The sequence below is a fragment of the Pinus tabuliformis genome, chromosome 7 (genome assembly GCF_031772625.1).
Source record: "Pinus tabuliformis cultivar Carrire ecotype Pingquan chromosome 7, CPIR1, whole genome shotgun sequence".
In the NCBI taxonomy this organism is placed as follows: Eukaryota; Viridiplantae; Streptophyta; class Pinopsida; order Pinales; family Pinaceae; genus Pinus; species Pinus tabuliformis.
The window spans coordinates 1,457,838,003-1,457,910,091 of NC_142293.1; the positions used below are offsets into that span (position 1 = coordinate 1,457,838,003).

At 37.9% G+C, this 72,089-nt stretch overlaps 1 pseudogene; it reads right to left on the reverse strand.

Annotated features, from left to right (window-relative positions):
* Positions 1 to 16,659: 16,659 nt before the first annotated feature.
* Positions 16,660 to 43,077, reverse strand: LOC149253258 (fructokinase-like 1, chloroplastic; annotated as a pseudogene).
* Positions 43,078 to 72,089: the final 29,012 nt, after the last annotated feature.

Here is a 72,089-nt window from a genome sequence, read left to right on the forward strand (position 1 = left end):
AATCAATTCAGACTTATTACATCCAAAAAACCCAAGGTCCAAAACTTAGGACATTGAACCAATTCAGACTTATTACATCAAAAAACTTTATTTTCCTATCTTAATGCTATTCTAAAGCAAATGAGGGTGAATTTGAGCATGCAAAACCTTTCAATATTTCATTCTAAGAGACAAATAATATTTATTTCAAACACTAAACTAATCTAATCAACTAAATTAATCCAAATTATATAGTTGGATTAACTTTATTCACCTATTCTAACTATCTAATCTTAACCAAGATTAAATTGTTTGGTTAAGTTATTCACTCTAACCTAATTAACATAAATTGAAACCAACTTGAACATGATTAAAATGTATGTCTCAAGCAGAAAGGGATTGTGGCATTTTAAACAAGTTGCACACAATTTCACAAATTTATTCTTTTACAAAGCTAGAAGGCTAGTAGCGACACTTAAGCTAGCATCACTTTCATGTTTATTAATTTTTTGTGGGGTTCATTTATCATTTCTTTTCTTTTCCTCTTTTTTTATTTTTGTATTTATACCCTCTTTTCATTTTTCTATCTTTTTTTGAAAATCATTTGTAGAAAGATATATTATTTACAATCTAAAATACTTAAAGCAAGTACTCAATGATCAATTGATACTATAAATTATAGGACCCTAACAAATGATGAACAATTTTCCATCCTTGATGAATCAATACTGATTGGCTCTCCTCATGAATATTGCATCTCACATGTATATGTATGGACTCCCAAACACGACTCCACATATATTAAGGAGAACCACATCTAGATCTACTTCATCAATAAAATAAGCTCTGATAGCAAATCTAATTTTACATTGTTTTGTTACCTTTAGCTCTGCATCCTTATTTACACATCCCAGTGGATATGATTTTGGATGATCACAAAATTCCAACCACAACTTTTTTATCACCTCTACTGCAATGAGATTCCCCTGCGATCCTGAGTCAAACAGAGTATCAATCTTTGTCTTCTTCACCTCATTTTGCACTAATGTACTGACGATCTTCTCATCCGCGTCCGAGTTTCTTTCAACTTGGTTACTAGAATCAGTGGCCATGAGATTATTCTTCTTGTTATCTTTCTTCTTGCTCTTCGAGTTTAGCTCTAGATGCAATTTCCAGCATTTCTCCTCTATCTGGCCATCAATGTTGCAGTGGTTGTTAGGATATTTGCACTGATGTACTGTGGTTGTTGTATTTTTATCTTTTCCCCCTTTTTTCTTCCTCTTTCCCTCCTTAGAAGCATCATGTTTCTCCTTATGCTTCGATCCACTTGATTGTGCTCTCTTCAGACCTATGTTCTCCAGGTACTGTGCATGTACACAAGCTTCGTCCACTAATTTGGGCTTGAACAACATCACTTGTTCATGTAGATGGCGGTGTAAAACCCCCAGATACTTGTGGAGTACATATGGGTTCTTTGGAGAAATACCCAACATTATAACCTTCTTTCTGAATTGCATGGTGTACTCTTACACACTTTGGCCCAACTTTTTCCTGAAGTAATGCCACCACATACATTGGTCCTCCATGTACCCAATGGGATAAAACTATGACTTAATGAGGGTTTTTAAGTCCTCCCACTTAGTCACTGGAGGTTCTCCCTCCAACCTTAGGGTTTCTGTGTGGCTCTTCCACCAAATCATTGCATGGTCCTCTAATTTCAGTTGTGCAAATGAGATCTTTTGCCCTTCCTCGATCTGATGGACATTGAAATAAACTTCATGTTGCTGCAACCAGTGGTTCAACTTCAGAGCATTGATCTCGTCATGGTACGACTTGATAACGAATTTTTCTTCCATTTTAAACAAGGACTGATTCACGTCACTCGAACCAGGTTGATCTTTTCCAGATTCTTTCTTCAACTAGTTCTTCGTTTCTTCCTGGTCTCTCGATCCCCCTTCTAAATTGTCCTCTGCATTTGAATCACCATCTTCTCCAAATATCCCCAACTTATTGCTTAGGGCCACCTTGAGGAGGTTTATATTGTGGTTTATATCCGTGACTTGTTCCAGTTTCGAAACCTTCACCTTTGCAGGATCAAGAAGGCGATTTACAAATTCATCGGCCATGATTAGTGATCTGAAATCACTCGTGAATGATCTCAGTTAATTAATGAAGGTATTACAGACTTATGTGCTAGGGGGTGTCTATGTTATTTTATGCAACGGATCGATAAGATTGCGAAATACACAGACACTGAAACAGTAAGAGAACACAGTAGCAAACACATAAAACACAACAAGCTTAATAAGGAGTTCACCCAATCCTCCTGGGCTACGTCTCCTGGTCCAGCCTTCAGTGGTGGCCTTTCTATTGTGTCTTAAAAAGCAGAGTTTTACAACAGTGAGCTCAAATTGAGTCTCACTTAACAGATAATGATCAGTAGGACTATACTTGGATCCCCCAAGTCTCTAGAGTACACAGACTCCCCTTACTGAAACTCGACCTCAATTGGTCTCAGTGGTATGAGTCCAATTTGGTACGCAATACCTCACAGGTATACACAAAGGAGTTGCTTGAACCTCTCAAGCCTTCTCTGGAGTTCACAGACTCTTGGACTCTCTCTGTCTCTGTTTGCTCGATGCTGCCTTTGCTCTGCAGGTCAGCTTGGCTTCTATGTTCTCTGCAATTTTTTCTTCTCTCTCTCTTTGCTCTCTTTTTTTGCTTCCCCTGCTTTCTCTGTTTATTCGTGGCTTAAAGCCAATCTGCTCCCTGACTATTCATTTCTGCTTCCCGACTCTCTATATCTCCTACCTCTGTCTGCTGGAATTCCCCTACTCTGTGTCATCATCACTGTAATGCTTCACAAAGAGGTGGCCACCTATTTCCTCATGAACTGAGTGTCATTTCTCTTTGAACGGTCGTTATTTCCGTTTCTCCAAGATTGCCCACGAAACTGATTCCTCTGCCAACTCATCGGTCATGCTGGATCTCAAATCTTATATGACTCAGCCTATTTCCCTGTCGAATCCGGTCACCCATCGGATTGCTTCTCCGCTGTTGATCTGGAGCCTCCAGATCCTATGGTCTCCATCCATATCGAGCAGGTAAGTAGTGTGACCTTTACTTGCGCGATGCGAGTGGTTTTCTCTCTCATTCGCTGGATGCGTGTCACCCAGTGTATGGCATCAAGCAGGACTCAGTCGAACCCACTTGCCACTTGAGGTCCTTCCGATATCTTGCCGCTTTTAGCGCGAGGCTCACCTTATGACAGAATTGGCGATTTCCGTACGGTTTGATGCTTTTCCTCGTGACTGAGCGCTCTGGGCTTTCCTTCACTGAGGGGGACGCCTTGCGATATGTGACTAGTGTTAATTGCGTATCAGAAACTACCTCTGTTTTTGGATTTGACCTCTCGTATTCCAATTTGCGCCAGCGTGCGGTTACCATAGGCCAACGGTCTGCGCGCTTTGATCGAGGGTCCTTATTGCTCCGTGCTGACCATAAATTTCTATTTTTCAGAGGTTACTTCTGATAAGCTCGATATCATAGCACTTTGAAACTTTTGTTATGAGTTTTATAGAGTTTAGGAAACTGTAAGAGTGTTTGAGGGTCCAATTCGGATCACGGCCTTCCGACTGAGAAAGCTTTTGGACCACCAAAAGTTGGTTTTCAAGCATCGACTAAGTGAGGGTATAGCTATTTCACTTGTTCAATATCTATCCATTTTGCACTGCTTCGCTTTGAACCCTTGAGTCCAATCCTGAGGTACTCAACATCTCCCCTGTGCGTCATCCTCACCTTCCTGTCCAGAACTGTGTCTTCCTACAATTCATTGAGATATCCAGGTAACATATCATCAATAGAAGGCAATTGACTCTTCTCTTCAGGATCTTCAATTAAAGAAGGTTCAAATAGTCTCGAGATGTCTGCATTCACGACTAAATAGATGTGCATGTAAGCTAGTAAATCAAGGAAAAAAGCATTCTCACCAATTTTTTCAAGTATCTTGAAAGGTCCATACCTTATTGGTTTTAGCTTTTTACCTTCACCTTGCATTCTGTGTTTGCTGATATACAGCGATACTTGATCACCAACTTGGAAACTATGCTCCATCCGATGCTTGTCATGCCTTGCCTTATATTTGGCTTGGCTCTTTTCCAGTTGTTCCTGTACTGCCTGGTGAATCTCTTGGATTTTTTCAATGAACTTGGTTGCCTTGTCCACATCACTGTGTCCATCAACTGTTATGTCTTTACCAAAGAAAAAATCCAAGGGAGACCTTGGTGTGAAACCAAAACAAGTCTCAAAAGGATATCTCTGTGTAGAAGAATGTTTTGCTCGGTTGTAAGCATGCTACACATAACACAAATGTTCATCCAAAAGTTTGGAATGCTTGCTGCAATAGCCTCTGAGCAACTGGATCACTGTCCTGTTGACCACTTTTATCTGGCCATCTATTTGTGGATGAAAGGCTATGCTTTTCTTCAGTTTGGTGTCCATCACTTCCCACAGACTCAACCAAAACTTCCCAACAAATCAGGTGTCTCGATCAGCTACAATGGAAGTGGGTAATCCAAAATGAACCCATACATGCTAAAAGAACAACTTTGCAGTTTGTTCAGTTGTAATCTGTTTATTACAAGGTATCAAAATACACATTTTTCTGAACCTGTCCACAACATTATATAAATAGTCATGACCTTTCCTAGATTTAGGCAGTCCTCCAACAAAGTCCATGGAAATACTTTCCCAAGGATGAGAAGGAACTGGTAGTGGAGTGTATAAGCCTAGTTTTCTATTGTTGGGCTTTCTTTTAGCACACATGGTACACCCTCTTACATATCTAGAAACTATCTCATTCATTTTTGGCCAATAACAAAATCTTTGCAGTTGTGCAACCGTTTTACTTACACCAAAGTGACCTGATATTAGAGAAGTGTGTGCTTCTCGAATTATCTTTACTCTTTCAGTTTGCGGAATGCATAGCTTCCCACAATGATAAAAGAGTTGGTATTTAATGTGATAATCCAATTCTTCTACTCGTTTGCCTTGACATAAAGTTGCATATACATCTTTAAAATATATATCTTGAGCATATTTTTCAATGTAGCTCTCATGCAATACCGAGTTATGCTTAAGTATAGTAGTTGCATTTATAATTGGTCTGGATAACATATTTGCAACTTTATTGTGTATGCCCTTTTTATATCTGTTGACTAAATGAAACTGTTGTAGAAAACCCATCCATCTATAGTGTCTTTATTGCTGCAACTTAGTTTGGGAGTGTAGATATTGAAGTAGTTGATGATCAGTATGTATAATTGTCTCTTTGCCCATTAAGTAATGTTTCCACTTTTTCACACTCTGTACTATTGCACACAATTCTTTATCATATGTGGGATAGTTAACTACTGCAGAATTAAATGTCTCAGAATGATAACATATGGGTTTACCGTTCTGTATCAACACTGTTCACATGGCATAGTCACTGGCATCCGTTTGGATCTCAAATTGTCTTCGAAGATTGGGCAGTGCTAGTACTGGTGCTGTACTAATCTTTTCTTTCAACGTGTCGAAAGCTTTCTGTTGTTTGCCTCCCCACTGAAACACCTTGTTTAATCCTGTTAAAGCATGTAAGGGAGCTGCAATTAAGGAAAATTAGAAATGAACTTTCTCCAATATTGTGCTTCTCCTAAGAAGCTTCTAACTTCTGTAGCAGATTTGGGTTTAGGCCAGTTTACAATGACTGCCACCTTAGAGGGATCTATATTCAATTCACCACGTCCTACTATATGTCCCAAATAATTCAAAGATGTTTTGTCAAATTCACATTTTGAGAGTTTAACATAAATTTTTTCTCTTTTCAAAACATCTAGTGTTTGTTTAACATGCTTTAAATGTTCTTCCCATGTTTTGCTAAATATAAGAATGTCATCCAGATATACATTAACAAAATCATCAAGAAAAGGTCTGAGTACATCATTCATTATTTTCATGAAATTAACATGAGCATTAGTTAAGCCAAAAGGCATAACCAGCCACTCATACAATCCCTGCTTTGTTTTGAAAGCAGTTTTCCATGCATCTTGTTCTGCAACTCTGACCTGATGATATCCACTATGCAAGTCTAACTTTGAAAAATAAACATCTTCTTTCAATTGATCTAATAGATCATCTATGTGAGGAAGGGGATAATGATTTTTTATTGTTATCTTATTCAGTGCTCGGTAATCAATTTTCATTCTCCACGAGCCATCTTTCTTTCTCACCAAGACAATTGGAGACCCACATGGTGATGTGCTAGGTCTGATAAACCCCTTCTTGAGCAACTCTTGCACCTGCTTCTTGATTTCTGCATTCTCTAAAGCGGACAACCTATACATTCTGATATTAGGCAATGGAGCATCTTGTTGCAAATTAATATCATGCACTATTTCCTTTTTGGGTGGCAGACCTTTAGGTTCTTGAAACAAGATATCATATTCTGAAACAACTTTTTCTAAATCAACTTGCTATTTAGCATCACAATCCTCAAATACATTGGTTTTATCAGGTTTCTTTTCCTTTACAACCATCAGTAGAAATTGTTTGCATGAATTTACAATTCGTTTCATCTACCCTGAGTTTATGAGAGTATAATTATTCTTGAGCTTATGAGCCCTTACAAAGTATTCGATTCCATCTTTAACGAGTAGATACTTGTTCTCAGCTCTATAGAAAATAGCTTTTCTATTATACAAGTAAGGACGTCCTAAAACAATCCCACGTATATTCAAAGGAACTATATCTAACTCAACATCATCTACAAATGCTGACCCAAAAGAAAACTTAAGTTTACATTGTCTAGTCACTCGCAGTTGTGCTTTGTCACTTAACCAACCTAATGGGTATGGTTTCTTGTGAGGTGTAGTCAGTAATCCCAACTTCTTTACAGTTGCTTCAGAAATTAAACTTACTTGTGAGCCACTATCAAAAAAAGTGTCATTCTTTTGATCCTTGGAAATAACTCGAATATGGAAAAGCTCATGTATTTTTCTCTCATTTTCTTCATTATTAGTAGATTGTGCAGAAAATTTACTAGTAGATGCTTCAGAATTTTTACCTTTTATACCTGTCGCTGCAATGGTTGTTTCATCTCCTGAGTCCGATCCCAAATCTTTCTGAATAGTTGCAGCAGTCTTCTTCTTGTTTCCCTCGAACTTCTTAGGTCTCAGCTCCGGATGCAGAATCCAACAGTGCTCATCATCATGCCCATCCTTCTTACAGTGAGTGCATGAAGACTTGCTTTTCTGTGCAATGTTGGCCTTCCTTTCTTTCCATTTTTGTTTTCTTTTCTCCTTATTCTTGCTTGCAATGGGCTTGGATGATCCCCCAACTTCTAGATTCCCATTCTTTCCTCTAGCTTCTAGATGCATAGCTTGAACAGATACCTCATCTATACTAGTGGGATTAAACATGAGGATAGTGTGCCTCATGTAGCTATGTAGACCACCTATGTACTTCAACAGAGCATCAGGTGAGTCTAATGAAATTCCTAGAATCAAAGCTCTCTTCCTAAATTCTTGGGTGTAACCTTGTACACTTTGCCCTTTCAATTGGCAAAGAGTTTGCCAGCTCATCATGGCTTGCTGCATGTAAGCTAGTGGATAGAACTGTTTTTTTATTGCAGAAACAAATTCACTCAAGACAAAAAGAATCTTACCATGTTTCTTCATGTCAGCTTGTGTCCTGCCTTCCCACCATACCAAGGCAGTGCCTCCGAGGCATAGGTTGGCCAGCTGAATCTTACTCTTGTCTGAGTCGATACTCTGCACTCTACAATAAACATCAATTTGTCTGATCCAATTATCCAGCGTCTCTGCATTCAATTTTCCATCATATATTGGTAAATCAAATTTAACATCTAATTTATCAAAGATGTTTTCTTTTTATGTTCAGGGCTATTAGGAGGTGTGAAAAAGTTTTTTTCTTTCCCTTTTCCTTTTGAGTGGTCATGGAAGAGAGATTCTTCTTCTCCTTTTTCTTTGGAGTGTGATGAGTCTTCATCTTTACCTTTCTTAAACTCCCTATACATTTCATCTACCATGGAACTCATGGCCAAGAAACTATCTATGAATTGGGGGTCTGGTCCCAAGAGACTTTCTTCTAACATTTTCTTCTTAGGACAAACTCTTCCAATTTCCGGGTTAGTTTGGACCAACTCTCCTTCTCCTAATTTAAGCTTGGATCTAGCTAGCATTCAACAACAAAATCCAACACAAGCTTGTCCAACCTTAAACAACCTAGAGGCTCTGATACCACTTGATCTGAAATCAATCGTGAATGATCTCAATTAATTAATGAAGGTATTATAGACTTATGTGCTAGGAGGTGTCTATTTTATTTTATGCAATAGATCGATAAGATTGCAAAATACACAGACACTGAAACAGTAAGAAAACAAAGTAGCAAACACGTAAAACACAACAAGCTTAATAAGGAGTTCACCCAATCCTCCTGGGCTACGTCTCCTGGTCCAGTGTTCAGTGGTGGCCTTTCTATTGTGTCTTAAAAAGCAGAGCTTTACAATAGTGAGCTCAAATTGAGTCTCACTTAACAGATGATGATCAGTAGGACTGTACTTGGATCCCCCGAGACTCTAGAGTACACAGACTCCCCTTATTAAAACTTGACCTCAATTGGTCTTAGTGTTATGAATCCAATTTGGTACTCAATACCTGACAGGTATACACAAAGGAGTTGCTTGAATCTCTCAAGCCTTCTCTGGTGTTCACAGACTCTCGGAATCTCTCTGTCTCTGTCTGCTCGATGCTTCCTTTACTCTGTAGGTCAGCTTGGCTTCTCTGTTCTGTGCAATATTTGCTTCTCTCTCTCTCTTTGCTCTCTTTTTCTGCTTCCCTTGCTTTCTCTTTCTGTTCGTGGCTTAAAGCCAATCTGCTCCTTCACTGTTCGTTTCTACTTCCCGGCTCTTTGGATCTCCTACCTCTGTCTGTTGGAATTCCCCTGCTCTGCGTCATCATCACTGTAATGCTTCACAGAGAGGTGGCCACGTGTTTCCTCACGAACTGAGTGTCAGTTCTCTTTGAACGGTCGTTATTTCTGTTGCTCCAAGATTGCCTGCGAAACTGATTCCTCTGCCAACTCATCAGTCATGGCGGATCTCAAATCTTATATGACTCAGCCTATTTCCCTATCGAATCCGGTCACCCATCGTATTGCTTCTCCGTCGTTGATCTGGGGCCTCCAGATCCTATGGTATCTGTCCATATCGCGCAGGTAAGTAGCGTGACCTTTACTCGCGCGATGTGAGCGGTTTTCTCTCTTATCCGTTGGACGCGTGTCACCCAGTGTATGGCATCGGACGGGACTCGGTCGAACCTACTTACCGCTTGAGGTCCTTCCGATATCCTTCCGGTTTTAGCGCAGGGCCCGCCTTCTGACAGAATCAGCGATTTCCGTATTTTTTTATACTTTTCCTCATGACCGAGAGCTCGAGGCTTTCCTTCACTGAGGGGGACGCCCTGCGATACACGATTAGCGCTAATCGCGTACCAGAAACTGCCTCTGTTTTTGGATTTGACCTCTTGTTTGCCAATTTGCGCCAACGCGCAGTTACCATGGGCCAACGGTCTGTGCACTTTGACCGAGGGTCCTCGTTGCTCCGTGCTGACCACAAATTACCATTGTTCAGAGGTTACTTCTGATAAGCTCGATATCCATAGCACTTTGAAACTTTTGTTATGAGTTTTATAGAGTTCAGGAAACTGTAAGAGTGTTTGAGGATCCAATTCGGATCAATTAGGGTTTTAATATTTTCGACTTCATCGACCTAGATCCCCTGCAAACTCCACAAAATACCCAAATAAACTTTCTCTAATACCAATATGGTTCGTAAACTGTCATGGATATTCCACTAGATAGTTTGTCACAATAGATATGATAATATTATACTAAAAATCTGAAAATTTTACACTACTACAATTTTATTAAATGACTAGATTTACATATTTAGTTGTAATGAGTGCATGCATATGAATATAAATTATGTAGAAAAATAGAGAATGAAAAAATAAGCTCACACACATATAAGACACAAGATATGCTCTGGGAAACCCTTTCGAGAGAAAACCCAATTGGAAGCTTAGGTCGCTTCGCTCTCTTTCTCTGTCTGAAAATAAGGCTGCAAGTACAAATAAGCAAGGCATATGGCCTATGGGTTTGTTTCAGTCCACAAATCCTCCATGTGTTCTCTACCTCCTATCCATCTTGGCTATCTTTTCTCAGCTATGGAACAAAATTCTCTCGAAAGAATGAAATTCCTTTTCCTCCTAGTGGCTTGGTTATAACCCAACCTGATAGCCTACTAGTAGTTAAGTTTGACTAAATCAACTCTTAACTAAAGTTATAATATAAACTATTATAGAGTATTTTACATCACAATCACGTGGCTATCTCATTTTCCATGAATAATGGGGGTTGATGTGACATCCTCCCAAATTATAGGTGTGAAAACAAGAAGATCAACCTCTGAGTGGCATAACTTTTGCATACGAACTTCGATTGACGTTTTTCTTATGTCGTTGGAAATATCTTTGTGTGTAGAACACGACGAAAATGTGGAACACTAAAGAAGAAAATTTTCCCCCAAAAAACATCGCTTGATTCCTCAAAATGACCTTAAAATATTTCAGACCTTATTTTGCCAAACTAGATCCCACCAGTAAAACTAGTCCCATGAGCTGATTCCTCCACTTTTTCCACTCTGAATGCATCGAGATGGATGACAAACAATATAATGATCCAATACGGATTAATTGATTTCCTTCCCTTTAGATTTATCACATTTACCACTGACTCATCAACAAAACTAATATGCATATCTAGACACAGGCATAATCTCTCAAATGAGTTCTCCTCGTTATCTCCAGGATACATTTGCAAAGGAATAATTAGAAAACTATTCAAAGTAATAAATTGCAAACGAATAATTTGAATAATTATGGAGTGAAAGGCAAGATGCACACACAAAAATTCAAACAGACTATATATTTTCAGGCCAGAGAAGGCAATGAAGGGTAGCCTTAAAGACATGATTTTTTTGTCTAATTATCAAAGTTCTTTTGTTAAAAAAAACAACTAATCGATAACCTTCTTAACTCAATATGTCTGCAGAACTTATGGTGCTTGCCAATCAGAAACCTTATGGTGCTCGTGGAGTTTGAAATCCCCTCGCAATTTTATAGAGTATCCAACTAAACCAAGGAAAAAATGTAAATTACTTTCTTGTAGTCGAAGGAATTCAAATACACGATTTCTCGATCTGCAATAATGTTGAATCAGGAGGGGAGCCATGGAAAATGAGAATTTAAATCATGATGGGAGGTCGGAGATGGAGGCAAATGAAAATTGAATATTCAACGACTATGAATTAATAGCCTCGAGGTTTTCAAATCAGAAACGGGTAGATTCATGGTCGGAAAGCTTGCCATGGTTGGATGTATGGGTATGATTTTGCATGCCACCATTACTATCACGGCTACCTCGAGATCTTTTATAGTGTATTAAATAACCAATAGCTTTGTAAACATTGCCCGTCTTACTTAAGTGGTCGCACATGATTTTGTGGAGCATTTATGTAAAGCCTTGTTGGCCACAATTTTTCTCTCAATGCCTTCAATTAATCACATAACATAATCAAACCTAAGAACAAATTTCTTGTGGATATTCGTCAAAAGCAGTGAAGTGATTTTAATTGAGAAATATTTATATTTAATAAAATAAATAATATATGGTGAGGAAAAGAAGAAAACCAATATACAAATAATAATAACAAATTAAATTAATAATATTAAAATTATTTTTTAATTTATTATAGTGTGAGAATTTAATATATATAAGTGAATATATAATTAAATTTTATATATTATAATATTTTATGTTTTTGTAAGCTTGGTAGGACCTTTTTATCCATTATCTGTGAAAAAATGGCAAGGTACAACCAAAGTCTAACTGGTTAGGTGGCCTCAACCTGCCCAAAGGGATATGCTCCAAATCTTTAACTAGGAGGTTCTTCATCATCCATTACAATGAACAATATGTTTATATTGATAATATCTTCCCCGAGAGTATCTTGGGTTAGGCACCAGAGTTTGTGAATCATCCAAATCAATATCTAGTTTACCAGCTTTCTGGTTAAGCTCATATTCCCACTCTGTTATAAGTTGGCGGACTTGGACAGAGCTGCCCTCGTGATAGGAAGTGGCAGCTTCATTAATTATGTGGGAGGCTGACTTACGACCACGGGTCTTTCCTACTGAAGCATTGGGCTTACAAAAATCAGAGGAGTCTTTAGGCTACTTACCACGACCGAGAGAACTTTGGGTGGTCATGCCCTTCCCAGAGGTAGCGTGGGCCATGGTTTGGGAGTGATTGAAAGAATTGAGGTCAATTGTCTTGAATCTTGTTAGCCGACCCGAGGATAACCTATACCTAGGAGCAATATGCTTCCAGGGTTGCACCGGACCAGAGAACCCGAGAAAGATGGCCTGAACCAACTGTAATTGAACTGATGCCTGGTGAAGGACCTCGAAGGACGCCTCCCCTAAGTTGTCGTGTTGCTCAAACCAAAGCGAATTTGAACTATATTTGTGAATAAGAAACTTAAGAAACTTATTAGCGAAAAAGCCAAAAACATTCACCTCTATTATGCTGCTGCCACCTCCTAGAGTGGCATTAAATGAGGCCATGTGCAAGGCCACCACTCCATGTTCCTCATGCATGAGGAGGGTGGTGGAGGACCTCCTCAGAATCTTCATAGTGAACAATGGACGGTGGCGGGACCTAATGTTTCCATCTCACACCCCGATCGGGGATTATATATTATAATATTTTATTAGAATAATAACAATCTAATTTTAAGGTCACAACTAGGCTAGACATTAATTTGGCATATGATATATTTTGTTTGTTTGTAGATGTGGATGATTCATATAAGCTACCCTCTCTAGATTTGTACCTATGACCCCTTATCAAAATACACATTATTAACCATTAAAACCACTCCAAACCACACAAAAACTATTATGTTAGCAATATTTTTATATTCTAATTTATCAATAATTTTGTTAGTATAACATGATTAATATATTACGAGCCTAGATACATTTTAATTTTGAATCTACCGAGGGTAAAAAGTGATTAAATCTCAAATTTGATACCTCTTAACGAATATATATATATATATATATATATATATATATATATATATATATATATATATATATATATATATATATATATATATATATATATATATATATATATATATAGATATATATATATATACCAATGACAAAATCATGGATTGTCAAAACATGGAGCCCAAAACAACAAATAGTAAATTGACTATTTTATTTGAATTATTATTTTTATTTTTATGTAATTTGACCAAGTCAAAATGTTTACTTCATCACTTCAATACTAAATTGGAGAGTGTCTCTTGGAACAATAAATGGTTTTAAGTTTTCATGATCAAATTTATATTATGACAGATTTTATATCGAATGAGATTTAAATTTAATATAATATTATTGAAGAATAGTATAGAAAAAAATCACAATCTTACTTGAAATTGTTTGCTTTGTGCCAAATGCCTCTAGGATCTCGGGCCATTAACCTGTTTCCTTACCTGTGAGGAAGGAAAGCTCTTAGTCAGGCAAAAGAAGTTTTAGGGCATACTCCAGGCTCATGTTTTAGGTTTATATTATTCTTAAATCTTCAAAAATCATTTTTTAAAATTGTTGTTTTCTTTAGAGGTTTATTTTTTTATCTTTTCCTTGAATCTTCAAGGTTTACTTTTCAATATTTTCCTTAAATTTTCAAGGTTTAATTTTCAAAGTTGTTTTCTCAAGTTTTAAGGGTTAATGTGCATTTCCAAATTTTTAAATTTTGACTTTTAAACAATAATTTCACATATATTATCAAACTTAAAAAAAAAAAAACAATTAATAAGTTTATAAAATTTTCGTACCCATATAAAATCCCTTTAACCTATGAATATAGAATTATAAATTTAAAATGATATTCATAATAATATTTTTCTATTTTATTAAATTACGTTTTCCATTTATCATTTATATGATGCTTTCAATTTATCATTTAGATGGGTTCTCCTCATCACATAGTCTTCGTAAATTTCTAAGTTTGCCCAAAAAGAACACAAAAGGTTTTAAAAAAAATCACCCATATCACAAAATAATAACAAATCATAGAAGCGACACAACACTTCAGTTTACCACTCAGTGTACAAAATTAGACTCTCATCTAAAATACTACCACTCAGTTTTGTTGGCAAAACAAGCTCTTCTGGAAAAATCGTCATTTACTTTCCTATAAAGTATGTTTTAACTTTTCCCTTGCTTTTCTTAGTAGCACAATATTTATCTTTTTCATATAGACCCCTTCCCTTTGTCAGGTATGTTTTAGTGATTTCCCTCGTTTTCTTCCTACTGCAATAGAAATTGTACAAGTGTCTTTATAAAATAGCATGTTCAACTAATATTTTCCTTTGTATTGTGCAATGTTCCAATTCTGGGTGTAATCTTCCACTTGGAAATCATGTGTACATGTGTTATAGGCTATACGAATGGAGTACTAGTCTAACGAGTCGACGAAACACGCTTCGTGTTTTGCACTCGCTCGCCACCAGCGAGACGCCTCCAGCGAACTCATCCACCCTGTCAACAAGAGTGGTCCCTGTCTCCTTGACGAAATTTTCTCCGTCTCCGTCGACGTCTCAACTCTCGGCCTCCATCCATGGGAATTGCTTCCTTCGTCGTCACCGTCTCCAACATGTTGTTTGAACACTCGCCATCTACAACACGATGGCTCGCCTAACTCACGCAACCAAACCTAGAAACAAATTAATGGGGGATTCTGTAATCGTATGGCAAGCCTCCCTTTCCCACCTCCTATTTTCTGAATTCCATTTGCTCCCTGTTCATTTTGAAACCGCTGCGCCCTCAAACGAAATCATCAGCTACAGAGAAATGTTTTCATTTTCAAATCCCCTCCATCCTCAAAGGAAATCCAATTACCCAACTAGGTTTGTCATATTCCGTTTGCACATGCCTGTAACCACAAAGCGAAGTTTGGCATCCACCCAGATTGTAAGTTCAAAATCTAGTTGGTGTTTGTCTTGTTTGCTCACCTAAGAAATTACAAATAGAAAATTTTTGTTTATATTTAACTAGCAATTGTCCCAAAAGGTACAAAGAGAGGCCGATAGGATTATTAAATTGGAATTGTTGAATTTTTCTAGAAGAGTTAATTGGTTTGGGGAAAACCTTGTTTTACTGGACTGGATCATTGTGCAATTACTTTTCTTTAGATATTTTGTTTATATATATATTACAAGGAACGCATTGAATGTCTTATTTCATTTCTGTTATCCTTACTTATATCCTTTCCATGCTTTTTCTTGATCAATTTGATGAAATATTCCATTATCCTTTGGTCAAAGTCCTCACCTCCATATTAGTGTATACCCTGGTAAGTCCAAAGCTTGAAATCCAACCAAAAAATTCAATGATAACCACTGTGCACGTATTCAAATTCGTAATGTAAAACTGCCAGACAGAGTTCAGACAGATAACCTCCAAGATGGGTATCACCGTTTCTAGCCAAAACCTCAAAAACTTTGTTGTCAATAGTCGGAACACTGACATCAAACATGCCACTGCCAAGATCAAAAACAACAATATTTTTCTCTCCACCCTTCTTGTCCAAGCCATAAGTAATCGCTGCAACTGTGGGTTCGTTGATAATACGAGCTACATTCAAGCCAGCAATAACACCAACATCCTTCGTTGCTTGGCGCTGTGCATCAGTAAAATAAGTTGCGCAAGCCCACAAGTTAACAGTCACAATGCAATCAACAATTGGTTACCCACAAATTTGACTTGGTATGTCTGGGTGAGTCAACTTGGCAGACCCAGCTGGGTCTGACTGGGACAGGCCATGCCCTCAGACCCAACAGTGACAAAATCACTGGAAAAACAATTTGACTCATTGAGTCTGAACAAGTCGACTTGGCAAACCCAGCACCTCAGACCCAGCCAGGTCTAGTAACAGATTTGCTTTTCTCCAGTGTTTTAACAAACTCAATACAATGCATTTTCAATAAGATAACTACAGAGACTCCATTAATGCTATTGCCTACACATTGAAACCTAATTTTACAAAAAGTGAAATAATTATAGAATGACTAAAAACATCATGCACAAATCTAGCAGACTTGCTGAGATCTAAGAAAAGGAATGTACCTCAAAGAACATTATAATTACAGATGACTGATAGTAGCGAATCCTTATGTGTTCCGTAACTCATTGTTTAATTTATGACTAAATCAATAACATGGAAACAAAATATACAAACTTATCATATCAAACATCTTAAAATGTAAAAGGGTACAGAGGGAATTGACAAGAATTGTGAGAATCCATAAATTTGTCTCTTAAAATATGTGCCACAGCTGGATATCGAATCCTCAAAAGCAATGCCCATGAGAAGAACCTAAAAGGAAAAGTTCATGATGTAGTGCCCAGCGAGACAAAAGGTACCTTAATACAATAATACATTACCTTGCAGCATCAATGGAGCTATGCTAAAACTCTAAATAACCTACCACAAGGAAGGTACATATACTTGCTCCTTTAGATTCCATGTTGCGTTTTCAGCTAGGAATCCCCAAACAGCACCAATTTTCCATTGTACGATAATCCCAGCACAAATAGCAAATCTTAATTGCTTCTCCAATAGCACTTGATCATCATATAGCTCTGGTTGTGAAGTCAACTTTCTGATAATGCCTGCAAGACATACACAGTTACTAACAATGTTGAACTCTGCATCGACATATCATTTTTCTATTAGAAGTATAAGAACTCTTCAGATAGATCCTTGAGCAACGTGACTGCATTCAATTACTACCTGCTACAATAGCATCACCCGAACCAGTCCTATCAACGTGAATGCTGTGAACAAAACATCTTCTGTTCCTATTACTGCACCCTCAAATGTAGGTGTGTAGTAGTGTATGCGGAAGGTGCCATTAGTGACAAACAAAATCTTCATGTTATCATGCCATAATGGCAGAATTTCCTCTCTTGTTTAATGATAACACCTCCGCCGTCGTTGCCTTTTTCTTTCTTCGACTGACTGTTCATAGGAATGTGCATAGTATTGAGGCTTGTAATTCCTCTTTCACTCAAAATAATCCTCATCAATCAAAAATTCCAATTCTTGCATGGTTACCTCAATGACATTTGCCTCATTCCATGCACTCTGGATAAGTTTCCTTGTCTCATCTCAAGACCTCCAAAGTGGCAAAGGGAGGTTTACATAAAAAAATATAACTCCCCCAAATTCTTTTGACATTTTGATTGCAGCAAGAAGAGTGGCATGCATGGATTCTTCAAGAAGAACCATGGAATTGAAATGAAACATCTTGGCATGCGTGAAAAGTTTAAATATTTAGTCACAGATAAAGAGCATTTAACTCCAGCCTGTGGTTATCAGCACATAGTGATTACAAAGCAGTCTGCTTCTGTAAGATGATCGAAAAATTGGACCAAACCAAAAAAATATAAAAAATGGGAAAGGTCAAATATATAAAAGGGGAAACTAATCAAGCACATGAGATAAGGAAAATGTTGCGAAAAAAGAAGAAGTTAGAAGTATACATTTTGTGTGGATGACTATAAGAATACCTCTTTCAGTGTGTCGATGTTAATATCAGAAACGTGAGAACCATCTTCTGCACATGGTTTGACACATTCTGTCACACGGAATGAGTCGATCTTGCGGACAAGATAGACCTTCCTAGAATCTAAAGAAGACCTAATGACAAGCAAACCAACCAGACACTGTCTTTCTCTAAATATGCTTTGATTAACAATGGCAAACAAGTGTTTTTAGGGCCTACCTTAGGTCCAACGCAATCTTGTGGATGCCCTCACTCCTTCGATCCAAATGAGCTCCTTTGTCACGAATCTGCAAACACAAACAAGGCAAACAAATTAAATATCACCTGAAAAGCCAATTGCATAAAACATATTTAACATGAAAGTCAAGGAGTCCATGAAACCAATAACATGAGATACTTGTTGAGAAAAATGAGTTTGATTGTATTAATTCAAAAGAAGAAGAACTTTACAACCTTTGCCTTGACGCTGTACAAGCTCCTCCTAGGGTCCAGCAAGAAGTCTCATCTACTTTGACAAGTATCACTCACTCCCCAATGAAGCCAAAAAGGTATGTGATCTCTCCTCTTAAGCTCAACTAGGAAGTCTTGATTTCACCAGCATTTACCCTAAAAAATGTTCAGCTTTTAACCTCCTCAGCAACCAGCCCAATGCCTGTATTTATAGTGCAATGGAGGGAGGTTACTAGGTCCTCCTTCAAAGGGATAAAGACCTCCTTCAAAGGGATAGCTCCTCTCATCAAGGGATTAGCTCCTTCTCTTTTGGGATGCATGAACCACCTCAGAGTGAACAATCCACGTCAAAATTCCTTCTAGAAACCTCTAGAATTAACCCAAAGTGAGTTTTTTAAGATAAAAATTGCGCCTTTTGACTTTCACAGGGGTCTGCACCTACACCATTAGGGACAGAGTGGGCAGGTCCACAGTTTTTGTACACATAAGGTGCGGGACTGCAGGTGACCGTGAGAGAAAGTGCGGAACCAGAGTTACATTGATTTTTAATGTCTTTCTCTCATTTTCAAAGCTTGACTTGAAGAGCTGAGGTCTGAGACTTGCTTAGGAGGACAGTACAAGTGATGATAGACCCATACCGACTGCAAATAATCATGGTGACGATATTTTTGTGTAACAGATTGCCCCCTAAAGTGCGAAGTCTGTAGTAGATGAGGATTTCTTATCATTTAGGAAGAGTGAAGTACTTTATCATTTCGAGGATCATCTTGTGGAGAGCCTGGTTGGAACCTGTAAAAACATTCAATGCAAGATATATATATGAGATCATATCATCACTGAGGTAGGCATTCCCATACTCAGATCAAAACTGACTAGAAAAACTAACTACTGCTCTGATATAGGAATGATCTTGTAAAACATCACAAGTAAAGACTCATGTGGACACAGTATGGACGTAGCCATCTGTTTATGAATAGTCCATTATATAATGAATACAAAATTCCTCACAGCCTGGATTGTCGAAACTAGATCCAGGGTCTTCATTTCTACTTCCCGAAACAGTACGATTCTATCCATGCGAATGAATGTGTTGATGTCAAACATGGTAGAAACCACTTGATTACCAGTCAATGATGTAAGTTGTTAACAAGTGTGAGAGAAACCACCAGTGATGTCAATGGCTCTCAAAGTACCCAGTACAATCCATGAGATGTGAATAAATGTGTTGATGTTGAACATGTCACGGAATCCTTTGATCGAAAGTCAATGATGTAAACTGTCGTCAAAGGCGAGAAACCTGCCATTGAGGCATGCAGATCTCAAGGTACTGACGATTCCTAGATCATCTTTCTAGATAATGAGCTGATGTCGATAGAAAGTGATCCGTCATAGGCGAGCCCACAACATGAAATCATAGATCGAGTTGAAGAAATTTAGTTGCAAGAACTGACTCAGTGATGGTCAAGATGGATGACAGATATTTTGCAGATGAATGGCTTATTGGCAATGACCTCTTGAACACATAACGATGCGACAGATGGCTTGGTGACAATTGACCCAAAGTTAATACCCAGAAACCAGTTGAAGACTTTCAATGTGGTTTGATCAACTGTTAGGCAAAGGATTTCCCAACCCAGGTGAATAAAAGTGTCGTGTTCAAGAGTGGTTACAAAGTATGACAAACAGGCTCATTTTTCTCTCTTTTCCCCCACCATTTTTGGCAAGTACATCTTTATTTTTGACAAGCTTGAGGAGGATAACATTTGCTTGATTATAATCTCATCCTTCGGATGAGTCCAACTTAGTTTAAATTCGAACCCTAAGAAGGAGTGGTTCGTTCCTGTTTGTAATCGAACAGGTCCTTTACTGTGAAATTTTAACGAGTCCAGTATAGGAGAAACTCGGCATTTTTCAATTTTAGAGAGTCTGAAAAAACTTAAGAAGACTCCAAGGTTGACCTTTTTCGTAAATTTGTGTCTCCCAAGTCCGAAAAAGTATAAAATAATACTTGAGAGAACCGCTTGATCTTTTACGACCAAGGAGTACTTTTCGTCATTAGTGCCCTTCATCCGAAAAAGTAAAAAAGTGATCAACGACACGTCGTTTTATAACCGATATCGAATTTGAAACGACAAAAATCCGGCAATCTTTTCATGTCTTTTATGGTCAGAAAAGAGCTGTAAGTGGACCGTCTTTCAATTCCGTTTTAACGAGTTTAAAATAAACACTCGGCAATCTTTTTATGTTTCAGGAGTCAGAAAAGAGCTTAAAGGTGACTCTAAATGTGTTTTCGTTGAAAATGATAGATTTCGCCTGAATAATCTTTTATCCTACACAAAAACACAAACATTACTCATACATGTTTGAAATAGATAAAAATGTCGCAAAAATACCTTTTCAAAGTGAAACATAAACAAATTTGCAATTTATTTACTCAAAAAGCTTATAAAAAGGGCCTTTGTCAATTCATTTTTAGCGTTTGAGTTTGGGTGAGAAAATAGTGCTTTTGCTCAGAAAACTTCACGTGAAGATTGCGAAAATCCAACTGTCGGAATCCAACGCCATCTTCTCCAAGTAATCCACATCATCCCACTCTTCATTTTCAACCATTTAATTTTTTGTTTTAGTCATTTATTTCATTTTTGGGAGGGTTTTTAGGCACAAAACCCGCGCGCGGGGGCCCGCAGGTTTACCATTGCGGGCCTGCGGACCCCGAATTTTTCTCCATTGGGAAAAAGCTCGGGGTCCGCACCTTCCATGTAGACAAAGTGCGGTCCCACGCACTGTATCTAACCCGGAGGGTGCGGTCCTCGTCGCAAGGGTTTTTAACCCAAAAATTCTCAAAAATGGACCACACAAAATAATTTCTAGCAATTTAATTTGTCTTTATACTTGATGCAGAGAGTACATCATGCTAGATTGGCATGAACGAGAGCATGAGGACGTGGATGCTGCCGCATGGAATCATCAGCCTTCACTTGATGCTTTGAGGGCGTGCGGCTTGTACAAATTCTGGGCCATTCCTGGCATGAGGGATCAGGTGGATTTCTTACAGTGGTTGGTTGACAGATGGAGCATACAGGACCAATGCTTCTTCATTGGTGGCCACCAGCTCGAAATCGAGCCGGCGGACATATATTTCTTGACTGGTTTTCCTAAGAGAGGCGAAGACTTGACTCTATTTGGGGCCAGGCCAGGTGGCCAGTCTGTCGATAGCCTCAGGCTAGAGTACTGCAACAGCCAGGCTAGAGACAAAGGGATAGACATAAAGACCATATCTCGTCCTGAGCTCATGGTGATTGCGTTCATTGTCACCAGACTTTGCAGAGCTGCCACATTACATATTGCCACCGGATCCCAGATGCGTATGGCAGTTGATTGCTTTCGAGGCACCATCTTCAACTGGTGCGATACCGTGTTGGCCAATGTGAAAGGCCAACTGACTAGGGCCAAGAATGGACGACTAAAGACCTTTGGTTATGGGGCTTTGGTCGTGAGTTTTGGCCTGGAGAGGGTTCCTATGCTGATCCCACAGCACCTTACTGTTGGAGCTGGGCTTCCTCGAGAGCCCAAACTAATGCGATGGGTCGCAGTTATGGCCCGTCACCTGGACGAGAGGACATAGGTTGCTCGATTCAAACCTGAGTATTTCCAATGGTTGGAAAACCAGGTCTTTTCTATTCAGGACTTCCCTTACGCTGGGATAGATTTTCGTGGTGACCCAGACATGGTCCTTCCACCAGGAGAGCAGTGGGATGAGTCAGGTAAAATCCTTTTCAACATTTTTCCTATTTTATTTTTTTTTGTTATTTTTCCATCGTGTCAAAACTGATAGTAGAAATTTTCAAATGCAGATGTGGGTCCAAAGCGACCAGCCGCTCTCCGGCCTTACGAGAGGAAGCAACCAGTTTCATCCACGCCAGCCCCACAGGACGAATCAGCAGAGGTTTTGACCGAGTTGGAGGGTCATCTCGAGCGCTTGACAGGAGATATTCCTGAGACCACTATAGATGACATTCCTTTTCGACTTCAGCGCTATGTGATTGGGGTCCCGGGACCTTTTAGGAGGTTCCTTTGCAAGGTGGCCCGTGCAGTGGTTTCTTATAGAGATCATCACCAGTGATAGGATGATCGCCTATTGTGGGCACATGTGACATTTTGTTTTTTGTACTTATCATTTTTGCCGATCATAAGGTGTTTTTCAACCTATGATCGAGGACGATGTATTTTTTGACACACTCCTATATATATATATATATATATATATATATATCAGTATTACCGATTTATCTTGTAAATCATGTTATGGAATGGTTTTAAATTTACATGTATGATTATTGCAAATGTCTATTTAACATTCGAGAAGCAATTGCATCTGCTAATGTATTTAAAGATCTTGGAATATGCTGATATTCAATATAATCAAATTCACGTTCCAAGAGACGCACTCTCAAAAATAATCTCAATAACACTGGATTTCTAATGGCATACACTCTATTAAGCTGTAATACAACGAGTTCAGAATCTAACCTCACTATCAAACTCCGAATCCCAAATGAAATAGATTCAGATAATAACTCAATCACTGCACTATACTCGGCAATGTTGTTCGTTGTTTGACCGAGGCTTACCCCATGCATAGATACTAACTCGTCAGAGGGCGAATAGATAACCCAAGCTGCGGAAGAGATGTTCCATGTATTACGACAAGCACCATCAGCGAAACCAATGTATGTTTGGAGAGGCATCGACATCTGCAATATCAAGAGTAAAACCAAGATAAGCAGGAATAATGACGAAAAACACTCTCTAAGCTAAGCACACTGTTTAAACTAAAACACACCAGCTGGAAAGAAAAACTAATCTAACTAAAAATCTCCATACCCATTCTTTTAAGCATAATACCTCTTCAAGTAAAGGCCATTTCTGGGTTTACCCAAAGAGTCCCCATCAAAGTCTACCAATTCATAGGCCCCTTTGGCTAGCTTTCGCTTGACAACATAGGGACCATGCCACATAGGAACGAATTTTCCAGCGCCTAATTTATCATTAGCTTGATCGTAAACTAAGACTAGATCTCCTTCCGAAAAATTTCGAGGGTTCACATTTCGATCATACTGAGCTTTCATTTGTTTTGCGTGAGTCTCGATCGCCAATGCAGCATCACGTCGATTCTCATCTAATTGAGCAAAGTATAACAAATGCTTTTCCTCTTCTGAAGTGGCTGGAAGTAACGCGATGGCCATTTGCAGTGACGGGATTTCGCATTCAATGGGTAACATAGCTTCCAAACTATAGACTAGTTGGAAATGAGTGAACCCTGTTGATGTTTTTACTGAAGTTCGGTACGCCCAAAACGCTGAAAATAGCATGTTGTGCCAATTCAACCGATGAATCCCAATGATTCGTCGGATCATGATAACTAAAACTTTGTTGATGGATTCAACCAGACCATTTGCTTGTGGATAATAAGGGGTTGAACTATCATGACGTAAACCAAGCTGGCCTGTAAGTTCGGTTATCATAACGTTTCAAAAATGACGCCCATGATAAGTAATTATTGCTTGCGGGACACCAAACCTAACAATTATATGATTGAATACGAAAATTGCAGCTGTCTTGTCGTTTGCCTCAAATGTAGGCATCGCCTCGGCCCACTTTGTAAAATAATCTACTACAAGGATGATATACTCATGCCCCCCGGTCGAGTGAGGGTTACATGTAATAAAATCGATACCCCATTTGGAAAAAGGACCAACGGCAATTATAGGGTGGGGAGGAGCAGGTGGAGCGCGCATCTTACGATAAAAAATTTAGCAGTTGTGGCATTTTCGGACCGCCATAATACAATTTTTAAATAAAGATGGCCAGAAGTAGCCAACGCGCAATATCTTTTGGGTTGTGGCAAACCTAGACATATGACCACCACACGCTCCAGAGTGACAGTCATTTAGAACCCTTTCAGCTTCCTCGTGAGTTAAGCAACGTCGAAAAACGGAATCTGCCCCACGACGATAAAGAGTATCTCCAATAATCCTGAATTGTTGGGAATGGAATCGAATTTTTCAACGTTCTGACCTTGAAATTTCTGGCCGAAAGGATTGGGTTTGGAGATAAACGATGATATCCCCATACCACGGATCTAAAGTGCTGATTAGAAACAAGGATTCGTCCGCAATGGGCTCCTCCGCCACAGTTCCGTGTCAGCACGCGGGAAGTCACACATTAACTCCGCAAAAACTAAAGATTTCTTAGACTTAGATTTCTCAAATTCCAAGTCGAACTCCTGCAGGATAACGATCCATTTAGAGTACTTTCCCCCTAGCAATTGCTTGGTCAAAATGTAGATCATAGGGTTGCAATCCGAAATTACCGTAGTTTTACGTAGTACAATGTAGTGACAAAAACGTTGGACAGCTTGAACAGCTGCCAATGCCAATTTTTCCACATGTGTGTATTTTAGCTCAGTTGGATTTAAAGTTAGACTAAGGTAATATATCACATGTTCAGTTCCGAATTCATCTTCCGGAACTAAAACCATTCCAATGGTGGAATGAGAGGCGGCGAGATACAAGAAGTAATCCTGGTTGTAGTTGGGAGGATGCAACAACGGTGCATGGGTCAACGCGTGTTTGAGTGCATCAAAAGATTTTTGAGCTATCTCATCCCAATAGAATGGAGTATTTTGCTTCAACAACCGGGTAAAACCCTTTGTAACCTCGACGTAGTTAGGAATGAATCGTCGTAAAAAGCTTGCTTTCTCCTGCAAACTTTGGAGTTGGCGAAGACTCGAGGGAGAAGGCAATTTGATGATAGCTTCGACCTTCGAGGGATCGATGCGAATGCTGGCTTTCGAAACTACAAACCCCAGCAATCGACCCATTTCTATACAGAAGACACATTTGTGCTGGTTCAACCGAATACGATAATGCCTACACCTCATAAAGATTGCTTGTAAATGGACGAGGTGATCAGCTCGATGTAATGAATGAGCAGGCAAGTCATCGAGATAGGGTTGCACAATGTGATTGATGTCATGAAATGCATAAGACATCTCCCTTTGAAAAGTTGCTCCGGCATTCTTAAGCCCAAAAGGTAACTTGCAATAAGCAAATGTCCCCCATGGACAAATGAAAGTCGTTTTTGGTTGATCGGTAGGTAGAATATTGATTTGATTGTATCCGGAAAAATCATCCATGAAGGAGAATATTTCGCTGCCGGCACAATCATCAATGATTTGATCGATATAGGGAGTTGGTTAATTGTCCTTTGGACAAGCTCGATTAATATCCCTATAGTCGATGCATATTCTTATTGTTCCCTGCTTTTTGTTAACCGGAACAATATTCGATACCCAATCCGTTAACGGGATCGGATAAATGAAACCTGCTTTCAATAATTTTTCAACTTCTGCTTTAATTGCAGCATCTTTTCATGGGTGAATCTGACGCAAACGTTGCCGAACGAGTTTAGCGTCCAGGTAAGTCTTGATCTCATGAACAACAATCGCAGGATCAATTCCTGGCATTTCCTCATAGGACCAGGCAAACACGTCGCAGAATTCTTGAAATAGGGCCTTATATAGTTGAATTTCGTCATTTGTACACGAGGCACCTATATGAATGTTCTCAATAGTTCCAGGCTTAACCGAAATGTTAATAGGAATAGTTCGAGAGATGTTTCCCAAATTTAACTCTGAATTGGGATGTTTCATTGGATTCTGAGGTTCCTTGACATATTCAGTTGTAAAAATTGATGAGAACTCATTTTCACAACGATAATCCTTAGGTAAAAATGAAGATCTGTGATGGAGATCTTCCCATGGTAAATCATCTACACATAGGATTTCACGAATTTTCTCATCAGAGTGAACAAGTTCAGAAAACGTGGTTAAATCCGATGTTGATGTGAAAAGTGATTCCTCACGGACCACATTCATTAAATCTTTTTCGGTTGAACATGGGTCGGCAAACGACTGCACGACTTCATAGGCAATTTCATATGGACTCAAAGGCATGGCATTACCAAATGAGTCTATCTTAGATTCAGAAGGGACAATCCAAGGATCATCGTAAATAATGGTGTCTGATGTAATCATATGAATGGTTGCAAATGAAGATGATGCGTTGATTGGAGGAAAAGGAAAAGTTCCCAGTAAACCGGCATCTTTAACTAGTCCTACTCCAACATCCTTATATGGGATAGTTGTTTTACCAACATGCTGAATACTCTCCGAAGAGGCTGGGTCGGATGAAAAGTAAGCCAGCTGGTCTATTGTTACGATCTTTCCATTATGTGGAAACTTTATTACTCGAAAGACCGATGAAACGACCGCTGTCATAGCGTAAGACCAACTTCGACCCAAGAGAAGGTTGTAATCTAGAGGAGCATCAACCACCTCCACATCTAGACTAACAGTTTTTCCTTCAACCCCTATAGGCAAATCCTGTAGAATGCCAAAAGGATGAAACCCACGACCATCAAAGGCCTTTAGAATCATCAGGGATTGATTTAGCGAAGGAGAACCAAGCGATCTCCAACACTGTATCGACATAATACACGTTGAGGCTTCCTCATCAATTACAGTCCGATGAATAGGCCTGTTTTTTACTATCACTGGAATCTGGAAAGCCATTTGATGAGGAAAACACAGTGTAATATTTTCTAGATCGAAAATCATTAGGTTCGAGTCCTGAACATCAAGAGCTCCTATAGCCGACAAAAGTAATTTATGTTGTGCTGGACATGATTGCAACACTTCCAAAGCCGACATTGCTGAGGGTGAAACAGCTAAATCCTCAACAATGTTATAATTCTGAGCGCTCTCGCATGCGGATTGAAAGCTGACTTTCAAAGTATACCCTTGGCGGGCGGTTTGATTACCAAGTCTGGATTAGGTTTCTCGATCTGTAGTGGATCGGAACCGGGAGCTGAGGTCGATGGATTAGAATGAGAAGATTCTGCTTCTTTACCATCAACAGGACTTTTACTACCATAATCTTGCGATCGAGTCGCAATCCTAACATGGGACATCATCAGTATGGGTTCTTCATTGGCGTTTGAGGATGAACCTATCATCTTACTGTCTTGAGCCGGAAAAGGATCCTTCAAAACAGCAGGAGTTTGGGAACCCTTGACAATCTTCACAACCTCTGCACGATGAGGGAAGTCTCTTGTAAAATGTTCATCGTCATAAATGAGACAAGGATAACTAGGTTTGCGCTTTTCATCATTGGTTTCCACCTTTTCAGGTTTCTCCTTTGAACTTTTGTCCGTTTTATTCTTCTTCTTTCCTTTCTTCTTCCCACCGGATTTTGATTTGGCTATAGATGACTCTACAACATGAATATCGGCGAAAATCTCTGCAGAAGAGTCTCCTACTGGGGAATCAGGAAAGGTTATGATAGGGGAAGAATTCTTGGAAGACTTCTTCTTACTTTTAGTGTTAACCGTGCCAATCATACCATCGGCGGCATGAGATCCCGAAGGAGCCGCAGTGATTTGATTTTGCGTGGGAAGATCGGGGATTTTTTCATGTAATGCTACCTGACTGAGTATAGACTAAGTCAAGGTACTGTGCTTGAGCAATTACTTGCTTCTCAGTAACAACTCCGGCTTTAGCAACATCTTCAGTGATCTTTGGCAACAAAGATTTTACAAACCACTCGGCCAAGATCTGATCCGGAATAAATACCTTCACTAAACGTCATCGACGTCTCCACTCATGAATATGATCTGAAATGTAAGTGGATGTCGATTGTTTTAGCGAAGTTAACAATTCAGTGCCATTGTCATATCGGACTGGCAACTGAAAATGAATTAAAAACGAGGTAGCTAACTAACTAAAATTCTAAAAAGTGCCTCGCGGTAACTCAATGTACGCTTGGCCGCGAGACCAGTTAGAGTGCGCTGGAAAAGTCTAAGACGGATTGAATCATCTGTAATGGAGTTAGACGCACACCATAGGTGGTAAGTCATCACATGGTTCGACGGGTCCTCTCCTGATTTACCTTCGAACTTGGGAATGTCACTGGGAAACTTATTCGGCATTGGCGGCCAAAACGAAAGATAATTAATGGGATCGTTCGTTAGGTGCGACAATTCAAGTAAGTCCAAAGTTGCGATAAATGGTAACTGCCAATTAGGATCCCTAAAACTCTGGGTCATGAGACCAGCCCCAGGAGGAGGATATCCAGGATAACTAGGAATAGGAATCGCATTCAGGATATTGTATCCTCCCGGAAAACCAGGATTAACAGGACCGTACTGGGGTTGTTGATAAGTGTACCCAGGGTATGGTTGATACTGATAGACTGGCTGCTGCACAGCAAGACCGAATTGATACTATCCCTTGTACGGTTGATAAGTAAATTGTGGTTGACTTGTGACAACTGTACTCAAACTAGGTTGTCCTACAGGCATCTGAACCGAAGTTTGAATCGTAGATCCAGACGGTGGTAAAGATGTCTGAGGAGTAGATACAGGAAGAGTAAAAACCGGAGCTGTCAATACTCCAGAAGTAGGTGGGGTAGATTGAACAGATGTTGCGGCAGTTGTAGCAGTCGTTTGAGGCGGAGTACGAGGTGTACTAGGCCCAGGCTGAGAAACTACCGAAGGTACAGAAGTTTGAATGTTAGACTGGACTGGTTGCTGGGGTGTACCAGAAACTAGGGGTTGTCCAGTTTGAGATGACAACTGTACACTTGGCTGCAATACCTGTTGAGCTTGCGATGGATCCCACACTATATTCATTCCGGGGTACTGACCCATAACTGGTTGAGAATACTGAGGACCATAACCGGATTGAGGGTAGGATTGATAATTGAAAGGTACATTTCCCGTTCCTTGAACATACGTTTGACCGGAGGGTGGTTGGAAACCTTGGTTCGAGTATTGACCTTGGGGTTGATACCCTTGAGGCACATACTGATACTGGGGTTGACCTTGAGGTATAAATTGATACTGGGGTTGACCTTGGGGTACATATTGAGTCTGGGGTTGACCTTGAGGAACGTACTGTCCCATAGGTATGTATTGTCCTTGAAGTTGCCCCCCAGATGAAAACTTTGTACCTTGAGGTTGCCCCCCAGGCGTTAATTGAAGCTGCCCCCCAGACGGTAACTCGCCACCTTGAGGTTGAGGATTGGAAATAGAACCTGACATCATGAGAATGTTTTCTACGCTCAACGACTTAGTACCATTATTTTCAGTTAATAACCCTTGCTCAATGGGTTGAGGAGATGCTCCCGAAAAAGTACCAGAAAGTGACTGATACCAGGAGGGAACAGAAGGACCGTCGTACAAAAAGGATTCAGACGATTGAGTAAACATGGACGACTGTCCTGACATATTTACGGGAGTATAAAAACCTCCAGGTGTTGGGTGATAAGGAGCACGAGGGTGGTGAAAAACTTAACCCTGAGTTTTCTAAGAAATTAGTCAAAGAAAGATACCAAGAAATGCTCCTAGGTAGACTGTAAAAAATTGATTCATGCTCCCTTAGTTCAATAACAGGTTGATTTTCAGGGATAGGGATGCCTACTTCTTCTTCCGAAGCAAGTTCTTCAATAGCAATAAGTCCAGAAGGAAGATCTTGGGTGATTACTCTTTCTACCCTAGGTGAGCCAGGACCACTAGAAGTTGGAGAAACAAACCCCGATGTTGGAGTAGCAGCGAATTCACTTTCAGGCTCGGATATTTCAGGTTCCTCATATATATCACTAGTAGATGAAAAGCTACCAACAATTTCGGAAATAAACACTGACTGTGGATTATAATCTACTACTGACGGTTGAAAATCACGATGTACTATCAAAGAAGATTCTCCTTTTTCAGGTGACCCAACTCTACTGTCTCTAGGAGTTACGAGGACTTTCAAGCCTTCAAGATGGCTCGGTACTTCCTCAGGAGGTTGGCCCCGAAGTCTACGGGACTTCCTTAGTAACTCAGCCACGTTTACAATCTTAGGAGACTGGCCCCGAATTCTACGGGACTGTCTTGGTAATTCAGCCACAGTTGAAAACTTTTAACTACTTCACACGCAAACAAAGTAAAATCTCAATGAAAAGCACCTAAAGTCTCTAAAGAACCAAACAAATTTGAATCACGCGCCTAAAGAATCTAGGAGATCAAACACACACAAACAGTAACTTTCCGTAGTGAAAACACTAGTTGGTGATGAAATCCAACGTCGCAGAGTTCAATACAGAAATGGCGGTTGGAACAGTTACCCTGGCAACCTGCTTAATGAATAGACTGGCACAAGTTTCTCCACTTAACCGTCTCGAGTGAAGAGAACCCCCCAGAAAATCCAAGTGAGTCTAGCCGATGTCTGCGCCAGGTACAGTGGGATCTTCCCACCACTGTCACCTCAGGAAGAGCCCTAAATAATATGGCCACTAAGGTTACCAACTGAAACAAATATACCTGGGGGAACAGTCTACAATCCGATACGCACGCAAGGGCAGAGTAGCAAGCTCAATCCTCTTGAAGGCTCCTTGACATAATCCAAGGTTTACCAACAAGTGACCCCAGGCTCCTCGACAATGGTTAATCCGAGGTTTACCATTTCTAATACGTGAATATCTGGTGTCCTTCCCAATGAGGAAGGATTGATTCCCACACTGGTTCGGACATGATCTCGTGCTTCTCCTTTAAGAGGAGCTTTCCCAAAGCATAAATGCAACAATTGGATTTCTTCCCTACCACAAGATACAGCTACTTGTTTGTTTTTACTGTCTTGGAGAGTTAATTACTCTCCTACTCCAAGACACTAGCCTAAGCTAAGTTGGTGTATCAGAGCCCTAGAAATAAAAATGTTACTAGGTGAATTTTACTTTAAGCGTTAATTTTAGTGGTTTTTGTTTAAGTCAAAAGGTGCGGAGATGAAACTCGTGGTATGAAGACTCGACTCAAAATCACTAAAAATGCACCTGAGATGATTTAAACAATCTTGTTCTCTTCGATGAACTTCTAAACTAAGAAAGAGTTTGAGAATGCAAATACTTTGTAAACACAAACCTTTCTCAATTCAACAAATTAAAAGAAGAGTTTTTGTCCTTTTCCAATGCACTCAAAACGAGACAACTATTGAATCATTGACCGGAGAATCCACAGTTTTAACATTTTTGTACCAACGTTTCAAATCCCAACTGGGATCCATCATCAGGATATGAGAATGATGATAACAGAAGAGCAACAAAGAAGTAATAAATAGTGATGAGGATAAATTTTAGAACAATATACTGTCGGCTGAAATAATCATTAATTAATTTAATTAATTTAATATAATTTAATATTAATATGATTTAATAAATTATTATTTTATTATTTAAATTTTTGGAAAAGTAAATTAATACCAAACCCTAAAGATTAATTAAGGACTAAACTAAGACTAAAAAACCTAATAAACTAAGAAGAAATAATTTCAATATAAAATTAAATTAATGTATTAACCTAATTATATTAACAATTATAAATAATAAGTAATTTATAATTTATTAATATAATAATTAATATATTAATTAATTGTTATATAGAAATTATGGAAATGAACTATAAACTAAGACTAAAGAAAGCCTAAAAAATTTAAAAAGAAGAAATAATTTCAATATAAAATTAAAATAATGTATTAACCTAATATATATTAACAAATTATAACTAATAAGTATTTAAAATTTATTAATATATTAATTAATTGTTATACAGAAATTATTTTAAGGAAATAAAGCTCACTAATAAAATTTTTAAGGGCTATAACTAAAACAAAAATAGGATGATTAAACTAAAAACACTACATACTAGGGAAATATTAATTCTTATATAATTTAATTAAAATATTAATCAAATTATATTAATTAATATAGTGATTAATATATTACTTAATAGCAATATAGGAATTAATATATCTTAGCATTTAATGGAAATTTTAACCTAGATCTAAAAGAAAACATAGACAAATGACATGAGAAGGGAGAGGGGGGTAACTTACCTGTTGAGGCCTTTACCAGGGAATGTGCTTGCGCTTTTTATTTCCCTGATCAAGGGAAGCCAGCTTCCGCTAATCTCCACACCACTATCCCTGTTTAGATTATGAGGATGTTTGATGATTTCAAGCGCTTCTCTGATCTTTCATCTCTGATGTTGCTCTTCCCTTGCGATAATTGATGCGCTTTCCAGACAAATATGGTGCTTAGTCTTTAAGGAGTGCTCTGCTAGGGCTGAAGTACGAGATCTTCCGTTCTTTCACAAAAATTTCCCTTTTTCGTTTCAAAGCACTCAATCACTACAAAACAAAACTTTTTCCAAAAGAGATTTTTATATTTTTTAATAAAGCACTCAAAACTATGAAAATGACTAACTTTGAGATCTACAAATTATAAAACCCTATTTGAAGTCAAAGCCTACTAAAAGTCTTTTTTAAGGATGTTTTACTTAGCTAGATGTAAGCTAAGGACCAATTTACGCAGAATCATAAATAAGTCAAGAACAACCAATTTTGTTTTCTTTTTGAAAATGAAAACCCAAACTCTCAAACACAAGCTTTTCGAAGTTTTGTAAAGAGAAAACTCAAAGTGGATTCCTCAACAAGGGGAGATTTCATAAATGGTCAGACTCATAAGAAGGCTGGTAGACACTAAGGTGATCTGAAATCCCTAGAGCTTCTAAGCTCAGAGCCACTACACAACCAAAATGAAAAACAAACCCAACAAGAAAAACTCCTAGGAATTTCACTTAAAACCCTAACAATAACGAAATCAATCTAAGGAAAGCTTCTGACAAGTTATATGCAGGTCTGGGCAGTGGATAACAATTTCTAAACAAACACTAAGCTGAATAACAGAGGAAATCTTAGGGTTTTTCAAAATTTTGACAGGGTCCGCAGGCCCACAGTTGACACAGGTGCGGTCCCGCTCTATGCTAAAAGCCAAGCTACGAGTATGTACGCATTGTGTCAAACGGCTAGGGTGCGGTCCTCTCCCAAAGCTATGAAAAACAAAAAATAACCCTGGATCTACAAACTCTACCCAATTTTACACACAACAAGCCAAAAACATAAACAAAAACATAGTTTTTCAGGTCAAAGTAAAAACAAGGAAAACAATCAAGTCCCCAGCGGAGTCGCCATTTTGTCACACGGAATGAGTCGATGTTGCGGACAAGATAGACCTTCCTAGAATCTAAAGAAGACCTAATGACAAGCAAACCAACCAGACACAATCTTTCTCTAAATATGCTTTGATTAACAATGGAAAACAAGTGTTTTTAGGGCCTACCTTAGGTCCAACGCAAGCTTGTGGATGCCCTCGCTCCTTCGATCCAAATGAGCTCCTTTGTCGCAAATCTGCAAACACAAACAAGGCAAACAAATTAAATAGCACCTGAAAAGCCAATTGCATAAAACATATTTAACATGAAATTCAAGGAGTCCATGAAACAAATAACATGAGATACTTGTTGAGAAAAATGAGTTTGATTTTATTAATTCAAAAGAATAAGAACTTTACAACCTTTGCCTTGACGCTGTACAATCTCCTCCCAGGGTCCAGCAAGAAGTCTCCTCTACTTTGACAAGTTTCACTCACTCCCCAATGAAGCCAAAAAGGTATGTGATCTCTCCTCTTAAGCTCAACTAGGAAGTCTTGATTTCACCAGCATTTACCCTAAAAAATGTTCAGCTTCTAACCTCCTCAGCAACCAGCCCAATGCCTGTATTTATAGTGCAATGGAGGGAGGTTACCAGGTCCTTCTTCAAAGGGATAAAGCCCTCCTTCAAAGGGATATCTCCTCTCATCAAGGGATTAGCTCCTTCTCTTTTGGGATGCATGAACCACCTCAGAGCGAACAATCCACGTCAAAATTCCTTCTAGAAACCTCTAGAATTAACCCAAAGTGAGTTTTTTAAGATAAAATTTGCGCCTTTTGAATTTCACAGGGGTCCGCACCTACACCGTTAGGGACAGAGCGGGCAGGTCCGCAGTTTTTGTACACAGAAGGTGCGGGACCGCAGGTGACCATGAGATAAAGTGCGGAACTAGAGTTACATTGATTTTTAATGTCTTTCTCTCATTTTCAAAGCTTGACTTGAAGAGCTGAGGTCTGAGACTTGCTTAGGAGGACAGTACAAGTGATGATAGACCCATACTGACTGCAAATAATCATGGTGACGATATTTTTGTGTAACACATTCCATTCCTAATTTTCCTTCCCGACGGGTTACCTTCATGTAGGAAATTGATGTGGATGCATAAGGATCAAATTTAACACCACGAGTTTGGACATGTTCCTTGTTCATTGTGAGAACCATTTGATAACCAGTGGGATCATCACCTACTTTACCCTTAAATGCTACTCTACCTCCCAACCTTACAAGTGCAATAGCAACATTGGATGGTGGTGCTCCCGGTGCCCTGACAAATTCTGGAGGACTCCATTGCAAGCCGTTCCATGTAGAATACTTATCTTCATCCATTTGTCTGTCTGATACCCTAACAGTAGGAATAAACTCATTCTGTGCCAAGCCAAAATAGCATACCAAAGGAGGCCAATCATATTCAAAGTTATGATCATCCTCCTCACCATCTGCTTCCAACTCCATACTTTTTTCTTCTTTATTTTTCAGCGATTTTCTTTCTCCTACTCTTCTTAGGCACATCGCTCCAACTAATGTCTGCTAAAGTTGTTTTCTCTTCACTTTTTCTTCTCCTCACAATCCTCTTGATAACAGGGGATGTCTTCTTTGAGCTTGAAACAACGTTACCTACTATTCCGAAAGAATCAGGGCAAGGGTAACAAAGGCAGGTATCGATTCATTGTAGCATCCCAGAAGCCCTCGACAATGAATACAACAAAAGAAAAAAAAACCTACAATGCGGTGATGGAGAAAAACAAAATACTTGAAACGACTAGTCGTACTCCTACTTTCCTCACAAGTAAAGGAAACATTTATGCAAGAAAACAACTACCTTTCTTTCTACGCTTTTGAGGAGCCTCTTGAACATCTGTGAGTGGTGTATTTGAAGTGGCTTCTTCTTTTGGGGATGTTGCTCTGACAATGCACAGTTTATGTAACTTTGCAGTCCTAGAGAGAACCAAATGAGGAACAAACAACATAGAACATTTTGGATTAGTCCTGCGCCTACAAAAATTGGGTGTCAGATAAGGGTTGAATGCAATGCCCTAGCTTATGAAATATTATTAGATGTTTATATTTTTGTATAAGCTATGTATCCATGTGAAACAGAAAACATTCGTAGTCCTATTTTAGTTTGTGGAAACAGAGTAACAAAACACACACCAATAAAAAATTCCAATTCTTGCATGGTTACCTCAATGACATTTGCCTCATTCCATGCACTCTGGATAAGTTTCCTTGTCTCATCTTGAGGCCTCCAAAGTGGCAAAGGGAGGTTTACATCAAAAAAATATAAGTCCCCCAAATTCTTTTGACATTTTGATTGCAGCAAGAAGAGTGGCATGCATGGATTGTTCAAGAAGAACCATGGAATTGAAATGAAACATCTTGGCCTGCGTGAAAAGTTCAAATATTTAGTCACAGATAAAGAGCATTTAACTCCAGCCTGTAGTTATCAGCGCATAGTGAGTTATCAGCACATTGTGATTACAAAGAAGTCTACTTCTGTAAGATGATCGAAAAATTGGACCAAACCAAAACAATATAAAAAATGGGAAAGGTCAAATATATAAAAGGGGAAGCTAATCAAGCACATGAGATATGGAAAATGTTGCGAAAAAAGAAGTTAGAAGTATACATTTTGTGTGGATGACTATACGAATACGTCTTTCAGTGTGTCAATGTTAATATCAGAAATGTGAAAACCATCTTTTACACATGGTTTGACACATTCCTGTAGAATATGAAATGAATTATTTCAAGCCAATTGAGAAGCCACAGTACTATGAAGAAAAATACATATAAAAAAAGGATAAAACAATTAAAACACACAGTTTGTGTAAGCTAAGAAATGCTGCAAATCTCATATATTAATTCAGCTATTAACTACATTCTTATATGGTAAAACTATTACTATAATCTACTTTGAAACAAATCTACTGACATCACAGCTAATTTTCAACACTTTCCATCAGTGACCACCCTAACAATCTGCTGCTTTAATTTTGTAGAGAACACAAAATCTGCTGGTTACATTGTCAGCAATTTACATAACTAATTAAGCATTATTCCCAACACTCCCCCTTAATGATTAATGAGGATTTACTATCTTATCTTGTAGTGCTAAAAAATGATCTTTTGCAACTGCTTTGGTGAAGATATCTGCTAGTTGATGCTGAGTATTTATATGCTTCAATTCAATATCCTTCTTCTGCACCAAATCTCTAATGAAGTGATATTTCAAGTCAAAATGCTTTGTCCTGCTGTGATGAATTGGATTCTTTGCTAACTTGATGGCACTTACATTATCACAATAAATCACTGTAGGCTGAACTTGTTTTTCTCCAATTTCTTCCAAAAATTCTCTGAGCCAAAGAGCTTGTGTACCTGCTGAGGTAACTGCAACATACTCCGCTTCTGTGGATGAGAGGGCAACAATGCTTTGTTTTTTTGAGTTCCATGTGATCAAACCAGAACCAAAAGAGAAAAAATTTCCAGATGTGGACTTACGATCATCAAGACTACCTCCCCAATCTGAATCACTAAATCCAACAAGATTGAACTTTTCAGAAGAGTAGTAATGAATACCAAAATTTAGAGTGTCTTTCACATACCTTAAAATCCTCTTGGCTGCGAAACAAGTGAAACTGAATATGTAATATCAGGCCTTGTGTGGGTTAGAAATATCAAGCTCCCCACAATACTTCTGTAAGTTTTCTCATCAATTAAATCAGCACCATCATCTCTACATAACACCTCTCCATGAGCACTTGGAGTAGGGGATGGATGACAATCAAGCATATCAAATTTATTTAGCATATCCTGTGCATACTTTGTCTGACAAATGAAAATCTCATCCTTACTTTGATAAACCTCCATTCCTAGAAAATATTTCATGATACCTAGATCTTTCATCTCAATTTCATTCATCACAGCAACTTTGAATTTATCATTCATCTTAGAACTACTACCCATATACAATAGATCATCAACATACAAACTTATGATTAAAATATCAATACCTTCTTGTTTGTAGTAAAGGGTAGGATCATTTTTACTTCTTTGGAAGCCATTTTCCTGAAAGTATCCATCAATCCTTGCATACCACACTCTTGGTGCTTGTTTAAGGCCATACAAAGCCTTCTTCAACTTGTAGACATTATTCTCCTTTCCTTCCACTTCAAAACCTTGTGGCTGCTCCACATATACTTCCTCTTCTAAGTACCCATTCAAGAAGGCACTTTTCACATCCATATGATGTATGCTCCACTTTTTATGAGCTGCTAATGAAATCAACATTCTAATGGTCTTTTGTCTTGCTACTGGTGCAAATGTCTCTTCATAATCAATTCCATACTTCTGTGTGAATCCTTTAGCAACTAATCTTGCTTTGTGTCTTTCAACACTCCCATCACTGTTAAATTTAGTCTTATAGACCCATTTGGTGCCAATCTTTTTCTTGTCATGTGGAAGCTCTGTCAACTTCCAAGTGTCATTCTTTTGAATGGAATCCATCTCTTCTTGCATGGCTTGCATCCAAACCTCATTAGTACATGCATCTTCAAAACATGATGGTTCAAATTCAGCCTTGACTAATAAAGCAAAATTGACTATCTCACCTATTGGGCTTTCTTCATGTGCTTGATTTTCACTCCTCTCATAAATATCACTCAATCTTCTTACCTTCCTTGTAGAACTTGCAGAAGAAGTTGGACTTGAACTTGATGTTGAAGAAATTGATGAAGGGCTCCTTGGTGGAGTTAAGCCACTAGTTACAGAAACATTAGTTGGCTGCTCATGATCATTATCAACAATTATATCATCATTCAAAACAGATTTTGTCTTCTCAAAATGGCCTTTTTGATGACCATAAACTCCCCCTTCATCAAAAATTACATCTCTTGAAACAATAAGCTTGTTAGTTAGAGGATTATACAATTTATAAGCTTTGCTTGTCTCACTATACCCAATAAAAATACATAACTCACTCTTTGCATCTAACTTTTTTCTATTCTGATAAGGTACATGCACATAAGCCAAACAACCAAAAACTTTGAAATGATTAACATTAGGCCTTTTTCCATACCAAGCTTCATAAGGAGTCATATTTTCCAGTGCACTGGTGGGGCTACGATTGAGGATGTATACTGCTGTAGCAACTGCATCTCCCCAATAAGTGTTGCTCAATCCCTTAGTTTGTAGCATGCATCTTGCCATTTCAACCACAGTACGATTTTTTCTTTCAGCTATGCCATTCTGCTGGGGTGTGTATGTTGTAGTATGCTGCCTCCTGATGCCATTCATATCACAATAACTCTGGAAAGCTTTTGAGCAGAATTCTCCCCCACGGTCAGTCCGCAAACATTTGATCTTGCACCCTCTCTCATTTTCTACAAGGGCTTTGAACTTCTTGAATGTATCCAGGGCTTCACTTTTGGCCTTCAAAAAATATACCCAACAATTTCGTGAGTAATCATCAATAAAAGTGATGAAATATGATGACTTACCCAAACTCTTACTCTGCATAGGACCACATATGTCTGAATGAACAAGCTGAAGTGGGTAATGAGCCCTCCATGCACATCCCTTTAGAAATCTTTCCCTTGCATGCTTTCCTTTAGCGCATCCTTCAAAAACCTCCTTATGCTCTTCTACCTTGGGCAAACCAGAAACTAATGCATGTGAGGTTAGAAACTTCAAACTTTGAAAATTTCAATGCCCATACCTGAAATGCCATAACCAACTTGAATCCTCATAAGCCATATTAGCAAGATTGCTGTTATGTTCATCAAACCTCAAGGGAAACATCCTAGCTGATCTTAGGCATAGGCGTACTAAGTCCTCCGCTTTGGCTGAGCACGCCGAGAAAACCAATCATCATGTTTGTATTGAAGAAGCTAGTGTTATTGCTAAGGTTTCACACTTCCATCATCGGAAATTTAGGGAGGCGCTTGAGATTGAAAAGAGGCCGAGTAATCTCAATAGAGATGATGGCTGGAAAATCAGTCGGTGTTGGGTCCCAGCACTCTCGACCTAGTCCTTTTTTATTATTATTATTATTATTTTATTATTATTATTATTATTATTTTATTTATTTATGTATTTATTTAATTATTTTTAATTGTTTATTTATTTATTTATTCTTCTATATATTTTTATATATACATATATATTTTTATTTTACTCATTTTAATGGTCTGTTTTTAATTCCTTCTTATTTTTATTAATTTATTTGTAAATAATATTATCACGAAGTATTTTGAATTACTAATTTAACTTAAAAATTTTAATTTTTTGAATTAAATCATGTTATTTTAGGGGGTTGGTCCCCCTAAGGTAATATAATTTTAATTAGTATAACATGATTTTAATATAATTTAATAATATAATTTGATTTTAAATATAATTTTAATTATATTTTAATTTTAATATAATTTAATTCAATATAATTTTTTATTATTTATGTTTATTTAACTATTACCATTACTAACTATTATCATATAAGTTTTATTAATATAAAAGTTTTCACATAATTAATTTATTTATTCTAAGGGATTGGTCCCTGTATGAGAAATATTTTTTCCCCTAGATATAATTTTTAATTATCTATCTCTAACTAACTATTTTTAAAATTATTTTTACTAATTGAGTTGTTTATTTATTTTAAAAATAATTTTAATTATTTATTATTATTTGAGGGACTATCCCCTCTAGGGTAATTTTTCCCCTTAGATATGATTTTTAGTTATTTGACCTTAACTAACTTTTAACATGAATTATTTTTAGGTAATAATTGAACATAACTATTATATATTTTTAATTATTTTTAATATTAATTTATTTAAAGCACTGATCCCCCGGTAGCATTTTTTAAGGTACCTAGTCAAAAGTAGCTGTTAGTCTTGTTAACCGTTGGGGGCTTTGCTCTGTCTATTTAAACTGCCAAGCTGGATCTGTTTCTTCAACTTGTCCTGATATTTATTTATTTATTTATTTTATTTATTTATTTATTTTTAATTAATTGATTAATTATTTATTTTATTTTATTTTATTTTTTTATTTTTTTTATTTTTTTATTTTTTTCATCGGTCTTTTACCTGACTTTATCTAAGATTATTAATATATATATATATATATATATATATATATATATATATAATTATTAATAAATAATTTAGATAAATAAACTAAATAATTTATCTATATATCTTACCTAATTTAACTTTTTTCCATAAATAATAATAATAATAATATTATTAAATTAATAATAATATTTTCACTACTAATATTAATAATATATTATTATCAAGGCTATTTTACCAATATAATATTAAGTATAAATAATTACTTATATTATTAAATCAAATAATTTACCTTTTCTAACTAACCATTTAATAAAAATTTTAACCTCAACTATATGATATATATATTTTATAATAATTGATGAATAATTTATTAATAATAATAATATTAAATTATGAATAGTATTTGACCTATGGACCGTAGGTCAAAATTAGCCGTTGGTCGATTTAGCCGTTGGAGTCTCTGCTCAGACTATTTAACATGCTAAGCTGGATCTGTTTCTTCAACTTGTCCTGACGATGAACCACACTGGTTGGTTCGAAACGCGTCGACAAATGATGTCTCATGTGATCTTCGCCGAATTTTTTTTTGTAAACTTGATATGGATCACAGAAGCCTAAACTCTACTATCCTATTTCTTGTCATAGGCATAATAACGATCACCCTATTTCCCTTATTCTTATCATATATAGTACATGTCTTATTTTCAAAGACTACTTTATAATTTTTCTCACAGATCTGCCCAACGCTTAACAAATTATGCTTCAATTGTGGAGTATAATAAATGTCATGAATACTCTTTATACCTTCTTTTGTTTGGACTTCCAAAGCTCCTTTGGCAGCAACCTCCAGTGACTTATCATCACCAAGCTGGATCTTGGATTTGAAACTTCCATCCTTTGCTGAAAACAACTTTTCATTCCCTGCCATATGGTTAGAGCATCCAGAATCTAGGTACCAAACATCTTTACTAGTATTTTCACCTTTGGCATAAGATAAAAATAAGTGATCTGGAGGATACTCACCACTTTCTTGAGCATAATTATTGTTTTTACCTTTTTTCAATCTGCATTCTCTTTCAAAGTGACCATACCTATTACAATGGTAACATTGAACATTTCTCTTATCAAATCTACCTCTACCTCTTCCTCTGAAACTACCTCTTCCACTTGAGCCACCTCTTCCTCTACCTCTTGAATAATTTTGGCTTTGCCATTTACTTTGACCTTGATGGCTTTTGGTACTGCTGCTACTTGCATCTTCATTCTTTGTAATTTGTAATTTAGAGGAAAAAGCTTTTTTTACAGCTTCAAAACTTTCCTTCAATATTTCTTCATGAGACATCAAAAATCCAACCAATTCATCAAACTGTAGTTTTGTCAAATCCTTACTTTCTTCCATGATTATTGCAACATGATTCCATCTATGTGTTAAAGATCTCAATACTTTTTTAATTAAAACTTCATTACTTACAGCTTCTCCGAGTGTAGCCATTTTATTGACCACATCTTTGACTCTCACACAATAGTCACTGATACTTTCAGCGTCTTGCATCTTCGAATTCTCGAACTCTCGCTTCAATGTCTGAAGCTTGACCACCTTAACTTGATCACTACCTTGGTAAGCTTCTTGTACAGTCTCCCAGGCAGCTTTGGCAGTTTTTGCTCCTGATATTCTTGGAAATAAGCTCTTATCAAGAGCTATCTGAATGTGAAACAAAGCTTGAACATTCTTCTTCCTTGCTTCCTTTCTTGTTGTTCTTTCATTAGCTGTAAGAGCATTCCAATCAATTGGCTCCTCATATCCTGATTCAACAATCTCTCACAAATCTTTTCCAATAAAAAATGTTAGCATCTTAATGCACCAATAATCATAATCATTGCCATCAAATTCTGGAACTAGCATCTGGTTAGAATTCGACATGATTAACTTTGGCGAAATGCCAACAATACAACTTTAACCCAAAATAATTTTACCTGCTCTGATACCACTTGTAGAATATGAAATGAATTATTTCAAGCCAATTGAGAAGCCACAGTGCTATGAAGAAAAATACATATAAAAAAAGGATAAAACAATTAAAAAACACAGTTTGTGTGAGCTAAGAAATGCTACAAATCTCATATATTAATTCAGCGATTAACTACATTCTTATATAGTAAAACTATTACTAAAATCTACTCTGAAACAAATCTACTGACATCACAACTAATTTTCAACACTTTCCATCAGTGACCACCCTAACAATCTGCTGCTTTAATTTTGCAGAGAACACAAAATCTGTTGGTTAAATTGTCAGCAATTTACATAACTAATTAAGCATTATTCCCAACAATTCCATTCCTAATTTTCCTTCCTGACGGGTTACCTTCATGTAGGACACTGCTATGGATGCATAAGGATCAAATTTATCACCACGAGTTTGGACATGTTCCTTGTTCATTGTGAGAACCATTTGATAACCAATGGGATCATCACCTACTTTACCTATAAATGCTACTCTACCTCCCAACCTTACAAGTGCAATAGCAACATTGGATGGTGGTCCTCCCAGTGCCCTGGCAAATTCTGGAGGACTCCATTGCAAGCCCTTCCATGTAGAATACTTATCTTCATCCATTTCTCTGTCTGATACCCTAACAGTAGGAATAAACTCATTCTGCGCCATACCTAATCAGGTTGCCATCCTCACATTATGTATGCGACTGTGTTTTCCTTGGTGATTCTTTGTTTGAGTTCCCTTTCACCTTGTCTTCTTTCGTTTCAAAATCATCCCAAGTCAAAATTCTTCTCAAGACACTTAGGCTTGTCAACTAATAACAATCTCAAAACATGGGGTAAATGTTCATACTCAATATTAGCTCCTTCAAACTGCGAACCATCTACACGACCATATTGAATAATGCTTTTTCAATTGAATTCTCAATGTTGGACTAAATTGAACTTTTCTTCCATTGGGACATGGTCCAAATTGGGAATCTGGTCATTACACAATATGATGCCCTCCTGCTTCAAGTAGATAAAAAAAATTGTGTCGATTCTTTTCAAATTCTTTATAAATGGAAATTTTCAAATTTGTTCATCTTACAATGGATCAAATAATCATAATTTTTGAGCCACGTCAATCATACCAAGCAATTTGAACTGTAATCCAGAAGCTCTTAGCTCTTACAGCCTAAGACACCTGACACAGAGATACAAGGATTCCAGATTCAAGTGTCCAATACAGGACACATAGAACCTTGAAATGACACATGGTGTACGTGTGTAGATAGATTGACAAATGGCTGAAGGAGTTAGCTCAACCAGTGGTCTATGAGGATGGGTTTATAACTTTATAGAGATACCATCTACAAATGTTGGGAAGCATCCCTTGTGTTTCCCCATGAGGTTTTCTGCGTTTTTTCTCACATGGTGATGGCTGCAGTGTGCACCGCAAAGTATTCCCCCTTCATATTATTGCAATGCTCATGCAAAGTCAGAAACCAAAAAAAAAAAAAAAAAACGGTTTCTTGATGGCCTTGTTTACAATAGTGTTTTAACCCTATGTTTATTTTTGTTAAACTGAATGGCATTTACAAGAACTGAATTTTTTCCAGAATATTCCCTATAAGATTGTAAAGTAAGCCTGCCAATTGTATATAGAAGATGTTTATAAGTTCTTCCTTTTAGAAGAAATGACGTGTTTTCCACCTATTTTGAGGGCATGGTGATTTATGCACTCTTCAAAATGTAACTTTTTTATTTATCTCACTATAAAAGTAAATTTTTCCATTTGTAAAATATACATACATAGAAAAACATAGCCCAACGATTAGCTCAAGTGGTTTGTGATGGCCAAGGAGGTCAAATCCACCTATACATGACATCCTCCAAAGACATTTACCTTCAACGTTATTATTGAAAACAAACTAAACAGGTAAAAATCAAGCATTTCCTCGCATGGCTTTCCCAGAATTTATCAGAAATTCAATTTTCATTCATCAAGCAAAAAATGTACTGAAATAGAATAGAAGCAAGTATTGGAAAGGATAAAATCTGATGAGACCTGGGAGGGAATTTACATAGTGAATGCATCGGAGGCGATGCCACGACGATAGTCAAAGGCATAGCCTTCAATTTTTTGTAGCACATCTCACCATTTTTATTTTTCTTTTGCGCTGGCAATGTTGAGAAGTCAAACATATCTCCATCGTTATTAGACAACCCTGTTCATTCCCACAATAGCTTGAGACGTCTGCACGGTTTGCTTACAAGCCACTAGTTCAATTCCCGTAGAGTCATCAAATACTTCAAGCTACTAGCACTCACATGCCTGTAACCCTTAACACCTTCGAACTAAATAACAAAGGTATGCAGAAACTTATCAACCCTTTACAATTTACTACAGACCTTAGACTTAATGCTTGTAAACGTAATTCCATATTAAAGGACTAGAGGGGAAGGGTTTTGACTCCATTGAATAAGCAGACAATTCATTGGCTGCGAACCAAAGTGCCGCACAATGAAGCAAGAAATCTAAAAGGAACCCATCTGCAACACACATTTCTTCCTTCTTCTTATCTCCATTCCGTAAAGAAAAATGAAGCGGATTTTACTGATTTCCATCGGATCAAAAGGAACTACAAGAAGATATTCCCCGGAAATCCGTCCCTCTTCTCGTCTACTCGTTTCGATTATTAGCAGAGCCAATCAAGCAGTGGATGCAACAACAGAAACCACGCCCTGTGTGCATCATTAGCGATTTCTACTTCAACTGGACTCAACAGTTTTCCACACATCCAGTGCATTTCGTGCCTGCGTAGATAATTCCCTATGGACGCACACCAAGAGTCCCCCATTCAGGGCGGGAAATTCGTGGTCAGATTGGTGAAGGCGGCCCTGCAGAGCGCGGGAATAAGTGGTTTGCAGGAGTTAATGGATCCATTGTTAAGAAAATCTCCTGATACCAATTCGCTGCCGGGGTTTGAGAGGCTCTTGGGCTTGGCACTGAGCTGCGTTGAGGAATTACGTTCTGAGAGACCGTCGATGAGGGAAGTAGTGAAGGAGCTGGAATCGATTGTGGAAATGGGATCAGGATTGTGGAAATGGGATCAGGTTTCTCTACAGACTCCATGCCACCACGGAGATATGAGTACGACTTTGTTAACGCTAGATGGTCTCCACCTTCTCAACAGACAAAAGCTAGCGATTCCAGTCGAAATGTGCGAGGAAAGGAAAGTTACAGTGAACTGCTTGCATATAGCGGAGGCTACAAACATTTAAGAAATCGCGTTTCACGCCACGTGTCAATTTGAATACCCGACCTTCCTTTGCAAATCGCATTTCGCTGGACCCAAATTTCACGCCACGTGTTAACCTGACAACGAAAAGGACGACGAAACTCTGTTTCAAAGGAAGGCCTATCGGCCTAAATATCTTTAGCACACTTACATTGATTGCCCAACTGGTGCACCATTAACTATGGTCTTCATAGGCTCATAAACCTATAGTTAGCCTGAAGTTATCATCATTTCCTATCCTATCTATGCAAGTTCCATCTTTGGTTATAAGAATAACGCTTTTTTTCTGCATATCAATTCACATTATTCATTGTAAGATCGTCATTAATACTTGGTCATTGCAGGAAACTTGGTGAAATTTACTTACCATGTTTTCTCACTCAAATTTTAAAACCCTTGCACCTACATGAACTCACAGTGGTTCTCATCAAATTAGATTTCCTTGTATTTCTGAGCAACAATATAGTAGCAGGGGATTCACCTTATTATTAATATAAACTATTTAGCTTCATCCTCCACATTACTAATTTAGATTCCGCAAATAAATATTAGAATAATTATTTGTGCTTATACACAGATTATGATGTATGCAAGTATAACTAATATATAATTAGCATACTATTATATAATTAACATTAATTGCTCTCAAAAGGAATTGTTGTAAATGTCGTTCTGGGTTTTTTTTTAATTTATGCAAACAATATTGTAATGTTTGACCCGTTCCCTAGCAGAAAGAGGAGAGCACACAGCTGGTTGTTGCTTGCCAAGGGTTAGGAGAGAAACAAACTTGATTGCGAAAAATCCACTGGTTCATTGTTGCAAAAACAAAATGTTTCACCGTTGCGGAAACTCACTGGTTTTTTTGTTGCAACAACTCATTAGTTGACTGTTGCCGCAACTCGTTGGTTAACTGTTGCAGAAACTCGTTGCGTTGTCTGACCGTTGCGGCAACTCAGTGGTTGACCATTGCGGCGGTTCGCTAGTTGACCATTGTTGCAATCATTGGTTGACCATTGCAGCACCTCGTTGGTTCAACTTTGCAGCAACTCGCAAGTGGCTTAGCTGGAGAAAAATGTTAAGCTTAGATAACCATAAAAACGTCATAGAAAAAAGGTGGGCTTTCATGGAAAAACTTAGGCAAATTGGATAAGAAAACCCACCAAAAGTGAAATGCCACTCAAGAAAACTTTATCATGAAAAAAAGGTATTAAATACTTGTGGAAGGAATCAACCAGGGACTGATTCCGAGCAAGAGTTTTTATCGGCTCAGGGGGACCAGAGGACATTGGTTCAAAGTTGGGTGGAAAGGTGTTTTCCAAATATATTTTCCATCCAGAATTCGGTTAGAGATTTTTATTATTATTATTTCGTCATTTTTCTTCTGTTATCCCTCTAGAAAACTTAGATAATAATGGATTGGTGTGTTGTAGATCTATAATTTGTTGTTAACTTGGTTATTTGTGTGTTACTGATTTAAGAAAACTTAGATAATAATGGATTGGTGTGTTGTAGATCTATAATTTGTTGTTAACTTGGTTATTTGTGTGTTACTGATTTAAGAACAACTAGGGTAATAAATGATACAATAATTGTGGTTGTGGATATTCTTCCTGTGTATATGTTAGATAGAAGGAATTTGTGTTGTAGAAATAAGCTTATTCCAGAGTATGTGACTCTGGGAATTTGGCTGAATATAAGAAACAACCAAGTAAAATTGATATGAGAAGTCAAATACATATTAAATAGATAGATGGATTAAAATTTCACGAGTCGATTTATTGGAAGAAACATGGGATACATTCACTGATAGTTGGATGAGTTCGTTCTATTGTTTGTGGCAATACTTTTGATTATATCCATCACACATACTATACAATTGATTTCTCGTACGAATACAGAGAAGAACTATTCTCATTAACCAAGAGCGGTATAACACCACCATCATGGTTAATCAAGATGGGTATAAAACCACCTTCGTGGTTATGGAGGGAAATGATCAATAATTCCTACAGTCAATGTGGAACAACGAATTCTTTTATCTCTGTTAGAAAATTGCATGATGAACAGTTCTGGTAGGAAATTGAAATTAAATAAGGTAAGCAAGAGGTCTCTTTCCTAAGAGGCTATACTCCTTTATAGGACAAGGCAATATGTTTAATTGGAAATAATAGTGCAAGACATTAGATTCAAATCTTTGGTTTCAGGTTCAGGTCCCAACCCTCAAGACCCATCAAAACACCGGTATATTCTGAGAGGACTATGAAATAGAGACCCTAGCGGAAAATAGGGATCACCTGCATTTCTAGAGAGATACAAGGGGTTGTTAAGGCCACGTTCAAAAATATAATAGGTAATCCTTAAAACTTAATTATCCATAATGCAATTTAACTAGCTCTTTTTCCCTCAAGCTATAGAAATTAAAGATACAATATTGCACAAGTATGTTAAAAGGATTAATGCAAAGCGAAGGTTAAACCACGAAATTTACAATGATTGTTATGAAACCAAGTAGTTTTCTAAATGTAGTAGAGATATTAAATTCAGCCGAGCTAGCTATGTTCGATTTTTATGCTAAGGGTACGAATTAAGAATATGTATCCTAAGCAACAATACACTCTTAACTAGAACATCATGCCACATTCATTATTATTATCACTACGAATATTATCTCACTTAAAGCCACGGTTATTATAATTCAAGCCAATGCAGCACTAGAACCAAAACAAGAGAAGCAATTAACATATACACATTGAATATGAACAAATAACAGCATATGCATAGTCAAAAATGTTCGTTGTGATACAGGTGTTACTGTGTCGGTAGGTATAACAAATAATGAACACCGATTCCAAGAAGAAAAAGAGAGACAACTTAAAATTGTTGCACAACCAAATTATTAAGGAGAGAACAAAAACAAATATTGGACTCATTGGTACATCTTCATGATAGTGCTCAAAGAAAAAAAAATTCGAGACCCCTATTTTGTGTGAACAATAAAATGAACCCTTAGAAAAATTCAAACAGTTAATTAGGGATGAACTCAATTGACCCTTCCAAAAGGAGATTTGTCACTATAAGACAATGGATAGAAATAACTAAGAAGTTCCTCCATACTCATAGCAGAAAATAGGGAATTATACAACCAATCCCAAAACAAAACAAATACCACTTCAGTCGGAGAAGTGATACTCTCGACTAAAATAGATATTCAAGTAAATGTTGAACCCCAGAAGATAACTTTTCCGACTTCCAGAGTTCCAGAATATGAATTTCAGCAACCTGGAGGGAGCAGAGAAAAATATAAAATGATTCAGGAGTCGCGCCATTTCAAACTTCGTTATTAGCAGAAAAAGTATACCTGCACAACAAATACAAGAAGTCATTGAAATGTCTAGCAACTCAGTTAAAGACGCTAGGGATAGTGCGTATACCAAATATGTGGAACTGTCAGAAGGATGGATACATATACTTGAAGGCAGGCCTGGAATTTCAAATTTTTTGTATTTTTCATGCCTTTCATTTTACGTTTTATTCAAATTTGTAAGTGTCAACTTTCTCTTATCATTTTCATTTTGATAAAAGAAATTTATGAGTCTCAAATTGTGGGAGAGTTTGGGATTGCGATGTGCAAATAGTTCCATCACTAGTCCTGCTTCCACCCACTCCTGCACAATGTTGGACTAACCCTACAATCATGCTTCCTACTTCGGAAGGACCATGTTTGCCACTTTAAAGTTTAGATTATTTATGCCGGGTAAATGGCGCGATATCTTTTCCTCATTTGAATTTTCAAATTTTGAATTCACCAACTTCAGTTAAATTCTATTGTCCACGACAAAGGCAACTTACCTTGGAATCACGATACCATCACTGTGAGTTAACGAACTTGTGTAAGACGCATTGGAAGGTCAAGTGACTCACGAGTTATGAACATATGATGGCAGGATGACCATGTTTTAAGAATAACCATACGCATAGGCTGGCTGGATACTGTCAAGATAGCCTGGTACTGATAGGGTACTGTCTTAAAGGTGTATTAAACACTAGAGTGTTGGAAATATTGGTCTCCAATCTAGAGGCACTTGTAGGTAAAGACGGGTATTATAGATTTTGACAGGTTCAATTTGAAATGGGCCGTCATTTTGACAGGTTATCAATGTCTAACACACGTCAGATTTGACGGGAGAAAATTTCTGCTGGCAGTCAAATACGTTCTGGAAAGCCAAATACGTCCTGTGGGACGTCAAATTCCAGACCTGCTTGAAGGGAAACGATGGACCTGAAGCTTGGCGCACTTTTTCCTGTACCTAATAATCTAAGAGGGCCACATGCAGTTCACGCGGTTGGTGTATAGGTGGCGCAAGATGAATGGTTCGAAGTAATTCCGGACGAGGACTAGGACAAGCAAAAGTGCGCGCCATTCTGGGATTCGAACCCTGGTAGCTGAGGATATAACTGTATGTACTAGAGGTTTCAATAAATAAAAATATCACAACTTGTGGTAATATAATCATACCTTACAATTGGGTGTTCATGCAAGTATGTTTTGCAACTTGTCACCCATAAGGGAGCGCCACATTCACTCCCCAACTAAACCATTGTAAATTCAGTGGACCAAATTCGTATGAAGGGGACTAAAGTCATGTGACAAGCGAACATTACCCTATTTTAATATATATATATATATATATATATATATATATTTTTAAATCTAGGGTAATCGGTCACTGATGAGAGTTATCTTGAATAGACCCAGGATCAAATCTAATTGGCTGCCACTATAAACCTAGGCTACGTAGCCGAGACGTCAACTATGGGGTCCCCTACTCTTCTAGCCAAGTTAAAGCAATTGAAAATGAAATTAGGTAGTCGCAAACTTGGTTAATATGATTGTAGCCAATCGATCAAAAGGAGTCTATTGACATCTAATCCTTTTTTAATGGATAACGGGTATTGGGTTATTTTAACTACCATTACGATTCAGATTTCATATTTCCAAAGCTATTTTTTGCTGTGTTGTAGATGGCTGCATTGTTGACTTGATTTTTGGCCACTTCCCTGAGCTTCTTGTCATAGTCCTCTTGTGTCATCAATTTGTCATTAATTACCAAAGGACTTTGTAAACCTTTCTGCATCAAAGTGTCAAATTTGAATTTAAATATATCAATAGAAAGCTGCATAGTCTGACACTTGTCTTCCAAGTTGTGCATCAAATTCCTTTTAGTAAGGACTCTTCTTACTTCTAGGATTGTCCTTGTCATGTCACTAATATCCAATTATTCCAATTCATATTTGTTTTTGGAATTAAAAAAGTTGATGATCCTGGTTGCCTCTTCTGGCATCTCTTCCAACTCTATTTTGACCTTTTGAATTGCCTATGTGGCCTCTTTAACCAGATCAATCTGCTCAAAAATTACCTGAATGGATGGCCAAATATCATTGACTTTGGCCCAAAGTTTTCCTTTTGCCTATCCCAATGGCTCACCTAGAGTCATTTCTTTCTCTAGATTCTTTATCCTCTCAATTGATCTTGCTACCTTGTGTTGTTCCTCCTTATTCATAATTTGAGCAAGTTTACAGTCTGTCTCCAGACTGTTTACTTTCTCTTCCAGTTTCCTGATTTCATTAGCTTTGAGGGACATATCTTCCATGGATTTAGCCAACTTATTGGCTTCTTAACTTGTAAAATCCACTGCGGTCGACCCTGTTGCTGAAGTAGATGGTTCTGTTGCAGGGAATGCAGTGGCCAATGGAGCTGTAGGAGCCAATTTCTCAACCAATGTTGATGGTACTCCTGTGGTGACAGTTGGGATGACCATGGCTACATTTTCCTGGAGGCTGGCCTGCTTGGTCAACTTGTCCATTTATTTTTCCATTTCTTTCAGCTGGGTGTTCAACTACAACACTAAGTCAAGCATTTCCTCCTGGGTAGTTTGGCTCTCTAGGACTTGTTTTGTTTGAGGGTGTTGTGATTGAGGCAGTTTGAGTTGTTTTTTCAGGGCTGCAATGTCTTCATTCTTCTTTTTTATCAACTTCTCAGTAGCCTTTATGTCCTTTGGGTCATGGCCCAGCTCAATGATCAGGTCTTCTAAGGATTTGATCCTTGTGTCTTTAGCACTGGAGGAGGCCTTTTCGAGTTTAAACTGTGCAATAGTATTATTTAAGGACTCCTGTAATCTGTATGCATCCATGGCCTTACCAGTCAAGGTGGAGTATATCATTTCTCCAGCTTGTTTATGAAATTCTATTTGGTCCACAGGATGGATGTCCTTTTCCAATACTTCAAATGTGGTCTTCTTATAATTTGTTGTAGATTTGGGTTGTGGCACTGTTGGATGCATATATGACATTTGCATCTTTCCCTCATCAATATCAAATGCAGACATTAGTCTACTCTGGTTAGGAGCTGAATGTTTGAAATACTGAGCATATGTCTCAGCTTTCAATTTTTCATTTCTCATTTTAATCTCCTTATATCTATCCTTAATGGTTTTTTCTTTGTCAGCTAGTCTGACAAAGGAAGAAACCTCTGCTGACTTCTGCCTTTCTATCAACTGTGTGTTAGAGGTGGTGGGTTCATTTGTTTCCTCTGCCTCTTTCCCTTTCTAACCTGTTGTTTCTGGATGTGGTTCTGACTGTGGTTTTGACTATGGTTATGACTGTGTTCCTTCTGACTCACTCTGTTCTTCCTATCCAAATACATGGTTCAGTTTTCTCCTTTTCCTTCGGTCTGCTAGCTCATCCACTGTTTCCATCTGCGAACTAGAAGTCTCTTTTCTGTTTTTAGGGTTTTTCTCCTTATTCAGAGGTGTTTGCAATGCAGAGGGAGCATCCATCCTTTGACCTTGATCTAGGACCTGCAGGAACTCACTCAGGTCAATATGTTTCTCAATATCATACAAAGCATTTTCAACATCAACAATTGTGCTATCTTTATCTACCAAAGTGTTTTTCAACCATTCAGTTTGGTTGGCATATCTTTCAATTTCAGGTACTGAATAATGTGCATAAGGGGCTAGTTTAACCTTGGTTGTCATCTTGTTTATTACTCCACAAGGGTCATACTGCCACATAAAACTCTTGGTGAATTTCAACTCCTGTAACATATTGTTTGCCTCTGGTCCGTCCTATCTATTATTGCAAATAAAGGGGCCTAGTTCACTTTTGACTCTGAATTGGGCTTTCTTCTTTGCAGCCATGAAGTGGACATCATCTGAGTTGATGATTTTCTTGAAATATTCCAAGGAAAAAAATTCTCAAGGGAAGATACTTTGTCAATTTATATGGAGCCAGGTGGCAACCATAGACTCTGATCTCTTTGTGATTCTGGTACATGTACCAATCTCCTATCTTACTGTTTTTAGCCAGCTGAAGTACCTTTTCAATCTGAGGACTAATCCTAGGTTGCACAATCCCTGTCAGCATATTCATCACTGGGTGGACAAAGGAATCTATGAAGTCCTTATAATCAGAGATAGTGGAATATTTATGGACAATAGGTGTCCAGTAGAGCACAGACCTCTCTTTTCCTCTACTGTCACATTTTATGATCTTCATGGGGAATTTATCAGTTTGGTAGTACAAAAACAAATAATACAATACTACAAAGAATTTAAACACTCTTTCAGTGGGCAATCTGATGAGTTGTTCATGCATTTTGTCTGCAATGAACTGAGCATAATCAAAATTTATGGCAGGAGTTTTACCAGGGGTAAAAATGGACAGGAATGCAAAAGTGACTTCTTCTACATGTTCATATGTCCTGTATCCAAGGATCGAAGATACCATGGTGATAATATTCCTCACAGTTTGTGAAAATATTGGCGTTATGTATGGATGAGTAAAACTTGGTGTATGTTCTTTTGCAACTATGAAATCCTTGAACACTTGCTTAGCTTTGCCCTCATCAATAGAATTATACAGTTCTAGAAGTACTCCAATGGACAAAGGAGCTAAATTTGGGTCGGGTTGGACCTATAACATCTGATTAATGGATTCTGGAGTGATAGTGAAGAGAAGATGTTGATTGGGGGCTACTACAGCTCTCTGGTTGGGGATGTAACAGGTCTGACAATAGTGGATAATGTTTGTGAGACTATAGACTTCTGGGAATGAGTAGAGGGGGAGAGTTGACTTCCAGAGTTGAATGTTATCAGCATGGTTTAAAACTCTGTCCTTGCTCCAGAAGTGGAGCTTCATTCTTTCAGAGGCAGAAGATGTATATTTAATTTGAAAATCCCTATAAGCCAAGGGTAGGTGATCTTGGTCAAGGTGGGGGGTTGAAATAGGCTTAACATTCAGGGAAATATGGGTAGACATTGTGTGGAAAAAAGAGGTAAAAATCGGAAATTAACTTGGTAGGGTTCGACTAGTGATCTGGGTTTTGCAGGTTTTTTAAGTGTCTAGGTGAAAATCAGTTAATTCGGGAGTAGAAAACTTAATTTGATTTATTCAATATTTGAATTACTTTAACTTTTTTTAAAAGGGGAAAATTGGTGTATTTTGCAGGATACCTAAAACTAGAGGTTGGTATTGTGAATTTGGTCGAGGTTTTAGGTTGCAGACGATAGGTGTTGGCTCTGGACGAGTGCTGGAGGCAAGATGGCGATTGGTAGTCGATTAGCAGTCGTAGATTTTAGGGGCACAAGAAAGCTCAAACTTTCAATGTGCAGATGGTTCTAAAAATGAAAAAATAGCATTTGCGGGGCTTTATCGGGTGAGAACTGAGAAAAGCAGGAAAAATGGTTATGAACAGTGACTGGTATCAAGAGGGTGGTTTTTCCCCTTATCGCACCACTTTTGGAGGGGGGGTGGTAAAACTCGGAGGGGATGCGAAATGATGTGATGGTGACACGTCGCTAAAATGGGTCCACGCAAAACCGCCCATTTTGGGTGCTATCGGGCCGTTAAAGCTCGGAAGTGGAATGCGCACGAAATGGAGCGATAATCGTTAAATGAGATGGGTGTTGATCGGATGGTGGTCACGCTGAAAAGATGCACGGAGGGGATTAAGGGAATGATTAAGGAGGGGCCCACCTACTTAAGCCTGTTTAATTAACTTTTAAATGGCGTATTAACTTAAATGATCCATCGGGTAGGTTTTTGCAAGGTGGGAGGGTTTTCAACTTAGGATAAGTTGATTTATGGGGTTTTTTATTAGAAACGGGGAAATTAGAAAAGGGTTTTTACCCTAGGAAAAAGGGATTTATGGAACATAATGATGATTTTAGCAAGGGGGAAGGGATTTTAAAGGGAATTTCTAGGGGAAAATATGGGATAATGAAATAAGGGTAAAAATGGAGGGGAAAAGGGATATTTTAAGGGATGATGGGGAAATTAATAAGCAATGAGAGGGAGAAGCTTGTGAAAGGAGGGGGAGTTAGTTAAACTCATCTTATGAGCATGCTTTTTTCATTGATAATTGCTCCTGCACACTTGAAACACATAGTTAAACATGATAGTAGTGTTTATGCTCCAAATGACTGGTATTTCTGAAACCTTTCTTTACTTACCCTTTTACCTACCCTAACATTTTTTTTTCATTTTGGTGGGTTCACTTAAGCTAGCAAACCCCTTTTTTTCCTTTTCTTTTATAAAAAAAACTATCTACTTCTAACCTTATATCTTCCAAGGGCTCAGATGAAACTGATAAAATCCTTTATTTTCTCTACTTATCTAATGATCTGCCAAGATTAAATTGTTTGGTCAGATGTTATTCTCTAACTATAAACATAAAATTCAAAGCATGAAGTAGTCAAGATTAAGCAATTTGACTATCATGGGTTGTGGCATGTATGACACGCTGCACACAACCATTATTTAAGACAGTAAAGTAAAAAGTAGTGGCACTTGGACTTGCACACTTTCATGATATTTTTTTTTGTTTGGGGTTCATTTTTTTTTTTGTATTTTTTTTATCTTTTCTTATTTTTATTGTCCTTTGATATTTATTTTAGGACATACCCTCTTTACATTTTTTAATTTTAATATGGAAAACATTTGTAGAAAGCAAAGGTATGTACAATATTACAAGAGTTAACCTCAGCTAATTCAAAATTATGAATCCTATCACTATAGGACTCTAACAAGTAGCTTGGCTTGTAGTCTTTATTATGTACTTTTATTTTGAATTATACCTCTTTCATCATAACGATTTTAATGCACTTAGATTTAATTTTAATATTACTTGTATATTCATGTGTAGGGGGTTATCAATTATAATTACCAACAATTCGCATGACTCAAATCTAACCCTAACCACTATTAAGTGTGTTGGGATGCACCAATAGAGGTGGGCACTAACAAGAGCATGTCACTTGGTAAAATTTGAACCCCGGTGGCAATTATATTGGCTCTCTACAACTAGCTCAGTTTCGTACTCGCATGACATGGAGTCAATTTGGTCTACTACCACTATACCTCTAGGGGCCTATGACCTGTCCTCCTCTCCGTAGACCGAGTCACAACCAGAGGATTGAACATTGGGTCTCTTGGTTTTGCATGATTTCACATCACTGCGATCACCAATTGAGCTACCCCCTCACACAAGACACCATTGACCAATGATTGTAGGATTTGAAATCATTCTTTTCCAAGGAAAACTCATGAGATCCCCCTCTCTTCCATGGATTTTCTATATGACTAGTGCATAACTGCCAACACAACAACAATGAGTCACCATGAGGGGTTGATTTGTCCAATAAATTCGACAATAATCATACTACGAGGGAATCCTCTTCTACACTACATGAGGGTTGGAGCTCCAATAACTAAAGATTCCCAAGAGGAATAGATGGGCTCCAAGTGGAATATTTGGATTGCCTTATTTTTCCTATATTTTTCCTTATAATTCCATGTTGGTGAGGCTCTTTGAATTACAACATTATCACACACACACAAGGTTGATTTTCTATCTACCCCTATTATGATAGCTTGGCTCATCTATATCAATGGCATTGGTATTTGAATTAATATAAATTGGAATCCAAAAGTGTTACGAGCACTTTTTCCCTATTATATGTATAGCTTCATTAGCAAGACAAATGTAGAAGGTTTCGTTTCATATGGTGGCATAGTCCTCTATATCCCAAGTGTGTGCTCGCATATTTTAATTGACCTTGAAAAGTGTGCTTGTGGTCTTTTTGTCTCTTCTATATTATGAATCTTGAGGTCAAGTGGGGTAAAAATATGCAACATTTTATATTATTAATATTTGTTTTTCATGTATGTTTGATAAGTGCCAAGGCTATGTTTGTTGATTTGACACATTTGTCATAATTATCAATTATGGTCAGTAAATGGATAACTTCGTGCATCTATATTCAATCTTTCAATACATTGATTGTTTTGTATGTTATGGTAGATATCTTTCACAGGGTTGTTCTATACATGCTTTAGTTTTTAACAGATGGGTGTTTAACCATGAATATGATATCTAAATTGAAATGAAAGCAACATACATGTAGCAAAATTTGCAACAATATAATTTAACCAAAGAGCAACAAAAACGAAAATATCTAAAACACGATTTTACTAGTATTTGGTAATTGCTAATTGCTAATGATGATATATTACTGGAGAATAATAACATTACAACAACAAAGATTTTGCTACAACGATCCCCTCCCTTGCCCATCCTATCAGTTGGTTGGTTGTGTCTACTGACTAGGAATTGCTACAACAGTGGGAATGAGTATCAACAATGTTGAGCTAGTGAATGTCAACAACAACACATCAGTCAATCTAAATATGAGCTTTGGGAAGAAGGTGGAAAATTGTGAAGATTTTTTATACCATAATCACTTTGCCTTGCTTCATCAACATGAAGATAACCTTCGTTTTCCCGAATTTCACTCTGATATGCAAGTTCTTTATTCTTGGTCAGCTTATATGACCATTTTTATTGCCTTGTTAGAAACCATATCATTGGAAAATGAAAATTAAGGCTTATCTATTTATTCCCACATTCTTCCATGCAAGAAATATATTCTCGAGTTTCTTTTCCTACACTATCCCATATTTCTTTACATCCTTCTTGTGTTATATTCTGCAGTGTTTCATTAATATCTCTGGAATATGCAATGGTTGTTGCCTATTCTTGGCCACAAACCCTACATGCTCTAAGGAATTGACCTAGTATCGATGTTTTTGTATCGCTTGTAGAAGGATTTCAAATTATTCTCTAATCCACAAATTACTATTGATTTTGTTTTTAGTAATTTAAATAGTTGACAATCAACTGCCTGATTTCAAAAATGACATACAAAGTCTCTCAACTAGACATCCCCTACAAAAGGGTTGGGATTCCAGACTTTTTCATCAAACAACAAAATATTGTATTGGTACAATTCATAGAGCAACTCCTTTTCTTCATTCGTACAAGAATTTTACACTTATAAAAATGTAATTGGGGAAGTAATCTCAAAAGTCTTATTGGTCATGACATCTTTCCTCTGAAACATTAGAAATATTTCTCACAAGTACATATTATAATTGGTTTAAGGAGCCTTGCAACTAATTCCAAATTCCATTAGCAGTTTAATTTTTATCTTCTCAATCTCCAACCCGATCACCTATTTTTCCAATTCAAGCACCTTCTTTTCTTCTTATTTGAATTGATTTCTCTCTACTTTCCAACAAATTATGTGTGTCAAAATAATTTGTCCATCTCTTCCTAAGGTCATGAATTATCTTTTGGTGCTCTTGCAAGGGTATTACTTCTTCCTCATACGAGGTTATCAATTGGGCCATTTATACACTTTTTCTTTCTGTTATGAAACCAGCTCACAAAAAGATAGAAAAGATATATCAACGCCTTAGAAATAGGCCTCTTCGAGGGGGAAACCTCCTTTACATTACACAAATGAACAATTCTTCAATGATACAAATGACAAGACCTCTTTTTTATATATAGGAGTCTAAGGGATCATAATATAATCAGAGCCGACATAACAATAATAATGTAAGGGCACAATAATAACAATAGTGGGCTTCTATGGGGCACACTAATAACAATATGGGGACTACATGGGTACAACAATATAATAAGGCGGTTGTACTAATAACAATAAGTGGTTACACTAGTAGTATAGAGGCCTAACATGCCCCTCTCCTTCAAAAAGTGTTGTCCTCAACGCTTGAGTAGTTATTGATGCTTTTATATAAAATTCTTGTACTCCCATTTGGAATCTTCAACGGGTAAGTTCTTCCACTTGATGAGATACTCTGAAATTGATCAATTTTTTAGCTGTCGGGTTCTTGTTTCTGTGACTGCTCCAGGTTCAAATATGATTTTTCCTTCCTCTTCAAGTTCTGGCAATATTGTTTGAATTGGGATATTCTGCAACTTTTGAATGAGTGGCCACACTTCTTTGTCCTTCTTGCATTCATCCCTTGCTTCGTTTATCCAATCTGGCTGGATAATAGAAATAGCACAAAAAAAACGCTTCCACATCCTTTCTTGAGAGTGCATCTGCAACAACATTTGGCTTCCCTTTTTTGTAGATGATTTCAGAGTCATAACCCAACATATTTGTGACCCATCTTTTTCTTAAGTGCATGTAGTATTGCCAACATTTCCTTCTCATAAATAGCTTGCTTGAGATGTAGTCGTAAAAATACCCAATCACCTAAATCAAAACTTTTTTCACTGCGATGTTGATCTACCTGTTGTTTCATTCGATTCTGCACCAAAGTGGCATTATCTTTTAAAAGTTGGAGAAGTTAGTGTTGATGTTCGATGTGATCTTTCATTGCTTAAACATTTTTCTTCTTGATATGTCCTTCTATATTGAGAGTTTGAGGAGTGGTAATTTCTTCCAATGCTTTACAAGATATGGTCAGATTCATTTCTTGATGCACGATGTGATCTTTCACTTCTTGAACATTTTTCTTCTTGATATGTCCTTCTATCTTGATAGTTTGAGGAGTGATAATTCTGGCCAATGCATTACAAGATATGGTTGGATTCATTTCTTCTTTCTTGATGTGATCTTTCACTTCTTGAACCTTTTTCTTCTTTATATGTCCTTCTATCTTGAGAGTTTGAGGAGTGGTAATTCTTTCCAATGCTTTACAAGATATGGTCGGATTTTTTTCTTCTTTCTCTGGGGTTGGGTCCTAGTATATATCCTCTTCTTTTGACATTTCTTGATCATTTTCTTCCTCCTCTTCACAATCAATGTAAAATAATTTTTTCTCAGCACACTTATGACCTTTAGTGTATTTGCTATCACAATTGTAACAAAGCCCTTTTTCTCTTTTTTTCTTCCAATTGTTGTCGTGTAAACCTTCTAGGTTGTGGAAGGCTAGGAGAAAAAACACTTCCATAATTATAGTCGTGAGTGTTGGGATTCCTTGTTTCCATAATTTCGCTTTCAATTTTTCTTGCCAACCTGAATGCCTTCTCCAATGAATCAGGTTCCCAAAGATGAACCTCATGTTGAATGTTATCTTTTAAAGTCCCTATGAAGACATCAATCCTTTGCTTCTCTGGAATATCATTTACCCTTATTTTCAATTTTTGAAATTCCTCAATGTGCTCTGCTATTGAACGCTTTGGTTTGAGATTTATCACTTGGCTAAAGGTGTTGCTCTTGGTATCCTCATAATGTGTTATCATTTCCTCCGTGAAAATTCACCACGTGACAAGTGGTTTACGAGAACAAAGCCCTTTATACCATAAAAATTGATTCGGTTCTAAATAATTAGATGCAATATGTAACTTTTGTAATAGTAGTACAACATGTAGATCAAAATATTTCTCCATCTGTAGTATCCAATTTATTGGATCCTTGCCATCCAACTTCTTCATCTCGCTTTTTCTTGATATTAGGAGCTCGATCTTGAAACGACTGTAACTCTGTAATTTCGGATCTTCCAGTTCTGAAATCGCAACCTGTAGTAGCCCTCTGCGTCTTGTTTCCAATGCCACCAGTCTGATCCAAATTGGATTCTCCAAGAAAGAATTATGCACAATCTCCCAAGATGACTTGATTATATACCTTTTCAGAAGAGCAAATTTGTATGAAGTACCAAGTGTCACTGTGTTTACCTTAGGAACTGAAAAATATACACAGGAAACTACAGTCCGTCCCCTTTCTGTAACTTCTTACGAAATTTTAATCTGATGCTCAAAACAAAAGTTATGACTATTTTCCCCAAGTCACTTGTTTGGAATGTAATCCGGGCGTCTGCAAAAAGGCCAACTTCCTCAGATCATATCTCCGCAAATATAGCGCGAAAAGCTCTGAAGTTTGGACCCGAGGTTAAAAAAAGAGTAAAAAAAAAGTTATAGCGCAAATGCCACGATGACCTGTTTTGAGCAGCGAAACCCTAGAATCCAAAGCTCTGATACCAAATCTTATGGAACCAGCTCACAAAAAGATAGAAAAGATATATCAACGCCTTAGAAATAGGCCTCTTCGAGGGGGCAACCTCCTTTACATTACACAAATGAACAATTCTTCGATGATACAAATGACAAGACCTCCTTTCTATATATAGGAGTCTAAGTGGTCATAATATAATCAGAGCCGACATAACAATAATAATGTAAGGGCACAATAAGAACAATAGTGGGCTTCTATGGGGCACAATAATAACAATATGGGGACTACATGGGTACAACAATATAATAAGGGGGTTGTACTAATAACAATAAGGGGTTACACTAGTAGTATAGAGACCTAACACTTTCATTAAAAGATATAATATCTCCACCTAAAGAACCTTTTCCTCTACCATCCTTCCTTTTGTACAAGTAGAATTGTGGGCTATGCATGGTTCCTCATCCTCTTTTTGCACAACAGTGCCTTACAAGGCTATCAGCTACGCTGATTTATCCTCTTTTTCCTTTATCAATGGATCTGGTATCTCTACCTGAACAACCTTTTCTTCTACCACCCTTCCTTTTGTACAAGCATAATTGTGGTCTATGTCTAGTTCATCATCCTTTCTTTGCACAACAGAGTATTGGGTTATTTTGTTGCCCTCTCCCTCATAAGAGGCTATCAACTAGGCGAGATTATCCTCTTTTTCCTTTATCAAAGGATATGGTATCTCCACTTGAACATCCTTTTCCTCTACCATCCTTCCTTCTGTACAAGCAAAACAATGGGTTATATTTGGTTCCTCATCCTTTGTTTGCACAGTAGTGCCTTGGGTTTGCTTTTTGCCAAGGAGTATAATTTATTTGACCCTAGGAGAAGGTACATTTATAAAACCCATGGTTAGCAAGTCTGCAACCTCGGCCAACCAATTTAATTTTTCACAAGTTTTTTTTTGAGCTTCTATGTTATTGTTTTAACTATGTATTGGAGTTCTTTGTTTTTCATCTGAAGAACCCTATTCTTCCTTAACAATGAAATACAAAAAGGCATAAATGAAGGGGTACTTATTATTTTAACGTGCTTGTTTTGTTTCTTCAAGTGTGATGGAGTTCCTTCAACATTTAGAAGATCCTCCTCTCCCTCATAAAACTATTGAATTATTGTGGGGCCCTCTCCCAAAAATTTCCATGGTGGTTCTTGTGTGTCAGCAAGGTGGCTAATTTGTGTTTCCATCTCTACATCTCGTACGGGCCCATCGCAGGTTTCCTTCATTACCTTTGGTGGTTCTTGTGTAGCGACATGGGAGACCTCCTCTATTGGGTATTTTATGTCAGCAAGGTGGTCAAATCATATTTCCATCTCTACATCTAGTACATGATCATCGTGGGTTTCCTTCATTACCTTTGTTGGTTCTTATGTAGCAATATGGGAAACCTCCTCTGCTAGTTCTTCTATAATAGCAAGGAGGGTTTCAAGAATTTCAACAACATGGGTCCTATTTGTCTTCTTCTTCTTGGCTATTAGCACCATTGCTTGGCGCATCCTTATTCCTCTCAATCTTTTGGTGGTAGGTTTACTCCCCAATATTTCTACATCATCGTCATCTTGTTCATCTACTTTTTGTGGGGAATTAGCAGCATAATCCTCAAGAACCTTTGTAATTTGACCATTGGGCATCTCAGTTGCTAGAGGGAATTCCATATCGAAAGCTTCTATGGGAATTTTTGTAGTCATGAGGTCATTGGGTGGAGTTGCAGCGTCTAAGGCATCCTCTAGCGGAGTAGCAACATATGCAAGCAATGACCTTCCAACTATGTCATATAAAGTTCTATAGTCTTTTTGCAGTACACTTACAGCCAAATGTTTAATGAGGCCATAGTGGGATAGGTTTTTGATGCAGGAGCATCAGGATTAGCCAGAAATGTGAAAACTTGTTCACATGTTGTGGCTAAACAGGGTGAAATTCATTGACTGTTGGGTGAAAATTAGTTTTTACTTAGAGGGTTGGACCTATCTAATAGTTTGTTATAATTTATCATTGTAATAAGTGAGAAACTATCTTATTTTAGATTTAGAGATAGAGTTGTTAGCATAGGTGTGAGGAAGAGCTAAGAAATAGAGGATTTGTTGTTAGATCTCTTAAGAATAGTAGATTGCTGTTAGATATTGTTAGAGAAATTTTTGAGTAATAAAAGGATGAAAATGTAATGAGCGAGAGGATTGGAGAGGCTTGGAGTGGAGCGAGAGCTTAGAGAGTGTGTGTGCACTGTATTTTGTGAAACAGAGGTATTTTCCTTGTGAAATCTGGCCTCGGCCAAGACTCTGTATTGTTTATTTGTAATAAAACAGTGTTGCGTGTAAAATGTGTTAAACAGCCCGTGGAGGCTTGGAAGTGATTTCCTTTCTCTGTGTTTAAATACATTAATGCTTGACCTGTGTTTCATGTTTCGTAGTGAAAATCCCCGTGTTTAAGGCAAAGCTGACATAGCTTGGGTCCGCAAGCGAAAAGTCCAATAACATAGAGAACCGGCGAAAAGAACACACAGTGGAACCACTAAGCGGACTTGAAATAATTTCCAGCTTGATTTTGGGACTTATCGGGTCCATGTAACCCCATCACAATCGGGCCTTTGTATTTCCCACAATGCATCGGCAAAACCATTATAAAGGGAAATTGTGCTAAACACTTAGAGGATTTCATAAGGCGGATTTGATAGTTATACAATCGAGCATTAAGTTTTATTGGGTCCGGTGGACGTTATCGCATTTTTTAAGTGGAGCGGCCCAACCCTTGCAATTGCGATCGCTGATTGTGTCGCATCGGCATATCGGGGCAGAGTGATATATATATTAAAGCGGCCTTTGTAAATCGTCGATTGTGATAGCGATATCGCATCGGACCAAGGGAGAATGTCGATAGTGGGAAGCCCGCACTTCCAATCGCCGATATTGTGATTAGATCCTCACCGTCAAATCGGCTGGATCCAGATCGACGACTATAATTTAAAGAGCCACTTTGAAAGAGGAAAAAGGGCGCGATTGGTTCTTTTGAGTGTTATATCGGTCCCGATAGTGTTAAGACCTTTTCGATGGTTTTTGGTCCCAAAAGGGATTAAAGCGCTGATTGAGCAAAAGAAGGGGTTTTCAGTCCCGTAAAGGGGAAAAGCCATCGTTTCAAAAGGATTTGGTCCCAAAAGAGAGGAGGGGTGATTGTGGGTTGAAAGATCCCATTGTGGATTATATTAATTCACTGTTTCCGCTACTCCATTTTTGGTATCATAGTAGAAGAAAGAGGTGTTTGCAGCAAAGATGCCGCCGAGGAGAGGAATTGGTCGAGGAAGACCAAAACCAAATGCAATTCTGTTGGAAGAAGTGCGGAGTTTGCGTGCACGAATGAAGACGATGGAGACAGCCCAAAGAAGAGCACCTAATGATGGAGCTGAGAGTTCTTAAGAAGAATCTGTTGCAGATATGGGAGAAGTAGAAGAAGACAATGAAACCGCCAAAGTCCTCAAGACGCTGGCAAAAGTTGGAAGCAAACCCAAGATGGAGATTCCTATGTATGAAGGGAGTCTGAATGCGGAGGAGCTTATGGATTGGATCAGATCCATAAATCAGTACTTTGACTATGAAGAGGTTGAGGAGAATAAGAGGGTGAAGTTCGTAGTCACCAGATTGAAGGGTCATGCAACCATCTGGTGGGACGAGGTACAGACATCAAGAATGAGGAATGGAAAATCTAAGATCAAGCAGTGGGACAAAATGGTAAGTAAACTAAAAGCCAAGTTTTTGCTTAAAGATTATCATTTGAATCTTTTTAAGCAATTGCAAAATTTGAAACAGAAAGGAATGTCTGTTAAGGAGTATACAAAAGAATTTTACAGATTAAGTATTAGAGCACGGCATGTAGAAGATGATGTGGAAAAGATAGCTAGATATATAAATGGGTTAAGGTATGAAATGCAAGATAAAATTAGCCTGTTATGTTTGAAAACTGTTGAGGATGCTTATCAAGCCAGTATGAAGGCAGAGGAGAAAATCTTAAGGAAACAGAGTCAGAGAAGCAGAGGAAAGAGCTCAGTGAGAGGTAGAGGAGCTGCCAAATCTGGAGGAACACAACATCAGCATGAAGCAGGAAGTTCGAGTTGTAGACCACCACAGAGGGGTGAATCTAGTAGAGAAAGATTCATGCCCAGAGGAAGAGGGTGAGGAAGAGATGTTAGGTGTTATACCTGTGGAGAATGGGGACACATGTCATGGGACTGTCTTCATAACAAATCAGCAAGCCAAAGGGGTGTAAATGTGGCAGAGGCAAAGCCAGAATCACCTCAACTTGTGGAGAAAGAAGAACCCCTTGAAGAAGGTGAATCACTGTTATTTAAAAGGACTTTCCTTAGAGATGAAAAGGAGACTAGAGAACCTGCGCAAAGAAAGAACTTGTTCAGAACCACATTTAAATCAAAGGGTAAGTGTTGTAAGGTCATAATTGACAGTGGGAGTACTGACAATCTTATGTCCACAGAGATGGTGGATAAGATTGGGTTAGCAAGGATGGCACATCCTGCACCTTACATAGTATCTTGGTTATAGAAAGGCCATCAAGTCATTGTGACAGAGCAATGTAATGTGGAAATGTAGATCGGCACATACAAAGACGTGATCCTATGTGACATAATGCCCATGGACGTATGTCATATATTATTGGGAAGACCATGGCAGTTTGATCGGAAAGCGGCTCATGACGGGAGAAGGAACACATATACCATAGAGAAGGATGGTAACAAGCACATGTTGTTGCCATTGAAGAATGATGTTGATAAAGGAACGCCTGAGAATAGTATTATGTTGATAAGCGGGAAAGAATTGTTGCAGGAGGTTGACAAAAGCGAGGAGTTGCATTTCGCTATCGTAGGGAGGCCCAAGGTAATCTTAACCTCTACGAATTTAAATGATTTGCCTCAAGAAATTAAAGTAGTGTTAAATAATTTTATGGATATCATCGTGGATGAATTACCAAACGAATTACCATTGGTTAGAAGTGTTAGCCACCATATTGACTTAATACCAGGGGCAAGTCTACCCAATAAAGCTGCATATAGATTAACTCCTCAGGAAAACGCAGAGGTTGCAAGGCAAGTACAGTAACTGATAGACAAGGGGCTGATCAGAGAGAATCTGAGCCCGTGTGTTGTGCCAACGGTACTTAGTTCAAAGAAGGGAGGAGAATGGCACATATGCACAGATTCCAGAGCTATCAACAAGATAACGATCAGGTACAGATTTCCTTTGCCCAGAATGGATTATTTAATGGTTTGTTTAAGTGGATCCATGTACTTTACTAAGATAGATTTGAAAAGCGAGTATCATCAGATCAGGATTCGAGAAGGTGATGAATGGAAAACAGCCTTCAAAACAAATAGTGGATTGTATGAGTGGTTAGTGATGCCTTTTGGGCTCACTAATGCACCTAGCACATTCATGAGACTAATGAACGAGGTCTTGAAGGAGTATGTAGGTAAATTTGTCATTGTTTACCTTGATGATATTCTGGTTTTTAGCAAAAGTAAAGAGGAGCATTTAGAACATCTTAAGTTGGTCTTGAGAACTCTACAGAAGGAGAAACTACTAATCAATTTGAAGAAGTGTAGTTTCATGAAGGAGGAGCTGGTGTACTTGGGATTTGTAGTTTCCAAAGAGGGCTTGAAGATGGATCCAGAGAAGGTACAAGCAATCCGGAACTGGCCTACTCCCAGAAGCGTATTTGAGGTAAGAAGCTTCCATGGACTTGCTAGTTTTTACAGAAAGTTTATAAGAGGGTTTAGTCAAGTTTGTGCACCAATCCTTAAGACAATAAAGGAGGTCAATCAACGATTTTGATGGACAGAAGCAATGGATAGAAACTTTAATATGCTGAAAAAGAAGATAACAGAAGAGCCAATTCTAGCATTGCCTAATTTCGAGAAAGTCTTTCAAGTAGAAACAGATGCAAGTGGAGTAGCAGTTGGTGCGGTACTGAGTCAAGAGCAAAGACCGATTGCGTATTTCAGTGAGAAACTGAATGATGCGAAGAAGAAATATTATTATTATGACAAGGAGTTTTATGCTATTGTGCATGCACTAAAAGGTGGAGGCATTACTTACTGCCTAAAGAATTCATCTTATATTTAGATAATCACGCTCTATAGTTTATTAATAACCAGCCAAAGCTAAATCAGAAGCATGCCAAATGGGTGGAATTTATGCAAAGTTTCACTTTTGTAATAAAGCATAAGAGTGGTAAGTCTAATAAAGTAGCAGATGCATTGAGCAGGGTAAGTTTTCTATTGCAAGAGTTTAAAGTGGGTGTTGTAGGTTTTGAGGAAATTATAGAAATGTACAAGGATGATGAGGATTAGATATATCTACACAACAATTCAGAATCCAGTGAGCCATAACAGAATTTAGTGGATGGACTACCTCATTCAAGGAGGCCTGTTATTTAAAAGCAACAAGTTATGTATCCCCAAATGTTCCATGAGGGAGAACGTCATCAAAGAAAAGCACAGTGGAGGGTTATCTGGTCATTTTGGACAAAATAAAACTTTCGCTCAGGTGAATGCTTTTTATTACTGGCTTAAAATGCAAACTGATGTTAAAAAGTTTGTTGAGAAATGCAGAGTATGTCAGTATGCCAAAGGAAGGAGTCAAAATACATAACTGTATTAGCTATTGCCCATACCAGATCAACCGTGGGATGCAGTTTGCATGGACTTTGTTTTGGGATTGCCAAAAACACATAGAGGAAATGATTCTATTTATGTTTTAGTAGATAGGTTTTCTAAAATGGAACATTTTATTGCTTGTAGGAAAACTAGTGATGCAACACACATAGCTAATTTATTCTTTTCAAAGATTGTAAGATTGCATGGTTTACCCGTAAGCATTGTATCAGATCGAGGTACTAAATTTGTAGGGAATTTCTGGAAGACACTTTGGAAGAAACTGGGGACTAAACTTAGTTTTAGTTAAGCATATCATCCTCAGACAGATGGACAAATTGAAGTAGTGAACCAGAGCTTGGGAAATATACTAAGGAGTTTAGTATATCAGAATCCCAAACAGTGGGATTTGGCATTAGCTCAAGCTGAATTCGCTTATAATGATACACCAAACCGGAGCACTGGAATGAGTCCATTTCAGATTGTCTTTGGAATGCATCCGAGAGGAGTGTATGAGCTTAGGGACTTGGGAAAATAGGAAGCCAGGAGTGCAAGCGCTGAAGATTTTGCAAAACAGATGCAGAGGTTACAAGAAGAAGTTAAAGGTAAATGGCAGGAAAGCAACAATAGATACAAGCAGAAAGCAGACCTGAAAAGAAGAGAGAAAGAGTTCCAAGTGGGAGACATAGTGATGGTGCATTTGAGGAAAGAGAGATTTCCTACAAAAACTTATAACAAACTGAAAATGAAGAAGATAGGACCTTGTAAAATTAAAAGGAAATTTTCAACCAATGCATATGAGATCGAGTTTCCAGAAGGGATTGGGATATACCCTATTTTTAATGTTGCATATTTATACCCATTCAGAGAGGCAGAGACAGAGTTAAAGAATGAAGCTACAGACGATGAAGTTCAAACTATGAACTGCGAGGAACAAGTACCAAAAGCAGTCAAAAAGGAAGTTGAAGCTATTTTGGATAAAAGAATGTCCAAGAAAACCAGAGGGTAGACATATTTCAAGTATCTAGTCAAGTGGAAGGAGCAACCAATGGAATATTCTAGTTGGTTGACAGCAGCCGAACTACATAAATATGGAGTAAGTCCTGAAAGTTTGAAGGACAAGTCTTTTCATCCTCGGGAGTCTGATGTAAGAGCATCGGCATTAGCCAGCAATGTGAAAACTCATTCACATGTGGTGGCTAAACAGGGTGAAATTCATTGACTGTTGGGTCAAAATCAGTTTTTACTTAGAGGGTTGGACCTCTCTAATAGTTTGTTATAATTTATTATTGTAATAAGTGAGAGACTATCTTATTTTGAATTTAGAGATAGATTTGTTAGCATAGGTGTGAGGAAGAGCTAAGAAATAGAGGATTTGCTGTTAGATCTCTTAAGAATAGTAAATTGCTGTTAGATATTGTTAGAGAAATTTTTGAGTAATAAAAGGATGAAAATGTAATGAGCGATAGGATTGGAGAGACTTGGAGTGGAGCGAGAGCTCACAGAGAATGTGTGGACTGTATTTTGTGAAACAGAGGTCTTTTCCTTGTGAAATCCGGCCCTCGGCCAAGACTCTGTATTGTTATTTGTAATAAAACAGTGTTGCATGTAAAATGTGTTGAACAACCCGTGGAGGCTTGGAAGTGATTTCCTTTCTCGGTGTTTAAATACATTAATGCTTGACCTGTGTTTCATGTTTTGTAGTGAAAATCTCCGTGTTTAAGGCAGAGCTGACATAGCTTGGGTCCGCAACCAGAAAGTCCAATAACACAGAGAACCAACGAAAAAAACACACAGTGGAACCATTGAGCGGACTTGAAGTAATTTCCAGTTTGATTTTGGGACTTATCGGGTCCGTGTAACCCCATCACAATCAGGCCTTTGTATTTTCCATAATGCATCGGAAAAACCATTATAAAGGGAAATTGCGCTAAACTCTTAGCGGATTTCATAAGGCCGATTTGAAAGTTATATAATCGAGCGTTAAGTGTTAACGGGTCCGGCAGATGTTATCGTATCTTTTAAGTGGAGCGACCCAACCCTTGCGATTGCGATCGCCAATTGTGTCGCATCAGCATATCGAGTCAGAGTGATATATAATTTAAAGCAGCCTTTGTAAATCTCTGATTGCTATAGCAATATCGCATCGGACCAAGGGAGAACACCGATAGTGGGAAGCCCGCACTGCCAATCGCCGATATTGCGGTTGGATCCTGACCGTCCAATCAGCCGGATCCAGATCGACAACTATAATTTAAAGAGCCACTTTGAAAGAGGAAAAAGGGCACGATTGGTTCTTTTGAGTGTTATATCGGTCTTGATAGTGTTAAGACCTTTTCGATGGTTTTTGGTCCCGAAAGGGATTAAAGTGCCGATTTAGCAAAAGAAGGGTTTCTTCAGTCCCGTAAAGGGGAAAGCCATCATTTCAAAAGGATTTGGTCTCGAAAGAGAGGAGGGGTGATTGTGGGTTGAAAGATCCCATTGTGGATTATATTAATTCACTGTTTCTGCTGCACCATTTTTGCTATCAGAGCAGAGGAAAGAGGTGTTTGCAGTAAAGATGCTACCGAGGAGAGGAATTGGTTGAGGAAGACCATAACCAAATGCAATTCTGTTGGAAAAAGTGCGGAGTTTGCGCTCACGAATGTAGACGATGGAGACAGCCCAAAGAAGAGCACCTTATGATGGAGCTGAGAGTTCTTCAGAAGAATCTACTGCAGATATGGGAGAAGTAAAAGAAGGCAATGAAACCGCCAAAGTCCTCAAGATGCTGGCAAAAGTTGGAAGCAAACCCAAGATGGAGATTCCTATGTATGAAGGGAGTCTGAATGCAGAGGAGCTTATGGATTGGATCAGATCCATAGATCAGTACTTTTACTATGAAGAGGCTGAGGAGAATAAGAGGGTGAAGTTCGCAGTCACCAGATTAAAGGGTCATGCAACCCTTTGGTGGGACGAGGTACAGACATTAAGAACGAGGAAAGGAAAATCTAAGATCAAGCAGTGGGACAAAATGGTAAGTAAACTGAAAGCCAAGTTTTTGCCTGAAGATTATCATTTGAATCTTTTTAAGCAAATCCAAAATTTGAAACAGAAAGGAATGTCTATTAAGGAGTATACAGAAGAATTCTATAGACTAAATATTAGAGCAGGGCATGTAAAAGATGATATGGAAAAAATAGCTAGATATATAAATGGGTTAAGGTATGAGATACAAGATAAAATTAGCCTGTTAAGTTTGAAAACTGTTGAGCATACTTATCAAGCCAGTCTGAAGGCAGAGGAGAAAATCTTAAGGAAACAGAGTCAAAGAAACAAAGGAAAGAGCTCAGTGAGAAGTACAGGAGCTGCCAGATCTAGAGGAACACAACATCAACATGAAGCAGGAAGTTCGAGTGGCAGACCACCACAGAGGGGTGAATCTAGTAGAGGAAGATTCGTGCCCAGAGGAAGAGGGCGAGGAAGAGAAAGCACTTAATCGAAGCGAGTGCCCCACTAAAGCTATGGACATAAAATGAGAAACTAACTGTCTTTACTTGATCAATCCCTGGAACTCAAACTAGATCTGGACCGGAACTAGAAAGAAACGCTGAAGAGACTAGATCTTTCGAACGAATGGTGAGTATGTCTAATGCCTTTACCTATGGCTTTGGTTCCTTCCGGCAACTAAACACAAATGTTTTCGGCTTTTTAAGCTCTTGCAAGATTTGGTGCCTTCCGATAATTAAACTTGTATTCAAGGTTTCATTGAATCGCATTCCCTTGTTTGGGCTAGTGGTTGGTCTGAGCAAGGTTTGAATGGAATGCACGATCCCGCCAAAGCATGTAAAAGTGTCGCATCTCATGGCATTCATGGAAGAAGATCGAAGGTACTTGACGAAAAGACGTGGGGTTGCCAGGAAAGGTTGACAACAATGATTTGGCCCTTACATAAATACATAGATTGGTCCACCATTACCCATAAGCAGAGCGGCTAGTCGCGACCTCCTTTTCATTCTAAGGCAAGGCAAATATTCACACAATCACTGATTTATACACAATAAATTTACATAGTTTGCAGAAATAATGGTTCTATAGGTTTCACATGCACATGTTGGTTCGAAAAAAGGTTCAGTCAACAAAATATGACGACCATTCATCATCTTCTTACAAAAAAATTTCAATGCAAATACTCACACAATGGCTGACTTATATGCACTAATAATATTACATAGTTTGCAGAAATAATGGTTTTCATAGGTTTCACAAGACCATGTTTGTAAGGCCCACGACCTGCAGGAGTGAGCGCAGAGGCCACGAGCTGCGGCACGGTGTGAACGCGTTGATGTGCGACCAAGAAATGCAAGCGTTTTGGTTTCTACCCCATGGGCG